The sequence below is a fragment of the Pinus tabuliformis genome, chromosome 4_1 (assembly GCF_031772625.1).
Source record: "Pinus tabuliformis cultivar Carrire ecotype Pingquan chromosome 4_1, CPIR1, whole genome shotgun sequence".
Lineage (NCBI taxonomy): Eukaryota > Viridiplantae > Streptophyta > Pinopsida > Pinales > Pinaceae > Pinus > Pinus tabuliformis.
The window spans coordinates 92186339-92258427 of record NC_142303.1 but is presented as its reverse complement, the minus strand read 5'-3'; positions in this window follow the sequence as shown (position 1 = coordinate 92258427).

Below are 72089 nucleotides of genomic sequence, written 5' to 3'. Positions count from 1 at the left end.
ATTAGCCAGAATCCTGCAGATATGCTAACAAAAATTGTAACCAGGCGAAAACTGAGAATATGCTCAGTTTCAATTGGTCTTCAAGGATGACGATGAAGATGAGAAATAGCCAGGTCCAAAGAGGAGTCATTGTCCAGCAAATGAAGCAGTAGTGGAGTTGCTACAATCATTCTCCAAGTGGGAGATTGTTGTGTGTGGAGCATGATTGTCCAGAGGTCTTTGTTTCAGCCGGATGTATACCCCAAGAAGTTTGTACACCCCTCCACCCAGGGGGGTGCGGAGGGGACTTGTCCCCCCACGGGGGTTCGGGGGGGGGGGGGATGATCCCCCCTGGATGGGGGGTCCGAGGGCTAGCGGTCCCCTGGCGGGGGTTTCAGGGCAGCGCCCCCGAAGCTAAAAACAAATGTAAATTTGCCTTGTAAAAGTATAGTAATTTCTAGTCAATCTAGGTCGTTCATTAGGCGTCTGATCTGACGGTAGAACTTATGTTTAGTTTAGGGTTTTTTTCCCTAGAAGGAAACCCCTCTCTTTGTATGAGGGCATTGTATTTGAGGCTATGTAATAGATGTGTATTCTCCGAGCGAGAAACAAAGAGGTGAGATTGTGAGAGAAAACAAATGATATTATAGCGGATCTTCTGTAGGTTGTGTCTCTTCATTTTACTAGATAATAGAAAGGAAGGACTGGCTGTTTGGGTGGACATAGCCCAAACTAGGTGAACCACGTATATTTGTGTCTCTCTAGTTTTATGCGTTTTCTGTGTTTATATTTCTGCAATATTCTATGTGTTCCATTACTCTGTAATATATAATTTTATAACAAGATCTTGGTGCTGCAAACTATATTTTGGGCATGGAAATTAAAAGAGATCGGGCACAGAGGAAGCTCTGGTTAAACTAGAGGAAGTATGTTGAGACAATACCGGAGAGGTTTGATATGCATGATAGTAAACCGGTGAAGGTTCCTATTCCTGTAGGTGTAAAGTTTTCTACAGGACAGTGTCCCAAGACACAAGAAGAGGAAGAGGATATGTCCTATGTTCCATATGCAAGTGCAGTCAGTAGCCCGATGTATGCAATGGTTTGTACTAGACCAGACATTGCACATGTAGTGGGAGTATTGAGAAGGTTTATGTCAAAACCAGGGAAAGAGCATTGGACAACAGTAAAGCGGGTTTTCAAATATTTGTGTGGTACTAGTTATTATGGTTTGTGCTACCAAGGAAGACCAGGATTGGACAAAGTTTTGGATATTCATGGCTTTGTTGATGCAGATTGGGCTGGAGATTTGGATCAGAGAAGATCTACAAGTGGGTATGTGTTTAACCTATTTGGAGGTGCAGTCAGTTGGATGAGTAAGAAACAATCTGTAGTGGCAATATCAACTACAGAGGAAGAATACATGGCAGCCACTCATGCAAGCAAGGAAGCAGTTGGTTGCAGAGATTGTGTTCAAGTATGGGGTTAGTACAGGGAGCTATAAGATAGACTGTGACAGCCAAAGTGCAATTTTCTTGGCAAACAACCCTGCTTACCATTCAAAGACAAAGCACATTGGTGTTCAGTATCACTTTGTGAGGGATATGATAGAAGACAAAAATGTGTCGCTGGTAAAGGTGGACACTTTGAAGAATATTGTAGATGCATTGACAAAATCTGTGAGCTCTGAGAAGTTCTCCTGGTGTAGAGAAACAATGGGTGTTTCAGGGCTAGAAAAATGACTAAGCTCTCTTGTGCCCCCCTGTGGAAAGAAAACAACAAGTGGGAGAATGTTGGGTTGTGTTATATTCTTTCCACGACTAACCTATATTAGGTTGGGCAAGCCTACCTATGGTTTTCAGTCCATGGTATTGGATGCTTTGGCATGTATAAATATGTATTGTAACATTGAAAGGAACATAATGAAAAATCAAGCTGGTAGTCCAGGTTTTGGGATCCAAGGGAAAATCTCTGTGTATATGTGTTTTATGTGTTATTCTCTCGCATTGTTTATTTTCTCTGTTTTAGAATTCGTATGCAAGTAATTTCTGTACAGGGTTAAAACCTACAATTTTGATCTTTAATCAGTGCATCAAAACCATATAAACAGTAATCTAGTGTAGTAAAAATAGAACAGACAATCACACACATGAACACAAGATATAAGGTGGAAACCCAATGTGAGTGAAAACCACCTACTGCAATCGTTTCTATCTTCTTTTTAGTAAGAAACTTCTTTTTACAATTTTTTGTACTAGTGTAGTCTTATACCAGTACGCAGGCTTCTACCTGGAGAAGGCTACAACCTTCTCTCGTTCTCCAACTTCTCTTGGAAGGGAGCTACAACCCCCTAGCTCTTGTACTAACTGATATGTTTACTAGTATGTAGGTGCCGACCTACAGAAGGCTACAACCTTCTCTTTTCTTCCAGGGACCATGTTTCATAAATTTTCAGATTGGATCCATCAATAACATCATTCAATCAACCAATCTCCTTTGCACCAACCACAACTGAATCAATAAATCACTTTTTAGAATGTTGTAACCAGAATACAGTAACTAGAAAATAGTAACCAGAACCCAGAACACTGCAACAGCAACCAAAAGTAGCTAAAGCAAATTTTATGAGGTATACACTACTTGAATGTGTCGAACCTATGTGCATACGCACTTTTCTCAAGACGTACCTGCGTAGAGATCTGAAAATCAAATTTAAGATGTATACGATGTTTTGATATGTAGAACCAGTGTGTATACGTGTCTTTTCTAATGTGAATCTACGTATAGATCTGTAAATGATGATTTAATCTTTACAACAATTCCATACTTCAATTATACCCAGATCATCATATTTACAGTCTATAACATACGCCAGTTATTCAGATAAAAGATCAAAATCACACAAATATAGTTCACTTTGAGCCTTAAGATCTAGAACCATCATTAGATCTTATCCTTCATCAAGCGCTAAGTTTCATCCTTGATTTAGATCCAGCTATGCACCATCACCCAATAACCTGTATTCTAGATCTTGCTCTTCATTAGATATTCAATACTTGAGTGCCATTTTCTAATGATCTTCTCCTCCTTTTATAATATTAGACCTTACTCAATACCATGGACCAAAACCACTTAGAACCAATACCTTGGACCAAATACCTGGGGTCAACACTTTGAACAAGATACCTTGGACCAATACCATGGATCAAAATACCATGGACCAAATACCACAGACCAAAACTAAGTTTTCCAACATGTACATGCCTTTCCTTCTGTGAAAGTGCGTGTGTACACTATACGCGCCTTTTGGTCTACGAGCTCGTGTGTTGGTTAATGGGGAACCTACATATACCTCTCTTTCTTCATTCTATGAGTTTGAACTGTGATCTGTCATCTGAGTGAGTTGCCATCAAGGACAACGCCTGTTTCATCGTGCCAAATTTGTGTCATAATGCCAACAATCTCCCCCTTTGGACTTGATGTAAACCCCAAGTCACTCTCCCCTTTGTCATCAAGGGCAAAGGGTTGTGCTCCCGAGTTCTCCGATATGCTGAAGTGTGCTGATTGAGCTCCATGCTCGAGTCCATGCTCCCCCTAAATATAAGTAAAGTCTGCAAAAATATGTTCTAAAAGAAGAACATGACTCTATATATACAACATAAATGACCTTCCTATCACCATTGACTCATACATACATCCATCTCCCAACCAAGTGAGCATATACCAATTGTTTATACATGTCAAAACAAGAACATTACATCATCCATCCCATGCATAGTGGGGAAACAAAATAGGCTGTTTCATGACCTTGACATTAAAATATATACATGACATAGAGACCAAATATCTGAAATAAGATCATGATAGTCATCAACAACTATCATCAGCAGCATTTGTCAATCACCAGCCATACCAGCAACCATGATCTCCCCATGAACCTGTTCCACCTTAATAAAAAACAACTGTGAATTTTTACCAAGATCTTCTAAGATAATGTCAACAATGCATTATTAGAAGTATAGGCTCCCCATGAACCTGTGCCAGATGATCACTGCCAGACCCATATCGGACTCCTTTCATCCTGAGTATGGCCCCAATACTTTTCTTCAACCAACATGTACACGACTTTATCCACAGAAACTGGTGTATGTACGCAAATATGATTCATGAAACTCACGTATAACCACTTTTCTCTGAAACTGATAAGTTTTGATAGCAGGATGATGCATTGACTACTACTAGCTTCTGTCTGAGATATTCAAATGTCTCTCTGGGTAGTGTTTTGGTGAATATATCATCAACTTGTTCTTTGGAGGGAACATACTCCAATTTGACCTTTTGTTCAAGCACTTGTTCATGTAGAAATGATATTTGATGGGTATGTACTTGGTCTTGGAATGCATGACTGGATTCTTTGAAATAATGATGGCACTTGTATTATCACATAGAATGGAGATGGGTGGAATACATGTGATCTGAATGTCTTGCAATGTTTGCGTCATCCAAAGGAGTTGTGTGCAGCAAGATGCAACAGCCACATATTCTACTTCAGCTATAGATAATGCAATTGAACTTTGTTTCTTGCTAAACCAAGACACTAATCTAGAACCCATATAGAATGCACCACCACTAGTTCTTTTTCTGTCATCAACGCTTCCTGCCCAATCTGCATTTGTATATGCATAAGTGTTAGATCTGTATCTCTAGGATACCATAAACCAAAATTCTGTGTTCCTTGGAGATATTTGAAAATCCTTTTGACATCCTAAAGGTGTGATTCCTTTGGATTTTGTTGGAATCTTCCAACTATTCCCACTGCATGCATGATGTCTAGTCGTGTACCTGTTAGATAAAGCAGACTGCCAATCATGGATCTATAGGTTGGTTGATGTACTGCTACTGATTTATCGTTTGAGCTGAGACTACATCCTGTTACCATAGGGGTACATATTGTTTAAGAATCTTCCATGCCGTATTTTTTCAAGATCTGCTTGAGATACTTGGTTTGTGATAGAAAAATACCATCTTTATTTTGTTGAACTTGTAGACCAAGAAAATATGTGAGCTCATAGGGCAGGGACATTTCAAATTCTTGCTGCATTACCAAATCAAAGTTTTGACTCATGGTTTTTTCATTGCTACGAAAAATGATATCATCAACATACACAACAAGTATTAGCAATATATTATTGCTCTTTGTATATAGATTGCTATCAGCTGATCCTTTTGAAAAACCTTGTTGATGGAGGTATTTGTCAAGACAGTAATACCAGGCCCTTGGAGCTTGCTTTAGACCATAGAGAGCCTTTCTGAGTCTGCATACAAGTTTTGCATCATTTCCAAGGATGAATCCATCTGGTTTCTCAATATATACTTCGTCTTCTAAGTCTCCACTAAGAAAGGCAGATTTTACATCCATTTGATATACTTTGAATTTCTGAAAACTAGAAAGAGCAAGGAACATTCTTATGGCTTCCAGTCTAGCAATAGGTGAAAAAGTTTCTTCAAAATCTATAGCTTCTTGTTGAGCATATCCTTTACAAACAAGTCTGACCTTGTTTCTAATGACTTCACCATTTTCATTCAGCTTGTTTTTGAATATCCATTTGGTTCCTATGATATTCGTATCATGAGGTTTAGGAACTAATTCCCAAGTATTATTCTTTTCAATTTACTCAAGTTCTTCATTCATGGCCTTGACCCAACATTCATCTTTGCATGCTTCATTTACATTTTGAGGTTCGATGGAGGAAACAAATGCTAGATATCTTGAAGCTTCTGTAATAGTTCTTCTTGTCTGCACACCTGCCTCTTTCTGTCCCAAAATTTGAGTCTCTGGATGATTTTTCTAAACATACCTGGATGGAGTCTTTTCTTCTTCTGTTATCTATTCTTCTGGTGCTTCATTGGTTTCTTCTTTAGAATTAGTGTGATTTGATGTGGGAAGATAATTCTCATCTTCTCCACAATCTTCGTTTTTTACCTACTTTGGATTTTTGCATGCTTCATCAACCACAAAATCAATACTTTCAATAATTTTCCCAAGTCTTTTATTATAACACTTATATCCTTTACATTGGGAAGAGTAACCAAGGAGAATGCCTTCTTCTACTCAAGGTTCAAACTTGCCAAGTTTTTCATCAGTCCTTTTGATGTAACATTTTCTTCCAAAAACTTCGAAGTATTTTATAGTAGGAGTCTTACCATACCAAAGTTCATGTGGAGTTTGAGTGTTGCTTACCCGAACATTTTCTTTGTTGAGAATAGTGACGACAGCGAATTCAGCTTCACCCCAGAAGGTTGCAGGAGTTCCAGACTCATCCAGAATAGCCTGAGCCATTTATTAAATAGTTCTATTCATCCTTTCCACCACTCCATTTTGTTGAGGAGTCCTTGCAGTGGAGAATTGTCTTTTTATTCCATGTTCTTCACAAAAATCAAAAAATTCATTTGAGGTAAATTCCCCTCCTCGATCAGATCTGAGGCATTTGATTTTGCGATCTGATTCATTCTCAATCAATGCTTTGAAGGCTTTGAATTTTTCAAATGCTTCATCTTTATGCTTTAGAAGTCCTATCCAACACATTCAAGAAAAATGATCAATGAACAATATAAAGTATTCTTCTCCACGAGGTGACTTTTTCCTTGATGGACCACATAAATCAGTATGAACAAGTTCAAGAGGCTTACTAGCTGATCCTTCCTTTTCAGGGAATTGCGACCTATTTTTCTTACCAAATTGACATGATTTGCATATTGTATTTTTTGGAATGCTGATATTAGAAAGATCACGAATGGCCTAGAATTTGCTTGCTTTTCTTATTTGAGAGAAGCTTAGATGCCCCAATCTTCTGTGCCATAGCCAGTGTGCATCATTTTTTCTTAGATAGCACTGTTGTTATCCTCCCTTGAGTATGTATAAGTTGTTTGGAGTTCTTATACCTTTGATCACGGTTTCTCCTGTATCAAGATCACGAACAACACATCCATTTGATCGAAATACTACTTCATTTCCTTGATCACACATTTGACTAACACTCAACAGGGTATGCTTTAGACCATCAACATACATAACATTCCCATCTTTAACTTTTTCTTTTAAAAGAATAGAACCTTTACCTTTTATGACAGCATGAGTGTCATTTCCAAATGAGACCTTCTTTTCTTTTTCTAAGGCATTATATGACTGAAGTTTTTCTTTATCACCTGTCATGTGTTTCAAGCATCCACTGTCGATGTACCACTAATTTTCTTATCCTTCTGCATACAGGGCTATACCGCATCTTTCTGTTTGCGGTTCTTTCTGTCTCCATATTTTGGTATTTAATGAAGTTTGCTCCTTCTGAGATGTTTCTCGAAATTTACTCCTACATTTAGATTTTTCGTGACCAAAGTTGTTACAAATAGAGAATTCTATTTCATTTTCAAGAATTGAAAAGTTATTGTAGGTCCGTTTCATGATCCCTGTCACATTCCTTTGATTTCGTGCTTCTCTAGTCATGATGGTCTTGTAAGCAACATATTGAATAGCTTTGTGTTCAAAGTTATGACATGAAAAACATTGGCCATTAAAGAAGTTCCTACAATTATCGAATCTACTAACCTAGTGATTGTAGTTGCTGTTGATATTCATTCTTGACGTAGATTGAGTATAATTTACCTGAGGTTGGTTGTAGCTTCTATTCATCCTTGAAGTAATTTGAGCCTGATTTACCCGGTGATCTGCTTTATGCCTCTGTTGTCGATCGTTAAATTGTTCACTGTTCTTTGCTGCATCAAGATAGCTTTTAGTGGAGGTTGACGGCTTCTGTGCTTGGGATGCTTCTTCAGTATATACAAAACCTGTCTTTATCAGAGGACAACGCTACACTTTGATAATTTCATTTAAGGTTTTTGATCCTTTAGTAAATCTAAGATTAAGAGCTTTTGTTTTCTCAATATCCTTTCTTAGACCCACAATTTCACATTCTAGTTTTTCATTGTGTTTTTCCCTTTCAGCAAGTTGGAATGTCAGAGTATCTATAATCATATTATTTTCTTCTAAATAGATTTTGAGTTCAGATATTTCTTCATAAAGGTCATCTTCATCTAAAGCATCCAAGAAATCATCATCTTCAAAAGCCATTAGAAGTCTATAGTCATTACTATTTTCATCTTCTTCACTATTTGATAAACCATCACTATCTTCATGTGTATAGTAGCTCTTCTTACTTGCACTTTGTTTTCTATTCCATTTTACTGATTCCTTACCTTTATCAAGCTTATCTTTATGAGGACATTTGGCAGCATAATGACTGACTCTTCCATAAGCAAAACATTTGAAAGGTAGTTTACCTCTGAATCTTTTGGAACCCCGTTGAAGGTTCTTGACAATGTTTGCTTCTTTCTCTCCTTCTGAAATATGTCCTGATTCATTGAGTTCTTCTCTTCCTGAAGCTTTGAATGCGGCTTCTCTCATATCTGATGGACCTCCTTTTCTCATTTCGAAAGCAGTTAAAATTCCGTGCAACTGTGTCATAGTAATAGTTTGAAGATCGTGCTTTTCTTCTATGGCAGATACTTTTGATTCAAACTTAGTAGACACGGATCTTAAAACCTTTTCGACTAAAGTAACTTCCTTTATCTCTTCACCCAAGTTCTTCATGCAATTAACAATCTCATCTATATCTAAGAAGTAACTAGCGATACTTTCATCATTGTGCATTTTGAGAGTTTCATATTGAATTCTGAGAGTTTGCAATTTTGCACGTTTTACTTGATTGTCTCCTTCATAGCTTAGAACAATATTGTCCCATATTTCTTTGGCGGTTTTGAGTTGCATAACTTTGACAAATTCTGATTGTGACAGACTCCCCAATAATGTATTGACAGCCTTGGCATTGGTTTCATATTTCTTTTTACCTGCCGTATTTGTAGGAATTGCTGATGGAAAAGTATATCCTCCTTCCACAATTTCCCAGACATTTGTTCCAAGAGATTGATGATAGGCTGTGGTTCTTACCTTCCACTAAACGAAGTTGCTCCCATAAAATATTGGTGGTCTAATGGATCCCTCTCTTAAGTAGTTACTCATGGTGATAGATCTTCCTTCAAGTGATCAAGCTTCTTCTGAAGGACCTGCTTTGATTCCAATTGTTGGAAATAATATTGGGGGGGGGGGGGGGTTGAATCAGTATTAGCAAGTCAATAATATTTCATTTCCATAAACAGATTCATATACACTACTTCAGTTAATGGAACTTGCGTGTATACGCAACTATCATATATCCTGTAAACTTATGATTCAGTTAATTCATCATATGTTGATCTTTAATCGGTGCATCAGAACCATATAAATAGTAACCAGGTGCAGTAAAAACAGAACAGACAATCAAACACATGAACACAAGATATAAGGTGGAAACCCAATGTGGGTGAAAACCACCTGCTGCAATCGTTTCTATCTTCTTTTTAGTAAGAAAGTTCTTTTTACAATTTTTTGTACTGGTGCAGTCTTATACCAGTACGTAGGCTTCTACCTACAGAAGGCTACAACCTTCTCTTGTTCTCCAGCTTCTCCTGGAAGGGAGCTACAACCCCTAGCTCTTGTACTAGCTGATATGTTTACTAGTACGTAGGTGCCAACCTACAGAATGCTACAACCTTCTCTTTTCTTCCAGGGACCACGTTTCATAAATTTTCAGACTAGATCCATCAATAACATCATTCAATCAACCAATCTCCTTTGCACCAACCACAACTGAATCAATCAATCACTTTTCAGAATGTTGTAACCAGAATACAATAACCAGAAAATAGTAACCAGAACCGAGAACACTGCAACAGCAACCAGAAGTAGCTAAAGCACATTTTATGAGGTATACGCTAATTCAATGTGTGAACCTACGTGCATACGCACTTTTCTCAAGACGAACCTGCGTACAGATCTGCAAATCAAATTTAAGATGTATACATTGTTTTGATATGCAGAACCAGTGTGTATACACATCTTTTCTAAAGTGAAGCTGCGTACAGATCTATAAATGATTATTTAATCTTTACAAAAATTCTAGACTTTAATTATACCCAGATCATCATATTTACAGTCTACAACATACGCCAGTTATTCAGATAAAAGATCAAAATCACACAAAGATACTTCACTTCAAGCCTTAAGATCTTGACCCATCATTAGATCTTATCCTTCATCAAGCGCTAAGGTTCATCCTTGATTTAGATCCAGCTATGCGCCATCACCCAATCACTTGTATTCTAGATCTTTCTCTTCATTAGATATTCAATACTTGAGTGCCATTGCCTAATGATCTTCTCCTCCTTTTATAGTATTAGGCCTTACTCAATACCATCAACCAAAACCACTTAGAACCAATACCTTGGACCAAATACTTGGGGTCAACACTTCGAACAAGATACCTTAGACCAATACCATGGATCAAAATACCATGGACCAAATACCACGGACCAAAACTAAGTTTTCCAACATGTACGTGCCTTTCCTTCCGTGAAAGTGCGTGTGTATGCTATACGCACCTTTTGGTCTACGAGCCTACGTGTACACGCGGCTTTTTTAATGGGGAACCTACGTATACCTCTCTTTCTTCATTCTGTGAGTCTGAACTGTGATTTGTCATCTGAGTGAGTTTCCATCAAGGACAACACCTGTGTCATAGTGCCAAATCTGTGTCATAATGCCAACAGATATCTCAAACAAGAGGGAGAATATCAAAAATCAAGGAAACAAGGGTTTCTTGAAACTTGGGGAAGCGCTTGAAGCATAGGGATACTTCAGACTCAGTCAGGGATAATTTCAGTATAATAATTCTATCTCTTCTCCTCCTTAAGGCCTTCCCATAGAAGTCTATTTATACTTCTCCCAACTAGTTTTTTAGTTGGGAAACATTTGGGAAACAGTTGGGCCATGGTCACTAGGAGGTAAAAAACATGTAAAACCTGTGAACTCCATCCATAATTAAGGAAATCTAATTTTTTAAAGTGTTTTAACACATATATGCAGGTTGGGTATTGACTAACCCACGTGTACATGTTTTTATCTCAGGGAAAAGTAGCGTACAGGGAACAAAACACTGTTTTTAAAATATTTGGACTAAGTCTGGAAGGAGGGGTTGCCCTAGGCCATAAACCAAGCATCACAAGTACCAAGGGTGGTAAATGAAACTATAACAGAAAGGATTGTTATAAATGTACTTGTCAGGAAATTAGGAACTAGAATGCATTTTTCATTATTTTTTCAAAAAGTGAAGTAGTGAAAGATCATTTTTCTTTCAGTTTCTTGTTTGTTTGCATTTGATTGTGTGTTCTCTACCCTCTCTAGTGTAGATAATTGATCAAATTGAGAGGGTCTTGTCTTATTTAGTTGCATTTAAGGTTTTTTGAGTCACATCGCTAAGGCCTGAAAACTAAGGCATAACTTAAGATAAACTTTAAAATTAACTCAATTAACCTAAGGCACATTTGAAATCTAACGATAATATCTAGAAGGTCTAGGCTAGAGATGTGTTCCGACATCTTTAAATCTAGCAGCTGTCATTAGCTTCAGCATTAGATAGCGCTAGTACAGATTTGTGCTCCTCGTATTGTTGAGTATATAACGGGAGACCCCTCTAGGCTGAAATCCTTTATCCATAGGAAGCCGATTCGGCCGCCTTGCAAACGTGATACACTAAACATAGCATTCAGGGAGATTTCTTGCTCGTACTTCTCGGTTCACTAGGAGGTATTCTACAGTTCACGGTTGCTTGGTAATCCTATTTTACCTAGATCATCCAGAGCAGTCATTTGATCTTTTTGACTCATTAAACTTAAAAGATCATTCGAGCACTTATCCTTTTGAGCATGTTTCCAATCAAAAGTGATAGAGTCATATTTGTTTCTTACTCAACTGTTAAAAAATGAAAGAGCACCAGTCTATTTATGCGTCTTAATAATTGATTTCCCACAATCCGATAACATCATCTTAGTCTTTTCTAGACCAAATTGTGAGTTTCCCTTAAAGAACATTTTAAAGCCTTGAAGTTTATCTCTCTTTTTTCCTGTTAACTAAGACAAGGTCATCGTGGTTGAACCATCTGGTTCACTTGGTTCCTCTTCCTCTCCTCCGTCTGAAAAATTTCCTGAGGAACCGTTTCCTGAGTTACCAGAGTCACTCGAGGACCAAGGTGTTGAACTCGAAATTGTTCTAAGCATTCAACCTTTCTCATCTCATCCTCCGCCTACTTTAGATACTGGGTCATTTGTTGATCTTGGCCTGGAATATCTAGACAATCCCGTTCAAACTACTGAGAGTTCAATGACCACTGATGGTCAACTTAGATTGGTTATCTATCCTCTGAATCCTTTGTTTGACCCTGTTGTGATATCATTGCAGCGTCCCTACAATCCGTATGATCAGTCGAGTGTTCCTTTGGAATTATCCTCTCGTACTTCTTTGGTCGTTCATCGTCGTTTGTTCCCGGATATGGAACCCAAAGGCAATGCTCCAGTCACCTCTCCAGAGGAGTCAGAAGTTTCTACTCCACACACTATTGAGGAGGAAGAACATCCTTTTCCTCTTGAAGGTTTCCCCTATATAGGGAGAATTCCCGCCAGTGTGCTACCTAATTATGTATCTTTGGCACAGTTGGTTTTAGGTACACCCAGTGCCTCATCACTTTACCATAACCTTGTTTGGGCATCTGGCGCCATGCCTACTTCAGGTCCGTTGATAGTGAACTCGACCTTTCAACAGGCTATTACCTCAGTCCCGGTGTAACCTGTTAACACCCAGGTTGTTCCCTTTGACTCCTGACGGAATACGACCGGGGTAACCACTAACCAAGCTTTGGATTACAGGTTCTAGCCTACCTGTAATCAGAGAGGGCTCTCTCTTTTAGTTTTAACTTTGTTTTTTGAAAGATTTTAGGCTAGTTATGAGATGGGAGTTTTGTTTGAATTTTGGTTGCAGGCAATTCTTCAAGGAAGGGCATGCAAATATCAAAGAGAGTTCAATCCATTGGGCATGTGGAGTCCAGAAATGAAAGTGTTTGCTATATGTGATAAAGAGAGGTTCACTGCAGGGCCAGATGGGTATTCATGATACAAACTTTGATTTTTAGACAATAAACAGTATAAATTACACTAGTAAAAGGCAGTTAAGAGTTCTTTCACAGTGTAACAGAGAATAACAGACAAATCATAATCAGCAGCAAGTAAGAATTACTGAATAAAGACTTATCATGTGATTAGAGCAAATAGGAGCATTTAAGAATTCCATAGTTGCAGCTAACCCTGGAGAAAACATATTTAGTAGTAAATATTGAGTTTAGGGTGTTCTTAGTGGACAAATCCTGAACTATTCCTTTTCTTTTCTACCAAGACTAATTACCATACATCACAGACAGATTATGCAAGAGATGAAACACAAATACAGTTAGAAAACACTTATTGTATCACGCCATAACACAAGAATCCTGCAGCAGTCAATAGTTTCATCACATCACGTGCAAGCCAAACTCATTCCTTTGGAGACCAACAGCTCCTTTGTATTATATCCTTCAGAGAATATACAGCCGAGTTCTTTTGAACAACTGAGTAACAACAACCCCCAATAAGCTATGCGGGGGTGCATATATACAAAATATCACGAAAATATCTCAGCAATGAGTTATTGCACAATAACTGCTCTTACCAACATTCTAAGATATTTCTTACAAAATTAAAAGCTACTTAAATACACATACAACAGTTGTTTGCTGTTTGTCAGAAATTCTTGACTTTTGAGTTTATGGGCCATCTCATCTCCTTGCGGTGATTTTGATTGCTTTTGCCTTTTTGCTACTGTGTCAGGGCACTGTTGTGTTCGGACAACTCATTTGTGATGCTCTAGCTATGCATAGTCACTGTCCACCTCATTCAATTGCTTTCATGTTGCTGTGAAAAACTTTTTAGACCAAAATTTAGACTTGATTTAAAGCAAAGTTTTTATCATATTCGTCCACCATTCATCAGTGGGCATTTGATGTCTATGCATCTTGATGAGGGTCTCATCTGCCTCTGTATACTTATCATAATTAGGGAGCACTTCAAAAAGATGTTTAATTTCATGTTCAATGAAGAATAAATTCTCTAGTTTATCATAAATCTCTTGCCCTGATGGTGGGCCAACTGCTTCTGGATTGCTTGCTGTAGCTGTCAACTGATTAGCTGCATAATTGTTGACCCTTTTAGCATATTTTTCATGGGACAACAGTCTTCCTACACTGGTCACTAGGCTGGGAAGACCTCTGCCATGCAATTCTGTGATTTTGGTGGCAAAAGCATTGATTTCTGCTTGAATATCTTGGCACTTTCTTTCTAATGTTTTCACATAGCTTATTAGGGTGTGCACCCTTTTGATTAACAAAATTGTATCAGTCCTATCCCTGATACCCATTGTTGCCAATTGAAGGCCAGTTCTATTATTCAGGACATTAATCATCCTGGTAGCAATATCAGGCATACTTCCCAGAGAGGCTCTGGCCCTTTGGCTTTCAGCATGAGCCCTGTTCAGCAGATCCATTTGCTCATGAATTGTCTCTATGTATTGCCACTGATCTGTGATTGACTGGCCAATCTTAGCCCACAGGATCTTCTTGACCTCAGTTATGACCTTGCTCATGGTGAGCTCCTTTTCAAGCTCTTTTATCCTTCTTTCTAGTGTCCTAACTTCCCTAGTCTTTTCTGCCACTTGCTGCTTAGATTTATCATATTTCTCATCTAGCTGGGCCAGCTTTTCTTTGTCATCCTTCAGCTCACTCATTTGGGTTTCAAGAGCCTGCAGCTCCTTCATCATATCTCTCATACCGAGGCCTAGGACTTGCTCTGCTGCTGCTTCTTTTTCTGTGGCTTGAGGCCCAGCAGTTGAGGCACTTGCTCCTGTTGTTTGTACCAGGGGAGGATTCATAGTTTGGGGAGGCTCCTCAAGATTTATTACTGGTTGAGAGGGCTGAGGTATCTGCTCTCCTTGTTTCTGTTTCAGGGCTGCCTCTAATGCACCCTCTGTTGCTACCAATCGTCCTTATGTTTCTACCAATTGCTTGTGTAATGTCAGCAGCATGGCTGCTACATCTTGATCCTTTCTCTGCTGAGCAACATCTTCTATTTGGGGGTGAATGGTTGCTGGTAGTTTGACCATCTTCCTCAAAGCTGATATATCTTCATCCTTTTTCTTCATTAGTGCCTACACATCTTTGGGATCACTTGGGTCATGCCCAAGCTCTATGATGATATCTTCCAAAGACTTAATCCTGTTGTCTTTGGCTTGAGAAGAAGCTTTCTCCAATTCTAGTTGGGAAGTAGTATTATGGAGAGAATTTTGCAGTTTGTGTGATAAAAGTGTTTTGTCTGCAAGAGTAGAGTAGACCATCTCACCCGTTTGCTTATGTAGCTCTATTTGGTCCATTGGGTGGATGTCTTTTGCAAACACTTCTAGGTTGGTTCTGATGTAATCTGCAGCTGACTGTGGCTGCAGCAAGGCAGGCATGAAATGGCTCATAGTCATCTTCCCTTCTGCAATGTCATATGCTGACATGAGCCTCTGTTGGTTGGTGGGAGCCATCTTGAGCAAATGATTGTAAAGCTGGAGTCTGACTGGCTCATTCCTAGCTTTTATATCCATAAATTGTTTCTTGATTCCAGACTCTGCCCTTCTTTGCTGGCTTGAGGAGCTGACCTCTCCTCCAAGTGGTCTTTCTTGTTCCTGTTGGAAGGAACTGGCTGATGCTTCCATGCTAGGGGGACCCATACCCATGGATGGTCCAATAGGCATCTCTTCTTCAGAAAAAGGGTTTAATCTTTGCCTTTTCTCCCCTTGTTGACTTGCTGATGTAGTGAGGGGAGTTTCTTGCTGTCTGTCCCTCTTCCTAGCTCTCTCTTCATTTATTGGGGTTTGGAGTACCGAGGTATCCACTGTTGTTTCCTGCCTTGGAGGCACACTTTCTTGAACCTGTTGCTCTGTGGATACAGGGGCCTCAGCCATTTCCTCTTGCTGTTCTGTCTGTTCTTTCTACTGTTCTGCCGTTGGGAGTGTCTGGTCCTGCTCCATTTCTTTCCCCTTATCTGTGCTAGCTACTTGAGGAGTAGTTTGAGCTGCTTGCTGGGGAGCTGTAGAAGATGAGGCAGCTGCTCCAAGTTGAGTATGATAAGAAGAAGAAACCTGTCCACAATATTCCAAGTCAGCTTCCTTCTCAAGTTTCTTTGCTTCTTTTTGTGCTATTTCCTCTTTAGAACTTGCCTCTTCTAGGGTGCCCTCTTTCCATCCTAATAGATTTGCATAATTTTCAATATGTGGTAACCTGAGATGATCATAGCTAGCGAACTTATATTTGACCCTTCTAAGACTAATGAAGTGATTGGGATCATAGGGTATCCAGAGGAAACTGGTTTGCAACCCGAGGCACTTTAAGATCTTATCTGCTTCTTGCCATGCCTCTTCTCTTTTGTTATAAATAAATGGGCCTAGCTGGTTTTTTACTTTGAGTTGTGCCTTTTTATTTTTGCTGTGGAAATGGATCATGTCTACATTTCCAAATTGTCTGAAATATTCTAAAGCAAAAAGTCTCATAGGGACATATCTTGGCAGCCTGTATGGGGCTAACTCACAACCATATATTCTGATCACTGTATGGTGTTGGTAAAAGTACCAATCCCCAATGATGTAGGCTTTTGAGAGCTGGAGGATTCTTTGCATCTCATCTATCAATCTTGGAGGAGGAGAACTCAATAGCAAGGACATGGCTGGATGGATGAAAAGGTCTATGAATTCACAGTAGCTATATGGTGAAAAAGATATGTGATGAAAGATTGAAGACCAAAATACCACAGACCTTTGGTTCCCCTGGGCATCAAACTTCTTGAGAGTAATAGGGAAGCTATCAGGCTGATAAAATAGGAACAAGTGATAGATGTAAGAAGTGTATCTAAATACCCTTTCCCTCTCTAAATTCATCAATTGCTCGTGAATTTTGTTGGCAATGTATGTAGCATAATCATAGTGAACCGAAGGAGGCTTTCCAGGGGAGAAGACAGACATCATAGCCAGAATGGTTTCATCAACATCCTCAGTTGACCTGTAACCCAGGACATAACTGATCATATCCACAAGCATCCTGCCCAACTCATTGAGATATACATTTCCAATAGGAGGAGTCCTCACAGTTTGAGAGCCTGATTGAATGAATAGTTGATTAATCTTTATGATTTGGGCACTGGACAGCTTGCCTCCTTGCTTTATCAAGTCCATCATGGATAGAGGAGTCAATGGCTTTGTAGTATGAAAGTACAGCATTTGATTTATGGCCTCAGGGGTGACATGGAACAAAACTGAGCCTGAGGGATTGAGGACAGCTCTCTGACATGGGTCATAGTTGGCACTGCATCGATGTATTAAATTTGGGAGGATATTGACTTGAGGAAGATTGAAAATGGGCAAATTGGAGTCCCAAATCCCTAGAATATCATTTCCACTGAGGTGTTTGGCTTTCAGCTCATTGAGTACATGAATATGGTATCTGCTGTAATCTGGGATTCCCTCTGCCATCTGGTAGTCTCTGTCAGCCAGGGGCAGCCATTCTAGCTCTCTTTGTGGGGCATTTAAAGGTGGAATGTTTAGAGCTACTGGTGTCTCCATGTGTTTGGTGCTCTTCACGCAGAATCTCACTTGGGAATGTAGGAAAATGCAGCTTTGTGCGGTGAATTGAGGTAAAAAGGATTTTCAATGAAAACAGGGCAGTTCTGGTGTAAAAAGGGGCACAATTGGTCACTCTTGGGAGGAATTGAGTCACTAGCAGGACAAAGAAGCTTGAGTTTCAGGGGAAAATGGCAGTTCTGGGTGTTTTTTTACAGTGAAGAAAAAACTGAACCAGGTGCAGGAAGGATTGGTAAATACCTGGTCACGACGTGATGGGTGGAGGTTTATCCAAGCCAAATTGTGGGCGGCCATGGCGTTGGATCAATTTCTGCAGGTTGGCGGCGAGAACGTCGTTAAATTTCATGCAGGGGGCATAATAGCCTTTGGGTGAAAAATGCAGAAAAACGTGATTTTTGGCGAAAATATAGGAAATTTGGCCTTTGGCGCACTTTTCTCGGATGACATCAGCATGACGTCATAGGTGGGGTCATGGTACGGAATGATGACGTGGCGGTCTGTGAGTGGTCCAGGTGGACGGGGGACGTGGCAGACAGCTCGGGGCGATGGCGGGTCGGGCGCTGATGTGGTGCTGACTCGGCAATGGCATGGAGGTGACGTAGGGTCGACTGGGCGGGCAGTAAGCGAAAGGCGGTAAGCGGTAATATCGGACCGCTTAAGGTACGGGCACGGTATTGGCAGAAGGCCGCCCGATACAATTATGTTGTGACGCGTGTCCAGCGCCCTACGTCACCATTCTGACAATTTCGGGCGCTAAAGTACTGCCATCGGAGGCAGCTCGATATTGCTGAGGACCGTCGGATGGGAGGGCCCAGATCCGACGGTTGACGGGGAGCAGAGGAGATCGGACAATACGGCGGGGAGCGGGTAATAAACAATTATATTTCTGGAAATGCGCGCCAGGAACAAAACTTAGGACAACGGCGGATTTGCGGGTTTTGCAATGTTTTTTAGAACAAATGGGTTTTCATGTATTTGTTGGTGAAATGCGCTTGGGCTGTTAAATCAACCAGATGTTGATTTAATCCTGAAATAGACCATTTAGCATGCTTTTGCCTTAGCGCTAAACTTCTTTGTGCTCCGACCCTTTGGGACTTAAGGCTATATTGCCTAGGGGAAGGGGTATATACATAATTTTTTGGGGTTTTTTTACATACAATAGTGATATAATGATAGGGAAAAGGGGAACATAGGGAGTTAAGTAATAATGGAATTAGTAGTTAGTGTTGGATGGGAGATATAGAAGAGAGAAAGTAGACACTAAGCTTTTAGGGAACAAACTTAGTTAGGAGAGTAGGTCAAAATGAAAAGATTTTTACACAAGAAATGTGGCTCTTTTATATAACAAGAATCAACAAAAGAGTTTGACTTCTCTTATGAACAAAGGTGGTATTGGGATGTTAGAAAGGGGTTTGATAGGGGATGATTGGGAAGTTAGACATGCTTCACTTTGTTGCTACAAAATTGCTGAATAGGAAGATCTGCACTGGCCACCATGTGTTTCCTTTGCTTAGGCCAGTGATATGAAAGAAATCATGCTTCTGCAACCCCATCTACCTACCCATTCTATTGCCTAGCATTTTTTGTTACTTCAAGGAGGGTGCACTTAGACTGGCAAACCCTCAATTGCTCTTTTTCTTTTCTTTTTCCATTTTCTTTTGATTTTCTATCTAAGGCTAGCCTTATTACTTCCAAGGCCCCAGATTAAGCAGTTGGGAACCTTCATTCTCTACCTAACTACTGATCTGCCAAGATTGAACAGTTTGGACAGATTTCTTTCTCTAATCTACAACAAAAATTGAAATATGGCATGACCCAGCTTAGACTGTTGGATCACCCATTCAGAAGTAGGACAACATCAAACAACTGTAGATAGGTGTTTTCCACAAAAATATGAGATCTTTGCATCACCAAAGTAGAGCATATTTGGCACTTCCCCTGCCAATCATGAAAAATGAAACCTATTGGTATAGGTAGCTAACATAACCCACCATTCTAAACCCTCTTGTATCGTCAATCCCAATCACCCGTCCAGTTCAACTGACGATCTCGAGGAATGTCTCTTTCAGTTCCTCCATCCCTCTGGTCAGTGGCCAAGTTGTGCTACCACCTGGGGGGAAACATGAATGTTTCTATGGTGTCAGGTGCCACCAATGTGAGTGGCTCACAAGATCACATGCTTGGTATGAACTAGCCTTCTTCTGGCATTATTCACAACCCTATTGATCCTACTGGATCAAGCAATTTCCAGTACCAATAGGTTCAAAATCCCATTGGTCCATTTGGGTCAAGCAATGTCTAGTATCAGCAGCCCTATGAGGCTCATGTCCAATACCAAACTCCTTACATTCCATATGGTTCTCAAGGAATGGTTAATCAACCTTACACCCTTCAGTCTGGGCAATACATTCAGCCTGGATCATCCACTTTCCATGGTGGCTATGGCTAGATTCAGTTCACAAATTTTATGGGCACTGTTCAAGTACCCTTGCAATAGCAAGGGAAAATGATTCTGCGGCAAGGTCAACTGCAATGACCGCAAGGGCAACCCTTGCAAAAATTGCAGCAAATTGTGCAGCAGCAGATGCACTATGCTCCGCAAACCTCCCAGCCCATGTCCTCGCAGGGCCAACCTCTGTAACCCCAGGGACGAATTTTGCAGCCGCAAGGCTAACCCTTGTAGCAACAAAACCAACACGGGCAACAGAAAACCTTGTATACATATCAGTAGGGTCAACCCTTTCAAGGGCAGGGCTAGGGTCAAGTCCTACAGCGGCAAGCCCAAAATCTTAATGTCCTAGGTCAACAGGTCCAGAATCCTTTTGGCCCGGGGCAGCAGGTACAAGACCGTAATGTCCTAGTTCAACAGGTACAGAATAATTTTGGTCAAGGGAAGCAGGTGAAAACTATCTATGTCCAAGGGAAACAAGTGTATAATCCTTATGCCCAAGGACACCAGGTCCAAAATCCTCTTGTTCAGGGACAATAGGTTCACCACCCATATGTTCAGGGACAAAAAGTACAATATCCATATGTCGAAGTTCAACAAGCTCAACAACCTTTTAACCCATGCGTTGCTTATCAACAACCTATGACTAGACAATTCCAAGGTATTCAAGGTTAAAATCTTGCCTATGGCCAAGGTAACCTGCAATGGGGGCAACATCAAATGTCATATGGCCAAAATCACCCACTCTGGGGCCGAAATCCTTGCCAGCAAGGATGGGCTCCTCCACTTGGACCCTCTTACCAACCTCCTATGCCTTTCAATACTAAATTACCATTCTTGGCCACAATAGAGTTGTTAGATGTGTCTCGCCTTATGAATGATCTAATTCTTCATTTGCCATACTGGCCTCCGGTGTCGTCCAAGATACTGAGTGATTTTCCATAGTTCGATGGGAAAGAAAAACAATATCCTCAAGCCCACGTGATGACATATCACCTCTGGTGCTCTTCGAACTCTTACGTTGATGATTCTATTCATCTTCGTCTTTTCCAACGGACCCTCACGGATGCTGCAACCAAACCAATATATAACTATTCAAATAAACAATTTGCAGCCAAAGAATGATGTTCTGAGCGATTTGATTTGCTTTGCGGATAGGAAGGACTTCTTTGATTTTGTTGCGTAAGGGAGTTCTTTTTGTAACTTCTTTTGTAGGTGACAGATTTCCTTAGGGAATATGTGCTAATTGTTGTCCAGAATCCTTTTAAAGTCTTCGACCCTCATCAATGGCGCACTCTTTATGATCTGTTTACTGAGGGTTTATAGCTATGGTTTATTTTGGGATTCGTTGGGTTACTTTGTTACATTGTGTCGGAGAATTAATGCATCTCTGAAAGAACTCTATCATTAACAATTTTTGAAACAATTGATCCCTGCGGTTATCTTCAAGGTCGAAGCTTATGAGGGTTTGAAGGAAAATTAAATGTTGATCTATTCTGGAATGGTTTTGGGGCTTGAAAAATTGGATTTCATTTGGTTTTGAGTTTATTTCTGCAAGTGGCCTGAAGAAGGTTGAAATTGTTCTCGCTGGACTTTTGTGACTTCTTTTTACAGGTGTCACTGAAGCATGTTATGGGCACAAGTTCTGGAAAGTACTTGCGCTCTGTTTGTTGAATCATTTGCGGCTTTGTGACTATCCTAGCACAAACTTGTTTTGGGCATTAAGCTGTGACCTACTGGTATTGAAACTTATTGGTTTGGATCTGGTTCAAATTTGGTATATCCTAAGAGGCATCCACTTGGGCAGTTGTGCACTCCTCTTTAACCATGCCTAGCATCCGAAATCTCAAAACCCTTCGCCATAAGACGCAGGACGAACTCCATAGCCATGGACCACTGTATCATCAATTTTATTAACATTTTCGCCTTTGCATTTTCTGTTATTCCTCTATTTGATTTGATGGCTGAATTCATCTCTAGATGCTCACTGTGGTTACCAACGAAGACCAAGTTTACGTATCAGTCTAATCTCCATGAAATCCGAGAAGAAATCGTTATTAATCCATGTAGAAGACATGGGCACAACATTTCTGTGTGCACAACTCTCTGATTTCTTTTTGCATATTCCATGAGGTTAAATCCAGGGGCTCTACCCCATATGAAATTACTCATTTGATCATTTACAAGGTTCTGTTTCATATTCAAATATTCATTTGGTCTTTCTGTAAAGTTTAGTGCCATACCGTACACCGGGATATTGAATACCTTCATCAAAAACCATGGGATTTACTTGTTTTGGAATTCTGAGAAGATAAGTGTCAGAAGTGGGATTTGAACCCACACCCCCTTTCGAAGATCAAAACTTCACAATATTCAGATTATCCAACTGCTTCACAATTTATATCTCTCTTAGAACATTTGTCATTGCAGTTTCTGAATGAATTATTCTAATCTTACAGAGTCATACCTTTTCCAAAGGGAATTGCTCCTACTACGAGATTTTTCTTAGAATTGCTTCTCAGAAGTGATGGACATGTAAAAATATGTGATTTCAGTGTAAGCCACAAATATAATTGGATTTATAGGGTTTAAGGTCATGAGGTTTAATTATTGTTAAGGTTTATATGGTTTATTTGGCAGAGATTCAATAAATTCACAATATGAGAAAAAGAAGATTTAAAGGGACTTTATAGTTATTAATTTGGGGATTTTTTTTTAGATTGAATTTGGATTTATTTTGGCATAAGCCATACCTGTGGAGGTCAAAGATGAGCTGAAATTTGAGCAATGCAAAAGCTGGTAGTCTGCTCCGAGCACTGCATATTCCTCGTTGATTTTTTCTCAAGAAATGTTACCAGTCTCAGGAATCTAGAGATAAGATTTCATACCATGATAATGGCTTATGTTCTCCCCTTCTTATATGGCTGCCATTATGCCTTGGGAGCGCCTGATCATTCGACAGCCACTCTGTAACATTTTCCTAACAATTATCTCAACATCAGGAACCAAAATAAAACTAAAAGTAATGGGATTGTGCCATGTTGTTGTCTATATTTCCAAGGGAGAATGGATTCAAAGGAATATTACTTAGCACCCTAGCTCACTCGTGTAAATTCATCCTTAACTTTCTTCTGTTCGTTTATAATTGCATATCTTACTGTTTATTGTATTTCAGTGGATGTAGGTTAATGGCAGAAAAGAAGAAATGAAGAGGTCAATATCAATCTCTAAGTTCCACATGTTAACGGTTGGGTTATCCATTTATTTTAATTATTTATTTGGAACAATAAAATAAAAATTTTACATTCAATTTAAAATAAGACAATTGATTATAATTTAGTTGTTATATTAATAGTAGGGATCATTTACCATTGTAAGAATAATTTGCTATTATTTATGATTGTAAAAAATAATTTGCTAATAGTTAATAATAAGGCAGCTTCTATTTCTATTAAATATTCTATGGCTTTTCACACTTAAAATGTGCTTATAATAATTTTAAATCGACTTCTCTCTCAACTCTAGAAAGATTTGAATCTGGATGGATAGAATAACAATTATTCCATTCAAGATAAACCCAATTGATACCTATTATATTTTTAGGTGAATGAAAATTTTAAGATATTTTGGTGATTTCCATAGTTTATTTTTGTGCTATAGTGCTTCCATGCCTAGAGAATATGGGGATTTTTATAATCTTTCATACCTTGAGACTATGGAGCTTTTTTTTTTATTGATCTAAAACTTTGTTATAGTGTTTTCATTTTTAAAGGACCGGGAAGGTTTTATCTATCTAAAAACTTAAAAAATAAAATAAAATAAAATAAATAAATAAATTTAATATGTCTTTTATCAATTAGAATTAGAATTTTTTTTTTTGTTTTATAAATTTTTTTGATAAAAATGGTATTTTTTAAGAATTTTGGGATAATTTTTTTTAATAAATTGACAAACAATGAAGGATGGGTTAAAGTTGTAGAAAATGGGAAAAATCTTTGTGCTTAGAAAGCATTGGACTAGCTCCAAAGAATTTGTTCCTCTAGTGATGGGAAAAAAACTTGGGTTATACTCTCTCGTCTCTAATCTATGCCTTAATTGTTTTGCACTTGGAGAAGACTATTCTAAAAATGTATTGAAAAACATAACCTAAATGAATGGTTCTCATTACTCCCTAGCGAGATTAGTCAATAAGAAGCTTATGATTTTCCATGTTAAAGGAACAATTACCTACCTTGGATGAGGAAATGGTACTATTGATTGTGTAAATGGTACTATTGATCTTATAGTGTGTGCAGATTTCTCGACATTGTTGTCAAAAGGAACAATGGAATTTGCAGGAACACGCATAGCCATGGCTGCAAGCTTACAATCTTATGTCTTATGTCTTATGCAGGCAATTTTATGTCTTATCCGGGAAATTAATATGGCTAAATGTATTGTAATTTAAGGGATGGTGTTGCCTTTGCAGGTGTGCTTGCAGGCATGCCATATAATTAATAAAATGATTTTATTTTGTGTTGGGAGGGATAACCTTCCCAGTCATCCGATCTGGTTCTAGGTCGAGTGGCGGTGTCTCTTCTTTATGGTGTGGAATATTTCTTTGGTTGTTTGATTTCTTAAATTTCCTTAGAGTAATCATTTAATAGCCATAAGAATCTCAAGATACATTCAATAAATTTGTTTAACGATTTATTTTGTTAAAAGCAGTCCATTTAATTCTTCTAACATAAGTTATGATTGCTTAAAGAGATACTTAAATATTTCACTCTACAACACAAAATTTCAATTTATCTTTATCCTTAAAAATCATGAATCTGTAGAATTAATATTGGTGTGACATATAATGATGAATAAATTTTCTTTCAAAATTCAAGTACCTTTTAACACAATAATGCCACAAATATTCTTAAGCTTTCGTCATTCGAATATGGGTTGAGACAATTCTCTAAGTTTTATTCTGACATCATTATTACCTCCTAACTCATGTTTTCAATGGTTTTATACTACAAAATTTGTGATTGTTGATAATTTATGGTAATTTATGGTTTTAGTATTGTGATTGTTGATAATTTATGATAAAATATATCATATTAAAACTCATAAACTCTGATAATAAGGATTGTAACAACCCAAAATAAATATCTAATTAACTTATTAACATTAACTTAAATCATAGTGGCCCTTACCTAGCCAAATAAACATGTAATTAATTAATTAAATTCAAACTATGAATAGTGCTTACCTGTGCTTACCTATGGTAGAAGTAGGCTTACCGCAACAAGGTTTTGGGGACAACTCTCCACCCAACCGTAGGCTCAATTGCGCAAGGATTTGCTACAACTGGCCACCCCCGAGCCCTCAATCAACGTACTACTGCCAGTGACTCCTAAGTCTTAGAACACCATTCTCCCAAGAGAATGAAAGATAGAATCTCGGAATGATGGAATGCAAAAATGTCTCTCATCTTCCTCACCATCTCTTAAATAGAACAACATTGGAAGGGGAACCACATGCACACACTCCATGTGTCTACATGCAACTTTCTTTTGATTTTTAGCTTTCTTGTTTTATTTCTTTACTTTTCTTTTGATTTTTAGCTTTCTTGTTTTATTTCCTTCTTTTTGATAGTTTTCTTGTTTTATTTCTATTTATTCTTATTTAGAGTTTTAGTATGGTTATTACTATTTTTATTTTTATTATTTTTATTTATTTTCTTGTATATATTTTTAATATCATTTATTATTTAACATTTATGATTTATTATCTTTATTATTTTTATTATTTATTATTAAGTGATTTGTTTATTATTATTAATTATTATTTTTGCATTATTTATTATTTATTATTATTTATTATTTATTACTTTTATTATTTATTATTTATTATTAAGGGGAGGGATATTACATACTCTCCCACTTTAAGGAACTTCGTCTCGAAGTTAAGTTGAATTATCTATTATTTATTATTTTTATTATTTATTATTTATTATTTATTAACTTCATGTTGCCAACACCCTCTGCTGAACTAGTATAACCAGCAGGCATCGAAGTCCTTTACATCCCTTCCAAACTTCGGCATCCCAATCCAATAACAGGCACCTAGCCTAGAACATCAGGCACTTGGCCTCCTCAAGATGGTCTCATAGCTCTTCAAGAGCTATACACAAGACAAAGGAACCACTGGCATATGTAGTGTTGATTGAGTTTTGTCCCCAGCCCATATGGTGTTACGTATTCTCCCTCGTGCGTATGGGCTCGCACGAGATCATCAAATAAACCGGCCCTCTCGGCCCATTTGTGGAGTCCTGTGAATCATCACATCTCAACATGCATCCAATGCATTAACCATACCATCATAGTATCATAGGAAATAATCCACATGCCAACTCTTGCATGTCACCATGAGAACGTTCATCTTTGTTAAGCACAGCATTATCACTAATAACGAACTGCATGCTCATGCATATCATAAATTTGTACACAATTATCACATACTTCACCTTATGAATACCCTCGTAAGTTAGATCATCAACGTATTTGCATCAAAGATATATCATAACTTCACATAAATGAATCACATGTCAATAAGCCTCATAGCATCATAACTCTTAAGCCACATTGTGTACCCTAGTTGGTAGTAGACGTGTATGTTGTAGTCGAGGTCGTGGGTTCAAAACTAGTCATTCAACAAGTTAGAAAAGGCTTTTCAATAATCAGTTCGACTTCTTTCTACTAGGTAGTTGACCATTTACACCAATGGTATAATCATCTAAGTACATCGTTAAATTTCATATGAGTCTCATCATCTTGAGTCTTAATCTCTCGTCATATATTCTTCCTTCCCCAAGGAAATTTTGGTGAAATTCATTGTTTAAGATATTACTAGTGATACCATCTTTATTTAAATCATCTATCTCAAAATTAAAATCCTTTGATTTTACATCCATTTACCCTTTGCCTTACTGATTCCAATACAGTTGTAAACATTTTTTTTCATCATTTTATATCATGCTTAATTTACTTGCACAAGGATTTGTTGATCCATGTTGACTTATTTAACAATTACCACTTCATCCACAGAAATATTTTCTTATCTCGTCGAGTTCATAAAGTTTGTAGCTCAATACCACTTGATTGCTTTATCAGAAATTCAGTTTCCTCAAGTTGGCAAAAGACTCTTTCTTATTAAATAGTATCATTATTTTAAATTTTGAAATAGTTGGAAACACTACTACCATCATTGTCCATTTAACTGTGAGGTGTTATGTGGAAACAACCTCTTTTAACTTTATGGGAAGTCCTACTCATGAAACGATGAGTGAAAATTAGTAAAGTACAACCTCTATTAATTGACTTTCACTTCTTTTTTCACTATGTACACAATCCTTCTCAAGGTATCCTTATAAAATTTCTAGCAACATTCCTTCCTATCTTCCTTGTTTATTATCACTTGGTCATCATGGAACTTCACACCTTCACATTTTAAAAATATGTATATCATCATTATGACCATTACCCATCATGTTTCTCACTCCACTCATCAATACCTTTCTTCTTGATAGAACATCCCTTCATTTCCTCCTACCAGATATTATTATATATTTTTCTCCTAGTCTTCCATGTCTATTAGCTTAAAATGGAAATTTCTTTACTTTATTCTATTTTGACTTTAATTTATCACCTCCAGTCATTGTGTTTTCTTTTCTTCCTCTTTTAAACATAGCACTGATATACCTTGGAAATGTTGTTACTATTTCCCAACTTGGGTAATCCTTGATAAATAAATTCATTAAGATGGCTACCAAATGTAATCCTGTTTTAAGACATCCACCTAATAAAATTGCCTGATCCTTCATCTTGTTATCCATAATTTATTCATATAGTTAGTCACCTATGGAAAACTTACAATGCGGCTCTCCCATTGTTATAGATGTTGTTATGAACACATCTTATCTTCTCCAATCATTCTATTTTATCATACCTTCCAGGTTCCTTAAAATGACCTTCATTATTACGATGATTTTTCAAATTCCCTGGTTGATTGCCAATATTTTCTTCCTTAGATATACCTTATAGTGATACATTTAGAGTACCAAGTGATGATTATACCAAACTCTTTCATTATGTTCTAAAATAGTTTGTCACTTCTTACTGATTTCTTACTCTTGTTGTGATACTTCTTCCCTACCATCATAATTATCTGATCCAAGTTAGCCATAATCACATGAATTATCATTAGTCATCATCCCAAAAATTTGTAAGTTTCTCCTTTCCATTTCTCCTTAGACAACTTTGACCATTATATGCAATTAACCTTGAATCACTAACCTCATGTAACATTATACTCAACTTCTGAACTTTAATCCAAATTTATATGATTTTCCACTCAGACTAAAAGATACCCTCCTGTGGTTTATATATATACTGCAAAACCCAATTGATTCACTCAAGAATGAAGGGAACTTCAATGGTAGCTTGATGATGTTTAGTAAATGAGCAGATACATGTAATCTGAATGGCAATTGCAATGCAAAATTAAATTTATTAGAAGATCATATTGAGAGAGTTGTGTTCTTGCAATAATATACCCAAGAAATGCCAAGCAACTGCTATCGCTAAAGGAAATGAGAACAACAATCCAACCCAATTAGTGAATAGTATGATCAACATTCAAGGAATGTTATCTCTATGTTTTTAGATCAAATTGAAGAGTAAAATAATGAACAGATTGCTAGTGAACAATGATCATCTAAAGGTACTAAAATATCATAGTTTATCCATTGTAAATTGGAACATATTTCACTATTTTAGAGCACTTTAATTGGTGACAAATTTCAACTTCAATTATCCAAATACTTCAAAAACTGTGTTGTAAAATGAACTAGTGGTGAGTGGTTACACCAGCATTAAAAATTTGTTACAAAAAACATGCCAGCAATTATACATCGTTAATTATGGGTAGATTATCACCATCCAAGATTACAAGATTATATATTGTTTCCAATGAATCAATGAGTCATAACAAAACTATATACTTTTAATTAGGTGAGTCATTTAGAATACTTAGATTATTGTTGTGATAATTATGCAGTGAATTTTTAACCAGATATGTATTAACCATGCCAAATTTATTCAACAAAGTTTTGAAGATTCTTGATTCATTTCAATCTACTGTTTTGTATATTTTTCCCCTACTGCACGACATGCAATCAGACCATTGCCAAATTTGAAACTGTGTGATTGATCATGCAAATTATCAATAATTACTAATATTGTAGTATTTAAAACTTAGAGAATTGTCTCAACATAAAAATAAAAATTCCAATGAGTAAAGCTTAAGAATATTAGTGGCAGTATTGTTTTAAGAAGGTACTTGAATTCTGAAAGAAAATTCACCATGACTTTTGAAATTATATGTCACACCAATATTAAGTCTACAGATTCATGACCTTTTGTGCTAAGATAAATTGAAATTATGTGTTGTAGAGTGAAATATTTTGAGTATCTATTTAAGCAATCATAACTTATGTTAAAAGAATTAAATGGACTGCAAAATAAATCGTTTAAACAAATTTATTGAATGTATCTTGAGATTCTTATGGCTATTAAATTATTACTCTAAGGAAATTTAAGAAATCAAATAACCAAAGAAATATTCCACACCATAAAGAAGAGACACCGCCACCCAACCCAGAACCGGATCGGATGACTGGGAAGGTTATCCCTCCCCAACACAAAATAAAATCATTTTATTAATTATATGGCCTGCCTGCAAGCGCACCCGCGAAGGCAACACCATCCCTCAAATTACAATACATTTTAGCCATAATAATTTCCTGGATAAGACATAAAATTGCCTACATAAGACATAAGACATAAGATTGTAAGCTTGCGGCCATGGCTATGCGTGTTCCTGCAAATTCCATTGTTCTTTTTGACAACAATGTCGAGAAATCTGCACACACTATAAGGTCAATAGTACCATTTACATAGTCAATAGTACCATTTTCTCATGCAAGGAATAATAATAGCGCGATCACATAATCTCCACCCACTCAAATAGCCAATTCCATACTTGGTGGCTCTCCAGCTTACAAATGCAAAAGTTGTTGGCGCTTGGACCACAGTGTTTAACAACTAGCAGCAATCATTGCAAAAGGGCGAGCAATTATTTTCGTTCATATCAGAAGGAATGCAAATAGATTAGCGGACCTCCTTCCCAATAAAGGGGTGGAAGATAATCTGGCTTTGTGTTAGCTCACACAGAGTTCTCTCTCAACTGTCACCTGGTTCTCTCAATGTCAAACTCTCATCTCTCAAAACAAGATGCTTAAAAAAAGAAATACCAATTCACTTATAATCAATAAAGCAAGTAAAGGAAATGACAATTAGATGAAAATGTTAGAACACTAACTCAAATGCCTTAATAGAAAGTTCTCTTAAAAATCTTCACTTATAATATGTTACGACAAAACACAAGTAAATGATCGTAGACGATATTACTAATTAAGAAATTAAAGATATACTACTTCAATCTAAAACACAAGTGAGATAAAGACGAATTACTCAATGTAATTTAGACCAAATAGCCAATAAGATCAAATAATTAGCAATGAAGTCTACATTTTTTAATGACCAAGTGAAGCAATCCAATAAATTAGATATAAATACAATGAAATGAAATTTAAACTAAAGAGTTGGTCACTTCCGCAAGAAATCCTCCCTTTTTAAATAAGGAGATGGGATACAATAGAAATAAATCCCAAACTCACTCAAGAAAAAAAATGTATTTTTATTATGAGATTACAAAAGAATAATCCCTTAAATAGTAAAGAGAATTTTCAAATGAACGTTTAAATACCCATCCTGAAAATATTAATGAGAGAAAATACAAGGATTTTACAAAAATTTTATAATGATAAACCTTCTCCAAAGGAAATCGATTTTCTTCTAAATGAAATCCATTCCAAAAAATAATCGACGTCAAAGAAAATCCTTGGGCTAGGGGATCGAATCTCACAAGAATTGAATTTTAAAACCCCAAATCTCAAATTGCTTGATTCTTCCAAGATCAAACTTGGATACTTCTCAACAAATTTCGCTCAGGTTTTCTGGAAACTTTCGTTCAAGGAAACAGAGAAATTTCTCTGGCAGCCAAAGAAGTATGACTGGAATTCTGAAATTAAAATTCATCACATAAAAGATCCAATTTCCTTAATCCATAAATGTTTTTGGGGTCTATATATTTGACCCAGATAATGAAAATTGTAGTAGATCCAATTCTGGATACGTGAATTGCCATATATATTCCAGAACAGGTTGCAGGCCGTATTGGCGCAATATTACAAATGATATGTTGCTTCATTTTCACCTCAACAATATAACGTGATTAATTTCTTGTATAAATATTCTATCATAACAACGTACAACATAAATACTTCAGATGTGTCCCACAAATAATCTTAGCAACACGCATGATTCTAAACTACACACTCGTCTTGTTTGTGTAACCATCAATTTATCTCATTCAAGCCTTGTTTGCATATACCCATCGATTAATCTCATTCTCACCGTTTTAAGCCCAAATTGTCTAACCAGTAAAGTCGTTACCTCAGAGCCCATTTATAAAATACGATAAAAGATGTGCACAATAATGTTTTAATGAAATAAACATCATCAAACAGTTATTCAACACAAACTGTGTTACAGTCACCAAAGGGGCCTGTATCTTCTACCACATGTTATACGGAAGATATTAAGCAGTTCAAGCAGAAGAGAAACGGTAGTCAATGCGAGAAAAAACACAAGACCACAGACGAGATATAATAAACCTCCATACCATTTCAACAGGGCAAAAAAACTGCATTACAATATAAAATTGTACGTCATCATTCATCACAAAATACGTAACATTTTGATAAAAATAGAGTAGAACATATTGTACAGGCATCAATGTTAGTAAATAGAAAAGATTCTGCAGGACTAAAATACCACAACTATACATGTCTCGTTTCCCCACATAAACATCATAAATCAAAATGTGGCAACGAAAAATATATATGACGTGATCAGAATTTGGATTTAAAAAAAAAAAAAATCGGACAAAAATGATCGCAGAAACAAATTATCTTTCAGAACCACAATATAAATAAATTTATGATGAATGAGCTTTATCTAATGCCTATTATAAAAAAAACACACACCACTCGGTTTATGTTGTTGTAGAGCCTGCAAACAATTGTCAAAAATGGCTAATAAATTAATGAAAACAAATCAAAATTGCGGGAATCTAGAAACCACGATTCCAAAGTTCAGTTGCTGTGGAAATTACTCGTAGGAAAGTAAGCATCCTGTAACTTCAAAAACAAGTTAAGTTAAATATCCTAAATAAAAAAAAATTAGATGTCCATAGGCCCTAAGGGTTGAGCCCTGCTCTGATACCACATGTAACAACCCAAAATAAATATCTAATTAACTTATTAACATTAACTTAAATCAGAGTGGCCCTTACCTAGCCAAATAAACATGTAATTAATTAATTAAATTCAAACTATGAATAGTGCTTACCTGTGCTTACCTATGGTAGAAGTAGGCTTACCGCAACAAGGTTTTGGGGACAACTCTCCACCCAACCGTAGGCTCAATTGCGCAAGGATTTGCTACAACTGGCCACCCCCGAGCCCTCAATCAACATACTACTGCCAGTGGCTCCTGAGTCTTAGAACACCATTCTCCCAAGAGAATGAAAGATAGAATCTCGGAATGATGGAATGTAGGAATGCCTCTCATCTTCCTCACCATCTCTTAAATAGAACAACATTGGAAGGGGAACCACATGCACACGCTCCATGTGTCTACATGCAACTTTCTTTTGATTTTTAGCTTTCTTGTTTTATTTCCTTCTTTTTGATAGTTTTCTTGTTTTATTTCTATTTATTCTTATTTAGAGTTTTAGTATGGTTATTACTATTTTTATTTTTATTATTTTTATTTATTTTCTTGTATATATTTTTAATATCATTTATTATTTAACATTTATGATTTATTATCTTTATTATTTTTATTATTTATTATTTATTATTAAGGGGAGGGATATTACAAGGATAACTTATTAACCTTATTATTATTAAGTATATTGATTCTTATTTTATGCATCTTCAAGTGATGAATCTTGATATTGAGTTACAGTAGTGTTTTATTTCTCGTATAAGGTCTCTATATCAACCTTCTTTTCTTTTACAATTCACAAAGCAAAATTCTAAATGAGTCACATAATTGAGATATAGTTTTATTATGACTCATTGATTCATTGGAAAAGCATATAATCTTGTAATCTTGGATGGTGATAATCTACCCATAATTGACGATGTATAATTCTCTGAAAGATTGCACTATTGAAATGGTATACTAGCATGTTTTTTGTAACAAATATTTAATGCTGGTGTAACTACTCACCACCGATTGAATTGCAATTTCCATTTAGATTACATGTATCTGCTCATTTACTACTCATATCATTTGTATATTAAACATCATCAAGCTACAAGATGGTATTTTTTTAGTCTTAGTGGCAAATCGTACAGATTTGGATTAAAGTTCAGATGTTGAGTATAATGTTACATGAGATTCATGATTCAAGGTTAATTGCATATAATGGTTAAAGTTGTCTAAAGAGAAATGGAAAGGAGAAACTTGCAAATTTTTTAAGGATGATAACTAAGGATAGTTCATGTGATTATGCCCAACTTGGATTAGATAATTAAGGTGGTAGAGAAGAAGTATCACAACAAAGATAATAAATCAGTAAGAAGAGACAACCTATTTTTGAACATAAAATAAGAGTATTGTTGTATTTTGGAATGTAATGGAAGAATTTGGTATAAACATAACTTGGTACTCTAAAAATGTCACTATAAGGTCTATCTAAGGATGATGCACATAAAGAAGAAAATATTGGCAATCAACCAATGAAGTTGAATAATTATGGTAATAATTTTACGGAACTTGGACGGTATGATAAAATGATTGGAAAGGATAAGTTGTGTGTGTGACAACATCTATAACAATTTTCCCTCTAATGGGAGAGCCACATTGTAAAGTTTTCCATAGGTGAATAACTATATGAATGGATTAGGGATAACAAGACGTCTGATCAGGTAATTTTATTATGATAAGCATATTACATTTGGTAGCTATCTTAATGAATTTATTTATCATGTATTACCCAAGTTGGAAATAGTAACAACATTTCCAAGGTATATCAGTGCTATAGGAGAGGAGGAAAAACCACAATGATTGGAGGTGAGAAATTCAAGTCAATTTAATAAAATAGAATGAAGTGAAGAAACTTCCATTTTTGAAGCCAATAGACATGGGATAGTAGGAAATCAAGACAAGGAGAAAAATAAAAATATATCTATGAATATCGAGTAGGAGGAAATGAAGGGATGTTCTATCAAGAAGAAAGTTCTTTTAAAGGTATTAATGAGTAGAGCTAGAAACATGATTGGTAATGGTCATAATGAGGTGAAGGTGTGAAGTTGCATGATGACCAAATGATAATAAACGAGGAAGATATAGGAAGGAATGTTGCTAAAAATTTTATACGGATACCTTGAGAAGGATTGTGTACATAGTGACAAAAGAAGTGAAAGTCAATTAATAGAGATTATAGCGGTATTGGAATCAGTAAGCCAAAGGGTAAATGGATGTAAAATCAAGGGATTTTAATTTTGAGATAGATGATTTAAATAATGATGGTATCACTAGTAATATCTTAAACAATGAATTTCACCAAAATTTCCTTTGGGAAGGAAGAATATATGACGAGGGATTAAGACTCAAGATGATGAGGCTCATATGAAATTTAACGATGTACTTAGATGATTATACCGTTGGTGTAAATGATCAACTACCTAGTTGAAAGAAGTCGAACTGATTATTGAAAAGTAATTGACAACTTGATGAAAACATATTGACGATGTTTCATGCTATCATGGTAGGAAGATAATGATGTACATATGGTTCTTATAGTGATAAGGTATCCATATGATAGTAGCGATATGCATAGGTATTATGACGTTATGTCAAGGTATATTGACATTTTCATTTACTACATGATGATAGGTATTTAATGTTCAATACTCATGATGGATATGATATGAATTATGATGTTATAATATGAGGATTATTGACATGTGGTTCATTTATGTGAACTCATGATATGTCTTGATATAATTATGTTGATGGTATAACTGAAGCATGCGATAGTTCTGTACAAATCTATGACATGCATGAGCATGCAATTCCTTATTATTCATAATGTTACGATTAACAAATATGAACGTTCTCATGATGACATGCAAGAGTTGGCATGTGGATTATTTCCTATGATACTATGATGGTATGGTTAATGCATTGGATACATGTTGAGATGTGATGATTCACAGGACTCCACAAATGGGCCGAGAGGGCCGGTTTATTGGATGATCTCGTGCGAGCCCATATGCACGAGGGAGAATAAGTATCACCATATGGGCTGGGGACAAAACTCAATCAACACTACATATGCCAGTGGTTCCTTTGTCTTGTGTATAGCTCTTGATGGATAGCTCTTGAAGAGCTATGGGACCATCTTGAGGAGGCCAAGTACCTGATGTTCTAGGCTAGGTTCCTGTTATTGGATTGGGATGCCGAAGTCTGAAAGGGATGTAAAGGGCTTCGATGCCTGGGGCTATGCACCTTATTAGTTGTGGAGGGAGTGGGCCAGCCTTGCGAGATGCCTGAGGTCATTGAGTACCGGACCGGATGCCTGCCTTGGGGAAGATGAGGTCTGAGTCAGGCGCGAGCCTTGGGGCCAGCCTTGGACTAGGATATAGACTGGGTCAGGCTTATGCCTGGTGCCGAAAGTGGGAAAAAGGATAGAGATTCCTTGATATTTCTCGAGGTGTTGGGGACTTTCGATGCCTGTTGGTTATACTAGTTCAGCAGAGGGTGTTGGCAACATGAAGTAAATAAAATAATAAATAATAAATAATTCAACTTAACTTCGGGAAGAAGTTCCTTAAAGTGGGAGAGTATGTAATATCCCTCCCCTTAATAATAAATAATAAATAATACAAAAATCATAATTAATAATAGAAATAATAAAAAATAAAAAATAAATCACTTAATAATAAATAATAAAAAATAATAAAAATAATAAATCATAAATTTTAAATAATAATTGATATTAAAAATATATACAAAGAAAATAAATAAAAATAATAAAAATAAAAATAGTAATAACCATACTAAAGCTCTGAATAAGAATAAATTGAAATAAAACAAGAAAACTATCAAAAAGAAGGAAATAAAACAAGAAAGCTAAAAAGCAAAATAAAAGTAAAGAAATAAAACAAGAAAGCTAAAAATCAAAAGAAAGTTGCATGTAGACACATGGAGTGTGTGCATGTGGTTCCCCTTCCAATGTTTGTTCTATTTAATAGATGGTGAGGAGGATGGGAGGCATTCCATCTTTCCGAGATTCTATCTTTCATTCTCTTGGGAGAATGGTGTTCTAAGACATAGGAGTCACTAGCAGTAGTACGTTGATTGAGGGCTCAGGGGTGGCCAGTTGTAGCAAATCCTTGCACAATTGAGCCAACAGTTGGGTGGAGAGTCGTCCCCAAAACCTTGTTGCAGTAAGCCTACTTCTACCACAGGTAAGCACTATTCATAGTTGAATTTAGTTTATTAATTACATGTTTATTTGGCTAGGTGAGTGCCACTATGATTTAAATTTAATGTTAATTAGAAAAGTTAATTAGATATTTATTTTGGACTATTACAAGTTGCTCAGCGAATGGTTCACTAAGTCATTCGTGGGCCCCAATTTCTCGCGATATTGCTATGGGTGGATGCGTTACTGAAGAACAAGCCATTGCTCGTGCCCAATACTTAGATCTAGTTTACTCTCAGTCTAGCCCTTTGTATGAGTTATTACCCAATGCTCTGCGGCCATCATCCGATTCCACGGCATCAAAGTCACAGGCTACACCTCCTGTCAATGGGGTTATTAGTTCAGTATCCCAGACCCTTGCTAAATCTTCTTTTAAACAGAAGTCAGTCTCGAATGTTGTTCCCAATAGTTCTTCCCATAATCCACCTGGCCCTGGTAAAACCTCAGAGGTCCATGTTGTCTAGTCTACCACAGCAGACAAATCCTCGAAAGGTAAGAAGAAAGGCAAAGGCAAGGGTAAATCCGATGCCCCAAAACAGGGTCCTCCCAAATCGTCTGCTGGTGAATCTTCACAATGGAAACCTAAGTATCGCTGCCTCATTTGCGAGGAGGATCACTATACCAAGGATTGTCCTCAATGATCTAAATTTAGTTGTTTGCTCAAAGGGACCCCCGCTGTCCTCAAAGAGCCATTTCCATCTTAGCAGACCCAAATGGTAGACCAACCTCAATCATCTGCTTCCTCAGGGTCTCAACTGTTCATGATGAGTACACCTATTGATGTGGCTACTAGATTGAAAGATTACCAAAATCTTGCTCCAACAGTTAGGAAAGAGAAAGAAGCCACCCCTTCTTCTTCTACCCCAAGTTTTGGCCCTCCTCATATTGAGCGCCCTAACCCTGATTCCGCTATGCGGCCACCCTCTCAAGGTGTGTTGTAGAAATCCTTGTACAATCCCAACACCCAAGCCGCTCAACACTATAATATTGTTGAAGATTTGGATTAGGCGCCATCATCTATGTCGGCTCTCGAGGTGCTCCAAAGCTGCCCATCGCAACAGAAATATTTGTTGTCAGCTATCAGGGGTATTGATCCCACCGCTTCCAATTTGATATGTTTTAATCTAGAGAACCATGTTCTACGTCTCCCTCATCAGATTGCCTTTCTCATTCAGGTAATCATCAATGAGAAGACCATCCATAGGACTTTCATAGATGAAGGTGCTTCCACATGCATCATGTCAATCGCATGCTAGAAGGCTATTGGCTCTCCTGCTTTCAACCAATCCCCGAACACTTTGGAAGCTTTCTATGGGCATGATTTGTGACCCTTCGGTATCTTACGTAACCTTGCCATTACTCTGGAGGGAAAGACAGTACAAGTTGAGGTAGAGATTGTTGATGCCAATCTCAATTACAATTTTCTACTCTACCGGAGTTGGACCCATGCTATGCATGTTGTAGCCTCCTCCCTGTTTCACGTGATTCATTTTCCCCATCAAGGGAAGATTTTCATTATCGACCAACTATCCTTTTTTGCCTCTTCCTCCTCAGATAGCAATGTTCCGTACATCAAGCACACTGGTGCTCCCTATGAGAGTGTAGGGGCAGGCCTTTCAAAGATTATGCCTTAATGGGAATTTTTCCGCTCCGACCTCCCCATGTTGCCTCTATCAACATGTTCTCGGTCAAATATGATCCTTGGGTCATACCTTCACCAGATCTTATTGATACTTGGGGCAAGGTTATGCCACTTAGTCTTGCCGAAATCAATTACGTGGAAATTGTTTCGGCTTCAAGCTCTGCATCCTCTAATTCTTCGGTTTTGAAGACCTCTTTTGATACGTATTCTCAATCCTTGTGGCTTGGTTCTTTGGAATCACCTGATCCCTTAGCCGAGACCTTCCTTGTTGATGAAGGTATCATGGAAGTCATGTCTCTCAAGGAACCACCTTGTACTGATCCTCATCATCGTTCCTCATTCTTGCCTCGCTCAACGGTCACGTCTACCGCTTTCGAAGAGTTTTCTTCTCCATTTCCTTCCCTCCCACTTCCGCCACTGATCATGACTCATGAAGTATGGTCAGAAGGAAATTTTGGTAATATTATCCAAACGATGCCGATTGATATTTTTATCAAGCTTGGTATCATCGAACATGTTATCTACTACCTTAGTCGTAATCTCCTTGACACTAAAATGCATTATGTCCATGCCGAGAAGTTGGCTTTGGCTGTCGTCGAGGTTGTTCAATGCTTTCGACACTACATCCTCGTACGCACAACTACGATGATTTTTGAATGCAACCCCATGACATACATCCTGACTCGTCATTTGCTGGGGGGGAAATATTCTAAATGGATTGTCATCCTACAAGAATTCAATTTGGTATTTACTACTTCCAAATCTAAGAAGTCACTAGTTTTCGTCGAATTGATTTGTTCCCTTTCTTCTAAGTCTCTCCCTACTAGTGCATATGAACAGCTCCTGGACGAGATTCTTTTTCTAATCAGCACCCTTGATCCATGGTATGGTGATATCATCGTGTATCTCCAGATGTCCACGTTCCGGTCCACGTTGACTAAGGATGATCGTCGAAGGATTCGACATCACTCCCAACCCTACCATATTATTGGCGATACTTTATACTGTGTTGGTGTCGATTCAGTTCTTCACCGATGCCTTATGATCGAGGAGGCTGAAAGAGTTCTCAATGACTGCCACTCTGGGGCATGTGGTGGTCATATGTCTAGCTATGCTACCGCTCAAAAAATCCTTCGCACTGGTTATTTTTGGTCGTCCATTTTCAAGGACTGCATCCTTGCTATTCACAAGTGCCATGAATGCCAAATTTACCAACGCAAGATGCGTACCCCACCCGCTCACCTACACTCCGTCATTACCGTTGGTCCTTTTTCCAAATGGGGCATCAATTATATGACATGTAACCCTCGCTCGACCAGGGGGCATTGCTATATTATCATTTTTGTGTATTGTTTCACAAAATGGGCAGAAGCGATGCCTACATACTCTAAAAACGGTAAAACGACGACTCAATTCCTTTTCAATCATGTTATTTCCAAGTTCGGCGTACCTCAAGCCATTGACACAGACCATGGCTCCCATTTCAAATATTACATGATGGTTGAGCTGACATCCGCGTTGGGCTTGTGCCATAATGGCTCAACCCCGTATTACCCTCAAGCCAATGGCCAAGTTGAAGTTGTGAACAAGGTTTTGATTACAATGCTTCAGCGTACTATTGGGATGCACAAGTCAAATTGGCATCTCATGCTCTTTTCAGATCTATGGGCTTACCAAACCTCGACCAAAGGTGCAACTGGTTTCACACCATTCCAGCTAGTTTGTGGTCTAGAAGCAACATTGCCGATCGAGTGCAATATTCCTTCCCTCAAGCTAGATGTTGAACTTCTCCCCGAAACATCACCTCAGGAAGAATACCTCTTATATGTAGAATTATTAGATGAGACTTGTCATCTCACTGCATTGGTTATCAAATCACAAAAGAATCGGGTCAAGTCCCATTTCGATTAGTCAGTCTCCCCTCGCATGTTCTCTGAGGGTGATTTGGTCTTACTATACGACCAAGCTAATGACAAGCTGGGGGGAGGCAAGTTCGAACCCATGTGGCATGGGCCCTACAGTGTGAAACATGTTTTGCAAAAACGGGCCTATGAGCTTATTGATTATGAAGGTAATCCTCTAGACAAGTCCTGAAACGGGATTTACCTCAAGAAGTACTATGCTTAGGTCATCTTGCATGGTTACTTGTGTACATTAGTGTGTCATTCATTTTTGTGCAGTGTGGTTTGGTGTGTTAGTTTTCAAACAACCTTCCTGTTTACTATGTTTTCCTTGCTTTGCAGATGTCTGTGACTCCTCACATCAATTTTGCTGATGGTGCTTGCCGTAGTACCTGAAACCTATCATCCGTGGCATGGGATATTTATGACCCTAACGGTGAGTTGATTGACCTTCAAGGTATCTGTTTAGGTCGCAGAACTAACAACATTTTTGAATACAATGCAGTTATTGAACTGTTGTCAAAAGCCATTGCTCTTGACATTCGAGAGTTGGTTGTCAACCTAGATTCACATCTTGTCGTCCTTCAACTCAACGGGCAATATTCCGTTAGAAACCCTCAAATATTGAGAATGTATCTTCGTATTCGTAAAATGGAAAGACATTTTTATTACATTACATATCATCATATTCCTAGGCGCATGAATACATTGACAGATGCATTAGCTAATTATGTGTTGGATAGACATTTACAAAACATGTGAAAAGATAAAGCAAACCATTTGTACCATAGTAAGCAAGAAAATACAATATATATATATATATATATATATATATATATATGGTGATAATATTTGATACATCAAAACCCCAAAAAAATAATATGTGTGTCCAAAATAACATCGGCAGCTTGCAAGCCTCATATATCGTGGCACACATGCCTCAAAAAACGTAAGTGATGGACCTAGGAACTAATCAGCATGGTGATCGTGGTAGCATGATACAGCTCATGAAATACGAGTCAGCAATTGACGGATCCGATCCAATACTCCCACCGTGTGTCTCTGGTACTGACGAGGAATGTCTCCCACCCGAGCATACTCTGGGATACCACGAGTCAACCCCTCAAGGTTCCTCGCGATCTCCTCCTCATTGTCACTCCCCTCTTGATAAGGAGCGATGACATCAATTGGGTGGGTGACACGCCTAGCTATTGGGGACATCCCATCAAGGCGCTTTGGTCCAATGTCTTCATTCATAAAGCGAAATGTTATAAACACATATATACCAAAAACAATTAAAAAATCACAAAACTAAAAAATTGTTTTTTTATCTTCATCGTCAAAATCCTCTCCATCTGGTAGTGGCATGTCCAGATCTCCACAGAAGTCGGTGCTATTATACTACCAGTCCTCCACGACAATTTTTTGTCATTGTAGCCATGAAAAGAATGCAAGTCTGTATGACATGTGCTGGGTCCTAGTGATCTTGGGCATCAAATGACTCCAATGGGCCATCCACGGGTCACATGGCATGGGAGAATCTACCTCAGTCAATTGGTATTGGAACAATGGCACCCATTCCAAGAATAGGTCACTAGTACAGATCCAAAGCAAAATTGCTTTAGATTCCCCACCTTAGCTTTGGTCAACTGGCATTTTATGTTGATCTTCATGGCCTCTGCCTTGTTGAAGATCGCTGGTGCTGTGCAGTCGATATCATACAAGAACTTTGACTTGTTAGTCTCATGCACTACCTGGGACCCCACCACTCTGTTGATAGTCAACAACAACACTCTCAGTTTCAATCTTGAATAATGGAAATCTCAATCTTGCCACTCTTGGATTTGAGGGCTTCAGGGAAATGTTTGGCAAGAAACATGGATATGCTTGCCCCAATCGGTCATGGCCCATACAAGTTGATTGTTTCCCCTCTTCAGGAGAGTCCGGTGATGAAATACATGTCTGAAGTTTCTAACTCCAGCTCCTGGCCACCAATCATGAATATTTCTCGATTTATGTCCCAGAGACTAATCAGGTACCGAAGCAACTCAAGTTTGGCCCGCATCCCTGGCGTGAGAAAGAATTTGAGGAGCCCACAGGCCCTCAAAGATTCCAGGCAATTTGGATCATTCAGTGCTTGGGTGTCCACATCCTCGTGTTCTCGTTCTTTCAGTCTACCATTTTAAGCAATTCTTTCCTGCAAAAGCCATAGATTTGAGTCAAAAATGATTTTTGGCCCACAAATTTCAAGTTTCAATGGTGGTTTTATGAGGAAATAGGGTTTTCCCCTATTCACGATGCTGACGACATGATAGGCCATGTTAATTACCCTCGGCTGGCATGATTTCGTGCCCGGAAGTCGCTCCAACTGAGGGCGAAAAACTTTCGATAAATCCTCCCTCAAAAAACCTAAAAATGGTTAAAAACATGAATAAAAGGCAGGAAAATGAAGCTCAGGGTCTTAGCTCTTACCTGTAACTGGCAGCTCGACAAATGACCTCTCGAATCTCCCGCAATTTGCTGTGGAACAATTAAGGAAAAAGTGAGTAAAAAGTCTTTTACAACAAGGTAAAATGGTAAATGGTAAAAAATATTTACTTTTCCTCCTTTTCATTCAGTTTTTATGAAAATATTAGGTATTTGTAAATATTTTAACATATTTTGCCTCAAGAATTGGATAATGCACTTTACCTTTTTGCGCATCGACAGGTGATGGATATTTGATGATGATGGCGAGTCATGTTTCAGCTCTTTTCTTGACTCGTAAAACTCATATGAAAAGATTGCCGAGTATTTTTCCATTTTGACTCGTAAAAGAGAATAAAATGGGGCGTTCGCTTTCAGGCTCTTTTTCGACCCTGTAACAGCGAAAAGATAGTCGAGCCCTTGTCGTCTCAAACTCATTAACGAATGCGAAACATCGTGCACCCAGTATAAGTTTACCCCATTTTCAGGCTAGGATGCACTATTTATGAAAAGGGTACTCCTTGACTGAAATGGTCAAGTGGTTCTCTCAAGTATTGTTTCTACCTTTTTCGGGCTCAAGAGACACAAATATATGAAAAGGGACCATGTTGAGTTTTCTTTTCCGTGTCTTTTTCAAACTCTCTAAAAATGAAAATATACTGATTTATACTTTTGTCAAACTCATTAAAATATTAAACGACATCGGATTCATCGTCATGATGAACATGAGCTTCTCCTTCCTAGGGCTCGTTAAACTTACTAGGTCAGATTCGTCCAAAGGATGAACTTATAGTGCAAGCATATGCTATCCCCTTCAAACTTGCGATTAAAAAATAATTGGGGTACCTGCCAGAAATGGTGGGAGAAAATTTGGAAATCTAATTAGTTGTGTCGGCAGCTCACTCTTGAACATGACACTTTCTGCTTCGTGTCGGGTTGGGATATCCTCCTTTGTATCATTGACCTTCTTGGGTTGGGCCATTCATTTTTGTCTTCCATTTGATCTCTGCCACATCATCATGACCATCGATCCTATGGATCCACAAGATACCAAACTTCTAGTCATGTCGCCGATATATTCAAGAGTTGTCCTTCTGCAGTTACATTTACCTCTGATTTTCTGTATCACCCAAAATCATTTTGCATCCTTTTGTCTCACGTCAATGATGTGGGATACATTATGGCCCTCCTTCGACACAGTCTCTTCCTGTCGACTTCAACTCATTATCTGGGAAGTTTACTGAGAGACTCCCTTCCAGTACCTTAGAGCTTGCCTACCCTAATGGCAAGTTCTTCGCACTCAAAAATAAGTTCACATCATTGGACTTCGATTGAGTGATTTCACGGGTGTTCGACTTCAATTCCTTTATTCAAATTCCATGGATTGTGTTGATAGTACCTTGACGAACATTGTCATTATTGGTGGTTTCTCTTGCGCTTGTTAATGGATTACATCATTGACTAGTAATCAAGCGACTTTCTAGCATGTTCAACATCAACACATCTATTCACATGTTAGGATTTGTACTTTGATTGGGTCATGTTGGAGCGCAAGACCTTGGACACAAATCACAAAAGTCTAGGTTGTGAAGTGATGTGACATCATTATGTTGATATACATGCCTCTTTCAAATGGATGGCTGCGACCATACCATGAGTTATCATTTTTTATCCTTATCATTATTGGATGGTTGCGACCATACCTTGGTTTCATTATGATCCTCTTTGACGAATCGCTGCGCCCATGCCTCGATCCATTCACATGATCATTCTCTGGATGGCTGCGTCCATACCACAATTCATGTATCATTTGACAGAGTTCTCAGTTATGTATATGTATCTATACTTGCTTGTAGGTTTTCCGACAGTAGACTACGGTTCCCTACATTGATTCATAAAGCATTTCATCCCTCACTCTAGTTTGGCCTTCACACTTTAGGGGGCATCTATTACACAACATTTTGTCACTGTCCCTATACTCCCCGTTCCTTGATCCTGGAGGACCTCTACAGTGAACCCTACATGCTTACCCTTCATGAAGAAACTCCCATTGTGTCCCTCTTCATGAGCAGAACAATTCCCTTTTGCACCATTTCCCAAAAATATTTTGTTTTTCCCAGTTTACAAGACCAACGCTAATGGCCTTTTTCCTCCTCGTGCTGATATGCAGGGATTAACATTGTCCCTAGCACCGACCAGAGAGACTGGAAAGTTTTTTAAATAAAGAGCTGAAGCTTCTAGCTCTAGAATCTTCGTAACGGAAGTTCGGTAAATGGTTTGGCCGGATGGGGTCAAGGATGTCAGTTTGGGCTCCTTTCCCCTATAATGATGGAACTACCTAAAGAGATAAGACCTTATCTCATGAGAAGAGGATCCATATCCCATCCATTCATGCTATGTAAACCTCCCTTTTTCCCAAGCACAAGCTAGTGTTAATGTTTGTGTGCTAGTGCTAATTAAGTTTGGAGTAAACAACAAGCTATTTATAGTTGTAGCTCTCTAGTTGTGTGAGGGAGAAGTGTGAATTTGGTTTAGTGTGAAGCCTAAAGGGAAGAGCCTTAAAACTACTATTGTTGAGGCCATCATGGAATGCTAGTAGAGGTGTTGGGGAACCTGGTTTTGTCAAAGGAGAGCGACAACATCAAGACAATGGTTGTAATCTCTTCCTGATTCAATATATATGCAACTATCGATTGATTTCCAACATGATGTGTCATCTTACATGTTCATGGCTTAATGTTTCTTGACTTGTTAAGTAGGTTGAATTACAATTTTTCTATTATCACGGTTGTTGTTCGTTGTTGTTTACTTGTTTTAGGTGTTTGAAGAAGGAAGCAAGAGATAGCTGGAGCGAGCAAGCAAGGACATCATCGAATGGGATATGCGTACTAAGAAGTAGGCCCTCTTAATTGGTTCTAACCTAAGGAAACGTTCCATAAAACGTATCAGTTGTGGCTAGACCCATTACCAGGCAAGAGGAATTGTTTGTGTCTGCACTCATAATTTTACTTCACCACATGGCTTCACATATGAAAATTGAGTGGGGAGTCCATTAAACAAAAAGTGTACATCAGGTGGAATTTTCCATGTTGGGTCCACAACACTTTCGTGGTACAGCGGGAAGCAAATATCTATGGCGCTCAACTCAGTAGAAGAAGAATACATGGTTGCAAGTCAAGCAACATGTGAGGTGATCTAGATGAGAAAGATACTTCTTGGATTTTTTAGTGAGACGATGGATCCAATTTTGATCTACTGTGATTATCAAAGTTTCATTAAGCTCTCTAAGAATCATATTTTTGATGATCAATCCAAGCATATAGATATCTAGTTTCACCATTTACACTACTTTATGTAGAGGCAGGTAATGTTGTTGCAATACATTCCGACAGAGGAACATGATGCTGAAATTTTGACAAAGGCATTTTCAAGAGGGAATTTCAAGTTCTATAGGTCTAGGATAGGGGTGGTTTCATAAGCATTTTCTTGCTGAGAGGGAGTGTTGAAAAATGCAGCAAGAAATTTTCACTTTGATTTTTCCTTGATTAAATTGAGAAAATTTGAATTTCCAAATCAAAAGACAAGTTGGATGATGTCAACTTGTGTGAGATGGCTTGTGGCACCTAGTTTACTCAGTGAATTCTAGCTTGAGGAGTTAGAGTTTAGTTCAACACGTGTGATTTAATTTGTAGCAATCAAGGTCAGTTATCTCAGATTGTTTTTAGTTAAACTAGTTCCAACTTTTGGCGGAACTAGTGGAATGTTAGTTGTGTAGTGGGACTTCAATCAAACTCAGTGGTCATTCATTAACTGATCAATCAATCCAAAATAGCTAGTGCATGCAGAGAATTCGAGTTACCCAGTTGAGGTGGAGATTACAAGGCAGTGTAATATCAGTTGTAGACTATTTCAGAGTCTACAGGTGTTGCATGTAGTCAAATGATCAGTCTAAAGGAATTGCACAATCAATTTGATGAATTTCCTAAATAATAGGGGCTTAATTTATCAAGGAACGATGCAAGGAAATATGAGCTCAATTAGAGGCAAAATTTAACTAAGTTTGGGTCAGAGCCTTTCAGTGAGAAGAGAGATAGGTTATGCATTTGCAGATTTTGCTCAGTTGAGCAAAGAAATTGTAATACATCTCTATTCTTTTGATTTAATGTAAGCAAACATTGGGGTTTTAGCAGTTTTCTTTCCCCGAGAAAAATACTTGTTGCATGTGTTTTATTTCTTATTGCATGTTTAAAATTTTTGTTCTAAATTGTGAATTAACTTCCGCAGAGAAATAGAGTAGGTTTGTGTCTTGTGATTTTGATTAAAACTTCATGAGCAGTTGCAAATCTACACCATGATTTCTACATACTAGGTTGACCTAGGTTTAATATCTTAATCATGGTTTACTACGTTTAATAGATTGACTTATGTTTACAAGGTTTACCAACTTGACCTAATTTTACTAGGTTAACCTATGTTTAACAATTTGACCTACATTTATTAGGTTGACCTAGGTTTACTAGGTTGGGCTAAGTGTACTAGCTCAACCATGGTTTCCTAGGTTGACTTAGGTTGAGCTAAGCTGACATAGGTTTACTAGGTTTACTAGGTTCAATAGGTTTACCCAGGTTTACTATGTTTACTAGATTTACCATTGTTTATTATATTTACCTAGATTTATGAGATTTTCTAGGTTGACTTATGTTTACTAGCTTAACCATGGTTTACTAACTTTAATAGGTCGGCCTAAGTTTACTAGGTTGACCTAAGTTTAGTAGGTTTACCAAATTGACCTAGGTTTACTAGACTTACCATGTTTACATGTTTACTTATGTTGACTAGGTTTACTACCTTTATTAGGTTGACCTAAGTTTTCTAGGTTGACCTAGGTTGTCTAGGTTTAGTAGGTTGACTAGGGCTATTAGATTTACTAGGTTAACTTAGGTTTATTATGTTGACCTAGGTTTACTAGGTAGACGTAGGTTTGGTAGGTTGACATAGGTTTACTAGGTAAACCTAGGCTTGGTAGGTTGGTCTAGGTTTACTTTGTTTGTTATTTTTACTAGGTTTATTAGGTTTACCTATGTTTACTATGTCGACATAGTTTGATTAGGATGAACTAAGTTTACTAGGTTTAACATATTTACTAGGTTGACCTAGGTTTACTTGGTTGATTTGGGATATATATTGAGGAAAAAATGGCATAATATATTGAGAATATAATAGGGGGTAAAGGTTTTTAATATTTTGTGTATAAAAAATGGAGCTCAAAGTTAATGAAAAAATATAAATGGGTATAAAAAAATGTTAATAAAAAAATGGATAACTACAATATCTAGTGAAAGTATGGATCTTTTAAATTGGGAAGGTGTATTGGGTTCGTATTGGTAGGGCGTTAAATAAAGTGATTTTTAGAGGTATTTTGTAATATGTAGTCAAATTAAGGGTAGTATGCCACAAACACACATACTATGTCAAAGGTTCATTGAGTGAAGCCCCAATGGGTCAAACATGGCTAGTTGTCTTCATGGTCTACCATGGTTAACTCTAGCCCACATGGTAAACCATAGTTATTTATAGTTAAATGTTGAGAAACATCGTCAACAATGTTCCCCCATGGTCATCCATAGTTAACCATACTCAACCTTTGTGAAATAAGCTCAACCATGGTCAGCCATGGTCAAACAAGCTCAACCATGACCACCATGGTCAAACATGGTCGCCAAGTTAAACATGCTCAACATGGTCATCCATGGTTATGTTTAGTCCACCATAATATATCATCTAAATCCTTTGTTAACCATGGTTAATTAAGGTCAACCATGGTAAACCAAGGTCAACCATACTCGACCAAGTTAAACCTCAATTGACCAAGGTCTACCTCGATCAACCATGGTCAACCTTGTCAACCCTTTTCAACCATTAACGTCACCTTTATTGTAATATTGATGTAACATTAACATTATCATTAATGTAACATCAACCATAGTCAACCATGGTTGTCAAGGGTTTTCAAGGGTTAGCCATGTTCGGAATTAATGTAATGTGAATGTAACAATGTAACAATCATCAACATTAATGTAATAGAAATAAATTGTTACATTAATGGTTGACCAAGGTTTAGGTAAACCTCGGTCAACCATGCTCAACCATCATAACCATTAACAATCCTCGACTACCATGGTCAACCAATATCAACCATTTTTAACCATATTCAACCAACATGAACCATAGTTTATCATGGTATATGAATCTTCCCACACATGTCAACCATCTACTAGCACAACCACATTAGTAAATGTTGTCGATATACATTGATTGACAACATTTTCCACCTTTTATATGTCAATCAACATCTGAAAATGATGTCGATCAATATATATCGACCACATTTACTAATGTGATTGTGCTAGTTTCAATATGGGTTTGAAGTAGGGGTTCTAAGTTTGACATGATGAAATGCCACCTTATCTTCTTTTCAATGAAGTTAGATTTAAATAAATGATTGTCAAGGACCCTTCTAACATCCTTTATGGAGGAGTTGTTACAATTCCATGATAATTAGTTTTGAGCTCATGCATATGGACATGCTTATTAAATCCTTGTAACCCATAGATACGTCCAATTTTTTTTTGAGAGAATGTTTCCAAATATCATTATCATTCCTTTAAACACAGAGATAAATGTTATTTAAAATAATAAATATACTTGTCAAAAAATAGCGAAGAAAAAAAATCAATTAGCATTAATGTAGTGAATGAGAAGAATGGAACAAAGGAAAATCAACTTTTTTTATTGCAATCATAATTTTTTTTCATGGTTTCTATCTTTATAAAGATATGTCTGCAAGTGCGAGATAACGCTATCCAATTATGACATGTTAGTTGCAATGAAATTTTGGTAAAATCATTAGAAAGAATTATTAGAGGTATTTGCATAAATTTTTAGAACATGGTGTAAAAAGATGAAACATAGAAAATCAAATTGTCTTTTTGAATATATACAGTTTTTATTTATAAAAAATTGGTATAACTCAAAAAAATAGATTTTTCTAAGATTGGTATGTTATTTGTAAGAAAACAAAATTGGAAACCAAATTAATTGTATTATTAATGATGATCTCAATGAATATGTACATAGTGTACATATAAATACATAATGAAATTGTTGATTCATTTTTCGGATCTTCTTGGACTCTAACAAATAATTACCATAATACAAAGTAACCCAAACCATATCCCGAGGATTAGGTGTCTAACATTCCCCCCTTAATCCGAAGGGATGTATCAAAGTCCAAGAATGAGAGCTAAAAATGAAAAAATGCATTTCAGCCAAGATTTGAATGTCTCTCAAAAATGGTTTTCAAAGGATGGCCACAAACCAAGGATGATGGTTTTTAAGAGAAAAGAAAAAACGATGCAAAAATGTTGGAGAACTCATGGTCTCAACCAGTGATGGTTTAAGGATGGCCATCAACTCTAGAAATATCATAGCAATTCCTCAAACAAACCAACTTTCAAACGATTCCTAATTTGGGGACGTTCTCCTTCACAAACCCCAACATGCAAAAAACATGCAATCATGCTCATTCTCATAGAGCATAAATCAAAATAACTATGTCTACAACTCTAAATCTGATTTCTGAACTCAGACTCTAGGCTATAGAAATACAACTCTGACTAAGGCTCACTTGAAAAATATTTGAACATGTAGTAGACCATATCAATTCAATCAATTCCCCCCTTGTCAGATACTGTAGAAATTAATTTGTAGATTCAATACTACTCATGAAATTTACTAAATCACAAGACTTGAAGCTACTTTACTGATCTACATAAGCTAATTCACTATCTAGAACAAGAATCATAGACATGCAAAAGGAAACATCGCACATGCACAAATATTTATCTAGGGGAAATAAACTGCTCAAAATCGCTTACTATCTATATTGTAATAATCAAAGAATAGAAATGAAATACATATGCATGCTCAACCTGAGCACATCTTGCAAGTGTATAGCCTATCTCTCTACCTAACTAAATGACTTTGGTAAACACTTAGCCAATTTTCAATCCCTTCAAGTTCTTATTTCCTTGCATTGTTCCATTAAGAAATTGCCACTATTTTTTAGGAATTTACCACCATGGAATTGCGCAATTGCCTTAGGTCCTTCCTCTGATTTCATGCACCACTTGTACACATTGGAGTATGCTACAACTGTATTAAATTGCCTTGGAATATCCATATCGACTGCGTAACTCGAATTCTCTGCATGCAACAATTATTTTGGGATGATTGATCCTTTATCTAGTTGATCATTGAGTGTGGTTGAAGTTCCACTTCCACAACTTGAGCTCCACTAGTTCTTCTGATAGTTAGAACTAGTTAAACTGACAATAACTCAAATTAACTGAAATAGATTGCTACAAATTAGCAATCAAACATACATAATTGGAATATAACTCCTCCAACTTGAATTTACTGAGTAAATTGGGTGACACAATCCATGTCACACAAGTTAACATAATCCAAGTTGTGTGCTGATGTGGAAATTCAAATTTTCTCTAGTTTGACCAAGGCAAAGTCAAACTAATATTTTCTTGCTACAATTTCAATAGATACAAGGTGAGAAGATGAAGTATGGTTCACTGCAAAACTGGTCAATACTCTTGAACATATCTTGTGGTATGACCTATAAATATTCTTGGCTACTTTAGATCAATCCCAAGAAGGAATCCATCCAAAATTAATTCTTTCTCTTGCAGTAGTCTTATGTTTGAAACATTTGTTTGAATGGCAGTTCTTCTTTCAATAATGTTTATAGGGATGAAGAAAATAACAATGATCTTTCTCATGTCCAACTTTGTCATAATATTTTCATCTGATGGTTTATTGTGGGACAAGATCATCTAGAAATCCAACGCTACAAAATTGGATAGGCTTGGAAAAATTAGGCAGATGAAAAGAAACATCTTTGTTGTATCCCACGTTGGTTCTGTTTTTGTTATGTACAATTTCTTCCCAAGGTCTAACAAACGTTTTGGGAAGTGGAGGTTCAATTTTTACATCTGCATGGAATTTTTATTTTGAAATGGCTCCATCAATCTCTGACTATTGTTTGGAATTAGGATTGTCTCGTTGTACTTGAGACTCAATCTGGAGAAATTCAATTGTCTCCAATGCATCATGTAAACGGATTTTGATATCAACAAGACTTAATTTATTGACATTTATAGTTTCATCGACAATGGAACTAATGAGATTGTTTAATATATCAAATACATTTTTAATTTGAGCCATTTTAGTCAATCTCGGGTGTCATGTTCAACCGAAAATGCACTTGTTTACAACATAATTTGAGAAGAAAAAGATGAATAATTTTCAATAAGAACATACGAAGAGTCGACCTATTTAATAATGCAATACAAACTTATAAACTTGAAGGAATTTCCAATGAACACCTTCAACAACTTTCTTCTAAAGGCACAAGACTGATTACATTCTTCTACCAAAAACAAAAAATCTAACAAAGACTCATCACAAGTGAGACTACCATTGCCTTCAATAATAAATGATTTATCCTCATACTTGATGCCACTTGTAAACAAATGGGTTATGTACACTCTGTTGACTCAAGATGTTGCTACCTTGAGAGTCACGAACTTCCTAGTTTTTCACATTCTCAAGCCCAAAATCATGATTCTTTATATAGAAACAAATAGTGTATACACACTGGTAGAATTACAAACTAGTCGTTATTTGAACTCTGCGGTTTTGGCTCTTGTTTTGGTTCTCAATTTGTCATAAAATAATTGGGATGTTTTTACCTCCAAAGTATTCACAACAACAATGTTATGTTAGTAAGAAATTGGAAACTCCGAGACATGTGCTCTAGTGTAGTCCTAGCCTTCAATAATCTTTTACTGGCATGAAATGACATATCCTTAAATTTCAAAAGATAAACAGAGAAGATAAACCATGCTTTTATACTCCTTGAACCTGCACTATGATACCATTGTAAGGCAACAAAATTGGAAACCAAATTAACTATATTATTAATGATGATCTCAAAGAATGATGTACAATGTACATATAAATACATAATGAAACTGTTGATTCAGTTTTTAGGTCTTCTTGAACTTTAACAACTATTTACCATAATACACACTAACCCAAATCATAACCCAAGGATTAGGTGTCTAACATATTTTTCCTCATATGTTCACATTAGGCCCCGAGTTTTGTATGTAAATGATGGATTTTTATGAAACAATTTTTGTATGATTATAGATAATAGATGATTTTTGTGCAATCCTATTTTACATAATTTTTAATGTTGATTTTATATTTTTATAAAATTAAGAAATCCAGTGAAGCCCTTAAATGACGAGGTCAATTTTAAGCCCCATTATGAGGGCCTGAAAACACACACATACGCACATTAATATTAATGGGTTGGTCTTCATATATACTAGTGCATGTTCTTTTACAATTTCAAAATAGGTCAACCAATCAAATGTTATAGCAGAAATAAAAGACCTATGTTTTTTAGAAATTTGATATGTGTCTAATAAATAAATAAAATATTCAAAAAATATATGCATTTAGAATCTACACATGAAGAACGAAACTGGAAACAGTTTTAGCTTGTTTTTGATGTAGAAAATTGTGAATTTTTAAGTCTTTTCAATTTCAACGTTTGTAAACTCATATTATCTTTGAAAATTTTGTTTTGTAGTAAAAACAACATTTGTAGAGAATTGTCTTGCTTTATCATCATAATATACACATATTTCACTAGTGCATGGATCATTATTGGGAAATTTTCATATTCAATCACCATTGTTTATAATTTAATGAAATAGCATAAGACAAAAAAGTAGTGATTTTTCAACACATTCAGTGGCCCATCAATTTTGTTTTTAATTTGATCATCAATAAGGCAAGAGGACACTGAGAGTAAGCTACTGGTAATATTTTAAATGTCTTGGAGTTTCAATTTTGAAGTCATTGAATTTTTGTTTAAGACAATTTTTAGAACTATCAAAATCTACAATGACATAGTTTAAAATATAACTAGTAATAAATACCAATCCTTAATTAAAATGGAGAAATATTATATCATTAGAAACTATATTAAGAGGTAAATGATTACCATCTAACCCTTTAATTTTGCAGGGATTTGGCTTACTCTTAACCTAAAGTTAAGAGTTTACCTGGAGAATCTTTAACCTGCGAAAACTTTGGGTTGCAAGTTTAAAATACTCTCAATTGAGATTTTACCTTGAACTTGGCCACTACGAGTTTAGCACATTCATTTTAAATTTATATTTGATTTGAAATTCATAATAAAGTACTACAAATGTGCATTGCAAAAGTTTGAACTCGTGCTAATATTATCGGTGTTTAGGGATAGCATTTTTATCATGGTGAAATGTGGAAAGGTTAAATCAAGGTGAAATTAAAAGTGATAAATGAAAAAATGATTTAAAGATATTATAATCCATTGAATGAAATACAAGATATCAACAATGGGTTTGTTTTGTTTAGAAACAACAATGAAAACTCATTTTATGACATGATAGGGGGCCCAATGAAAATCTTACGACCGAACAAGTTGGAGGAGATGATTCGCCAAACCATAGCCAGTGCATGGTTGGACTAAGTCAAATTATTACTACAAAAATGGTGATTGTGAGACTCGTTCTTCCCCACTTATAAGAGGGGCCAAACACCCACCTCTAAAAATCCTCTATTCACATAATTTCCATTAAAAAGGGTCTCTAGTATAGTTTAGTTTGATTCAAAAGTATACTTGTAAGGATATAGTCATTGCAATGTTGTTATTAAATATATCTTGCATGTTATGTAATGGCTAGTGTGCTATTATAGACTTGGGAAATAAGGATTACTTGTTATTTTTCATTGGTAAACATTCGTTTTTAGGTATTTTTGTGAATGATATTTGATTTTTATAATAGGTATTTATGAACATATGTGAACAAGAACGACTCCTCATCACATTGTCATTTTTGTTGGTTTGGCGGCTTCGGGGGATAACTGCAGGTTGAAATGATAACATTATGGGGAGCTCTTGAATGTATTTCGTGGCTGGGCATAGAGAGGATCACGATCATTGGGGATTCTCTTACCTTGATCCCTTGATACAATGGATTTAGGGCAGGAACGCGCTAGAGGTCCCTTTTCTATGTAATTGGATGCAACGAATCTAGGATTTAAAGGCCTCCAAACTCTATGTCTCATTTGTCTCTCTTCAAGCATGGTCTCGCACTTTCTCTTGTGCACATGTCGTTTGAATACATCACTGACGGTAAGATTCGTGGAGAGGGATTTTTTTGAGATCTGATTGTTGGCTTCCCTGGTGATATTTTTTCCAACTCCTTGAGGTTTTTGTATTTCCTGTTCTCTCCAATATATCACTTTGCGTGCTGGTTGTTGTGATGACTCCTTGAATCAGTGGTTGAATAGTTCCCATACCTGGTGGGGTGTTTTGTACTATTTTTGGTATAATTTATGTACTTCAGGTCTGCCCTTGGGCAGCAATCTAGTAGTTTTAAGATGAAACAAATATATGTAAATGTAAAACATTTCCTCATTTTTAATGAAGATATGTTTTTGTTTTTTCTTCTCAAATATATAAAATAAATTTAATTCTCATCTAAACATTTGATCCCAATATGGTAGAGATGTTATAATCTCTTGATAAAAATAAAATAAAATTAAAATTAATGAAATACAGTAAATAAAATAAAACCAGCCTAGATCCATCTCAACTCTGGATTTACAGAGAGACGAGAGGGATCAAGTTTCTTGAGATGCAAAACTCTTTTAAAGTGAAAAGAAATTTGATCCTTCTAGGTGCTTGGTAGATCTGTAGTTAAGAAGGATCTAGAATGGTATAAATGAAATAATTATTATACTATGTTAAAGCAATGAGGAATGTATAATAAATTATAGTTAATGCTAGATTAATAGGCTTGTTTTTGACAATGAACATGTCAATATAAGTCAATGCACAATAAATTATGGTTAATGCTAGATTAAAAAGTTTGCTTTCCACCATAAGTGGATCACTATAATCTCTGCACCCACATCAAAGAGTAGAATAGCTTTAGTTCATGAATATTTAAAAAGAAATTTCTTTTTTCTTATATATTTAACTTATAAATATATTTTACTGTAAAAAAAACTTTTATTATAAACTTTAAACATTATAATGTCTTAGATTTTATATAATAATGTTGTAATCTTTCTTTAAATTAGTATTTTTCATTATTATCTTTCACCGTCAAATCCTTAGTCTCCAGAATATAATCAGTCTTCTTCAAATACTATGCCTAAGATCGAAACCAAGATTGTGTTGTTAGGTTCATTCCAACAATACTGTGAGTTATAAATCCTAAAAAAATAAAAATAATCAATATTAATAAATAATTTGAAATTTTAATCAACATTAATAAATAATTTGACGATGAATCACACTAGTTGGTTCAAAACGTGTCGATAAATGATAGATCTTATGATTTACATTGAAAAATCTCTCCCTGATATGGATCACAAAACCTCAATTCAAAAAATAATTTGAAATTTGAAATTTTAATCAATATTAATAATTAATTTGAAATTTGAAATTTTTATTTTTTCTATTAAAACATTTATTCTTTATTTAACGAATATTAATAAAAATCCAAACAAAATTTTGTTTTGACTCAAATTTAAATCACTCAGCCATGTGAACTATTTTAAAAAGCTATAACACATGTTAAGCCATTTTTAATCAGAAATGCCTTTTTTGTCTACCTGCTTCCACCACGTTTTTTGTCTACCTGCTTCCACCACGTGTCTATGCAGGGAGATGAGTGCATTGCAAAGTACCCAGAAGTGTCTTGGATTAGGAGCGATCCACCTGTTACAATCAAATGTTATTTACACACAAAAATTTCAATTTCAAACCGTCTAATTGGCAAGAACTAGCTACCCGGGCAGCCGCCTCTTTTAAATGAATTTTATTTGGTACTGCAATGATTAAGTATCGATACTTAGAATAAAAAGAAAGTAAGTTAAAGCTTTTAAAATTTAATTTAATTAATGAACATAAATAAAATATTTCAATTTATAATATAAATCATATTATCTTTTATATTAAAAAATAATTTGAAAATATATTTTTAAAAAATATTATAATTTTTTTATTATTTTAATTTAATTAATTAATAAATAAATATTTTTAATATTTTAAAATTAAAATAAATATTATTAAAATTATCACTATCAATCATGAGTTTACTGCCAAATATTGCATTTCAGTTTTTTTTGTGCGTTAGTAAATCCAAATCCAAACCCATCACGCCATTGAAAAATAATCAATTTATAAATTGAATATTAAAGCACTATATTCCAATTTTGGTTTGTTGGTTAATAAATCAGTATATGCAAATGGATTGTACTTTAAAAAATTAGTGGCTCTCTACAAACAAAAATACAACGCACCTTGGAATTTTCAATATATGATAAAAGAACCCTTAATAATCAAAGACAGTTGAAAAGATAAAATTGGTTCTACACAGAAAAAGTACACATTCAATCCGAAGTCAAAAAAACTAGCTTGACCAGAAGTTTTCTTTTAATTTTAATTCCTCTGCTACTTATCAATTAAGGAAGCAGAATCGATCTTTCTCAGATAAAAAGTAGCTTGATGTACTTGTTCTCACAAACAAGCAGATTCTGACTCACACTCTAGAAGTAAAAACATTATTACATGAGAGAAAATCATGGCTCGTAGCTGTCAGTTCACCTGAGTCTTAACACTTTCTGGTAGTCACCCAGTCATTTTCACAAAGGTATTGTATGGAGTCCGGCGATCGAGGCGCAAAAATCCAGACACTGGTTTAAATAAAGATAATCATGTTGAAATGTTAATTTCAACTGCAGCGTTTTTTCCAGAAAACCACCGATTTCCCCGCACCGCTTTTCAACGAACGATGGTAATTCTTGGGGGGCGGGGGGGCAACGATCACAATCAACAGCTGACACGTGCCCTGAGTGGTTTTGCCAATACCACTTTCCCCGGCGCATGAAATTCAGTAAATGAGTCTGTGCGATATTGGTGAAGTAATTAATGTTGCACTTTGGTTGGATTGAGGGCTCGATATGTTGTACGCCTTGTAATTCCTGGGAGCTGAGAATTGGTCGAAGGACTTCTTTAACCCATACTTCACGGCTACCAGAAATGGGGTATCAGGCGGCACATGCGGCACATTGGAGATATTGTTGATTTCTCACCGGGATCCTGTTGATCCTAAGGACATGAAGGGTGTCTACATGATTCCTTATTCTTGTGGGACCCCTTATATGGGGGAAACAGGCGCTCCATCCATCAAGGGATCAACGAACATGCCGCTGACTTAAGACACAGGTGAACCAAGTCTTCAGCGTTAGCAGAGCATGCGAAAAAGACCAAGCATCATGTTTGTATTGAGGAGGCCAAGGTTATTGCCAGGGTTGTGTAGTTCCATCACCATAAATTTAGGGAAGCCATTGAAATTGAAAGAAAGCCAAACATTCTCAATAGAGATGACAGCTGGAAGATCAGTGGTCGTTGGATCCTTGCCCTTTCTTCCTAGTCTTGCCTTCCGCTTGCCCCCCTCCCTTGTTTGACCTTTTCTAGCTTCCTAGGTTTCCCCGTATTTTCCTTGTGTTTCCAGTATCCTTCTCCATCCTCCTAGGTTTCTCCTTTGGTAGATTATTTTATTAATGGTCCTATTCTTGACCATCTTGTTTTTAGAATTTTTGTCTCTCATTCTAATATTTTTATTAATAATACCTTTTTAATAATATCTTAATATTATCATCTCTAGATCCATTAGATGGCTTTACTTATAACTTTGATTTTTTGTTTTTTACCCTTACCTTAATAAATCCAAAAAAAAATAAAAATTAATTAATATTTAAAAATAATTTATTAATTCCAAAACCCTTTTACTTGACCTAGATTAACTATATTTGTCCCTATTGGATTTAATAAATAAAAAAGAATTAAATAAATTAATTTAATAACCTAATAATTTTTTTTAAATAAAATGATATGGAAACCCCTTTACTTAACCTAGATTGACTTTATCTTATCCCTATTAGACTTAAATAATTAAAAATAATTAAATTAATTAATTTTAATTACCAAATAAAATTTATAAATAAAATGAAATAGTATAAGATTCAAATATATAATATATTATAATATATAAATTATTGAATTATTTATTAAGAAGATAATTAGTTACTTTGACTATAATATTATGTTACTATTAACCCATAATTAACATTAGAATATTATTATATAATCTAGTGGTTTTTATATAGCGGTTAATGGTCGCCCCTAGCCATTTGGAAGATCTGCTCTCCTTATTTAACTTGTAGCTATGATCTGACTCCTCAACTTGTAACCACACTAGTTGGTTTGAAACGCATCGACAAAGGTTTTCTAAATGTGATTTATGCCGAAACTCTTCTTAAAAATGTTATGGATCACAGAAGCCTCAATTCAACAATATAGGGAAACACAAGCACATATATCACTCAGTTCAAGAGTGCAGAATAGAGGGAACATTTAATACATTTTTATAGATTGTGATAATTTAAGCGTTGGTTCTCGTAATCGAATTGGGAGAAGGGGTTCAGCAAAAGTACCAATACTATTGGTGGGGCATATCTCTGTATGCAAAGGTGCCATCGGGACAATAGCAAATAAATGTTTTAGTTGGTTCTGAAATGTTATAACCACAACTTCTGCCACTGGACTTACAAGCGCCACAACTTCTGTATCTATTCATTTCGCCATACCATGTTATTTCAAAGCCTGTCGAGAGGCGTGTTCTCAGATCCTGATTCCATTGGAATGAGAAGTTGTTAGTAACTGGCGGTTGAATATTGCTTTGGCAGAATCGTCTCCCAAATTCTGGATTGGGAATGACGTACCAATCAGCGCCACATAAACGACGCTTATGCCCTTTAATACTTCCATTACATTGGCCCCAAAGCGTGAGATTGGTGTATCCATGGGCCATACAAAATTGAGAGGCGGGCCACCAAAATTGAGAGTAGTTACCTGAAGGATTGCAGTTACCCCCGAGCATACTCTTCCATAGATTATAGTTAACAATTGTCATGCTATTATTGTTAAGGGTATTACTGGCCAACATTGGCAGCTGCAATATGAGATACTCGTCTCCATTGAGTAAAAGCAAAGGGTCGCTATCGAAACTATAGTTTAGCCGAAACTAAGGATCACCATAGCCGCTGTTAAGTTTCCCAAAAGGGTAGCCCAATTCAAAGCTCCCAGATGTACCCCAGTAGCATTCCTCGTAGCCACTTCCAGTACATGATGCTGTGAAGAAGAGGAGGAAGAGGAGAATTTTAGATGCAAGAAGAAAGCAAAGTTGATAAACAATGAGAGGCATCGAATTGGTGCGTACTGACGGCGTGCCATGATGCTCTGCTCTTGGACATAAGAAATTTAATGACACGGGCTTCCTCAAAGAAGATGGAAGAAGATGGCATTGGAGAGACTGGGGTTGGAATAAATGAGATGGATTGTAGTATATAGGACGGCATCGTGAACACGCCAATTAGACTTCGGTTGACTTACTACGCCCGCAACTTGGAATACCGTGAATTTTAATTTCACGAACCAGCGAGGTGGCTTCGCCCGTTTTTATTGCACCATTTGCTTTTAAAAAAGACATTAAATCTGACACAATTCCCTTTCATTTCGTCCATCGAAGAATATCGTTAGTTAGCGTTGATAGGAACAAAAATTTGGTGCTTTCGCGGTAAACACAAAGATTAAGAAGCGCAGTTGCCTAGGATGTTGTGTTAGTCGCACATTTGTCTCGTGACTTGGGTTGCGTGCTAATATCCGGGAGGAGGAGGTTGGAGCCCATGCCTTAAATTCCGCTTGTTTGTAATGGATTGGCACATGTATGAGAGTTGGAGGAACATAGGTGAGGCTCATACCTTCACCTCTATTAAGTTCTTTTCACTTCTTGTGAGTTTCTCTTGTGATGGAATTTGTTTTGTGGGGGTTGGCTCAGGTTAATTAGTTTTTTGGTTATTCATGTTCAAGAGTGTCTTGCTATTTTTATGTTGATGTATTTTGTGTTGTATATGTATAATTCTAAGTTCAGGTTAATTTTTAAATTGGTGGTCATTTTCTCTTAACTATTTCCCCTCGATAATGATTTTCAAGATATATCATATCCTTGTCGTGTCTTGGTCTTAGGTTGTTGGTATCTATGGAACTTTTCTGTATGGTTTTAGCTCGGTGGGGTTGTGGTTTGCTTAGTGTTACAATGGCTCTATCATCGGGCTCTTGATTGTTGTTCCTAGTCTTATGTCTTGGTGAATATTCTCTCTATTTTTCAACATTATTTCTGGTGTTTCGAAGATTTATATGGTGGTCGCTAGCTTAGCTTTAAATTTTGTGGTGGTCAATTGGGCGTAGGGTTTGGATTTCTACGTTGGTTTTTTGGAATTCTCTTATGACCATCTATGTCTTGGGGTGACAGTACATTTCATGGTCTTGCATGTCTCTTCGTTGGCCTGAGTTGAATAATGTCCTTGAATTTGGGCCATTGTGCCAGAAGTAAGGTGACAACTTAGTAGTTTTAACTTTAAGGTCTGGCCTAGAGGGGGCGGTAGTCCATCCTTTAAATTGTTATTTGGGTTGTGGGTTTTCTTTGGACTATTTGTCATGTCTAGTTGCAATGTATATTACGGCTCCTAGACAACGTATGGTGCCTCATTGTGGTGGTGTGGGGCATGTTGGTGTGAAACAGACACAACCTTTTTCCTATGATTCTGTGGCCACCCTTGTTTACTCTGTCCCTCTAGAAGTTTGTAGGGAAACGTTTATTTTAGTGCCTCAGGAAGAAATGGAAAGGATGTATTTTTCGATTCTGAAATCGTTGCTAGTGAGCTTAAATGTCTCCCAAATTTGGGTTGGTCTCGGAAGAGGCGACTCAGCGTCCTGTACTCCCTATCTCTGCATCAACAATTTGAAAATTTTCTTAGGCTAGTTTTAAGGATAAACATGTCAGTAGCTATAATGTGTTCTTTGGCATTGAAGACATTAAATGTATCCTGTAGAATCATTGTTTCAGTATCAATAATATAGATGCGTGTTTGGGTCATGTGGAGGGTTGCTTGTTGTCGAATTTTGTATTTGGTGACTTAATGAATCCTCCAGTGAGTTTGACTCTCCCAATGGACAGTACTAGCCATAATTGCACCGTCGTTTCTTCAAATACTAACTAAAAGCTATGGTGATATGGTTTTTCTTTTTGTCACGAAAATATTTTTCAGTGACGCTTAAGTCCCTTTAGCAAAATTTTGTGGTGATAATTGGTACTATGTTTTATATCAATATTATCTTTATTTTAAAATATAATATTTTCTTTTATTCCTAATAATTTAATAAAAAATCGTGAAAATATTATTATTTTAAATAAATTATAATATAGAATAAAACACCATAAATAAATTATTTAACATTTATATAAATTATATAATTATAAATTTTATATATTTATATATACTATGTACCCTGGCTACACCTATAGCATGTGAAAGTGGATTATTGAAGATTGTGCTTCAATAAGAAAAGATAAGTTGGCGCTAGCCTGCTATCATTAGTACAAAGGGGTTTACCCATACGGGGAGTCACATTCATATGCTTATGATATTGAAATTTACCAGGGAAAGAGAAAGGATACTATGAGGAAACTATATGGAATTGCATTGTACAATATTTATCTCTCTGTTTTTTGGTGTAATATTCATTCCATGATTTCTTTTAATAATTAAAAATAGAGTGTAATTACAATTAATGTTCTTTGAAAACCATGTTGATCCAGAAGACCAATTATTTTCTTACAAAAAAATCACATATTGTAACAACATTACACAGTGTTTGACATTAAAACACTAAAAGATCTGGAAATTACTATGAAACAACACATGATAAACTGAGAATAGAGGTCTGACACAGAAAACAGTTACAAAATATATACATAAAAGTTGTTGACTATGACGCCATAAGGATGAGAGTCCAAACACGACAATAAACATAAATAGTTATAGATTCAGTCATCTAAGATAAGCAATGGGAGATCTCGAGAAAAAAGTGTACTAGCCATGTTGAGTAGACTAGCGTTAATGAAAACCTCCCCTCTAAGTCAGTATCAAAATATTAAATTATGTAATGTGCCATTTTGTTGAAATTAACCACTATTTTCATCCATATCATATCGAACGATCGATAAGATTCCTCATAACTATCGAATATCTTATAATTATCAAGTGATTATCTGGCAACACCATGTGAAAAAAATTCGATATGTACTTGTGAGTTGAAATTGAGTTATAATCATATTTTGCTCCACACATCAGATACCCAATTAATGTACAACTTCCAAATTTGAATAGTACAAACGTTCTCCATACTCTGAATCTGAGTAGTACAATTTCTCAAGTCAACATGAATAGTACAAACGTTCTCCATACTCTGAATCTGAGTAGTACAATATCTCAAGTCAAAACATGTAATCTAGACTTTGCAGATTGATTGATTGATTAGACGGAAAATTGAATTTTAGTGGAAGGCATCCATGGCATCACTGGCAAGAGCTAACGAGCCTGCCATAGGGCATTAAATTCCCGCTTAGCTGCAGGGTCGATAACCCTATAACACACTGCCATTAAATCTATGTTGTCCCGCACTATCACCCGTGTGTGTTATAGGGTTATCGAGCCTATAGCTAAGCGGGCATTTAATGCCCTATGGCAGGCTCGTTAGCTCTTTCCTGGCATCACTTACTATATTGACTTTAGAAAAAACATATTATATTTAAAAGTCACTATGATGATTAATATTCTCCCTGGAATTATCGAAGGTCCGACATTTGGAGACCCATTACAATATAAATGTATTGACCATGGAAACTTCTGCTTTAAAAGTAATTGTTCACTTATAACCAACTTCATTTTTATTTAGTTGTAAGAGATACTTTACATTAAAGCACTCCAACTTTATTAGTTGTGTATATTTAAAGTCCAAATTTTTTGGAACAATTTAGAAATTCTTTATGCTAATCTTTTTATTAGTTGATTTGATTATATATTGTTACTCTTTTTGAGACATTTAGGATGATTATAAGTGTCAGACGGAATAAGTCGATCTTGCAGACAAGATAGACCTTCCTAGAATCTAAAGAAGACCTAATGACAAGCAAATCAACCAGACACTATCTTTCTCTAAATATGCTTTGATTTACAATAGCAAACAAGTGTTTTTAGGGCCTACCTTAGGTCCAACGCAAGCTTGTGGATGCCCTCGCTCCTTCGATCCAAATGAGCTCCTTTGTCGCGAATCTGCAAACACAAACAAGGCAAACAAATTAAATAGCACCTGAAAAGCCAATTGCATAAAACATATTTAACATGAAAGTCAAGGAGTCCATGAAACAAATAACATGAGATACTTGTTGAGAAAAATGATTTTGATTGTATTAATTCAAAAGAAGAAGAACTTTACAACCTTTGCCTTGACGCTGTACAAGCTCCTCCCAGGGTCCAGCAAGAAGTCTCCTCTACTTTGACAAGTTTCACTCACTCCCCAATGAAGCCAAAAAGGTATGTGATCTCTCCTCTTAAGCTCAACTAGGAAGTCTTGATTTCACCAGCATTTACCCTAAAAAATGTTCAGCTTCTAACCTCCCCAGCAACCAGCCCAATGCCTATATTTATAGTGCAATGGAGGGAGGTTACTAGGTCCTCCTTCAAAGGGATAAAGCCCTCCTTCAAAGGGATAGCTCCTCTCATCAAGGGATTAGCTCCTTCTCTTTTGGGATGCATGAACCACCTCAGAGCGAACAATCCACGTCAAAATTCCTTCTAGAAACCTCTAGAATTAACCCAAAGTGAGTTTTTTAAGATAAAACTTGCGCCTTTTGACTTTCACAGGGGTCCGCACCTACACCGTTAGGGACAAAGCGGGCAGGTCCGCAGTTTTTGTACACAGAAGGTGCGGGACCATAGGTGACAGTGAGAGAAAGTGCGGAACCAGAGTTACATTGATTTTTAATTTCTTTCTCCCACTTCCAAAGCTTGATTTGAAGAGCTGAGGTCTAAGACTTGCTTAGGAGGACAGTACAAGTGATAATAGACCCATACTGACTGCAAATAATCATGGTGACGATATTTGTGTGTAACAGATTACCCCCTAAAGTGCGAAGTCTGTAGCAGATGACGATTTCATATCATTTAGGAAAAGTGAAGTACTTTATCATTTCGAGGATCATCTTGTGGAGAGCTTGGTTGGAACCTGTAAAAACATTCAATGCAAGATATATATATGAGATCATATCATCGCTGAGGTAGGCATTCCCATATTCAGAACAAAACTGACTAGAAAAACTAACTACTGCTCTGATGTAGGAATGATCTTGTAAAACATCACAAGTAAAGACTCATGTGGACACAGTATGGACGCAGCCATCTGTTTATGAATAGTCCATTATATAATGAATACAAAATTCCTCGCAACCTGGATTGTGAGGGGTCACACTAGATCCAGGGTCTTCATTTCTACTTCCCGAAACAATAATATTCTATCCATGCGAATGAGTGTGTTGATGTCGAACATGGTAGAAACCACTTGATTACCAGTCAATGATGTAAACTGTTAACAAGTGTGAGAGAAACCACCAGTGATGTCAATGGCTCTCAAAGTACCCAGTACAATCCATGAGATGAGAATAAATGTGCTGACGTCGTACATGTCATGGAATCCTTTGATCGAAAGTCAATGATGTAAACTGTCGTCAAAGGCGAGAAACCTGCCATTGACGCATGCAGATCTCAAGGTACTGATGATTCCTAGATCATCTTTCTAGATAATGAGCTGATGTCGATAGAAAGCGATCCGTTGTAGGCAAGCCCACAACACGAAATCATAGATCAAGTTGAAGAAATTTAGTTGCAAGGACTGACTCAAGGATGGTCAAGATGGATGACAGATATTTTGCAGATGAATGGCTTATTGGCAGTGATCTCTTGAACACATAACGACACGACAGATGGCTTGGTGACAATTGACCCAAAGTTAATACCCAGAAACTGGCTGAAGACTTTCAATGTGGTTTGATCAACTATTAGGCTAAGGATTTCCCAACCCAGGTCAATAAAAGTGTCGTGTTCAAGAGTGGTTACAAAGTATGACAAACAGGCTCATTTTTCTCTCTTTTCCTCCACCATTTCTTGCAAGTACCTCTTTATTTTTGACAAGCTTGAGGAGGATAACATTTGCTTGATTATAAGCTCATCCTTCGGATGAGTCCAACTTAGTTTAAATTTGAACCCTAAGAAGGAGTGGTTCGTTCTTGTTTGTAATTGAACAGGTCCTTTACTATGAAATTTTAACGAGTCCAATATAGGAGAAAATCAGCGTTTTTCAATTTTAGAGAGTCTGAAAAAACTTAAGAAGACTCTAGGGTTGACCTTTTTCGTAAATTTGTGCCTCCCAAGCCCAAAAAAGTATAAAATAATAGTTGAGAGAACCGCTTGATCTTTTACGACCAAGGAGTACTTTTCGTCATTAGTGCCTTTGACCCGAAAAAAGTAAAAAAGCGATCAACGACACGTCGTTTTATGACTGATATCGAATTTGAAACGACAAAAATCCGGCAATTGTTTCATGTTTTTTACGGTCGGAAAAGAGCTGTAAGTGGACCGTCTTTTAATTCCGTTTTAACGAGTTTAAAAGAAACACTCGACAATCTTTTCATGTTTTAGGAGTCAGAAAAGAGCTTAAAGATGACTCTACATGTTTTTTCGTCAAAAATGATAGATTTCGCCTGAATAATCCCTTTTTCTGCACAAAAACACAAACATTACTCATACCTGTTTGAAATAGATAAAAATGTCGCAAAAATACCTTTTCAAAGTGAAACATAAACAAATTTGCAATTTATTTACTCAAAAAACTTATAAAAAGGGTCTTTATCAATTCATTTTTACCGTTTGAGTTTGGGTGAGAAAATAATGCTTTTGCTTAGAAAACTTCCCGTGAAGATTGTGGAAAATCCAACCGTCGGAATTGAACGCCGTCTTCTCCTGGTAATCCACATCATCCCACTCTTCATTTTTAACCGTTTAATTTCTTGTTTTAGTCATTTATTTCATTTTTGGGAGGGTTTTTAGGCGCAAAACCCGCGTGCGGGGGCCCGCAGGTTTACCATTGCGGGCCTGCGGACCCCGACTTTTTCTCCATTGGGAAAAAGCTCGGGGTCCGCACCTTCCATGTAGACAAAGTGTGGTCCCACGCACTGTGTCTAACCTGGAGGGTGCGGTCCCCGTCGCAAGGGTTTTTAACCCAAAAATTCTCAAAAATGGACCACACAAAATAATTTCTAGCATTTTAATTTGTCTTTATACTTGATGCAGAGAGTACATCATGCTAGATTGGCGTGAATGAGAGCATGAGGACGTGGATGCTACCGCATGGAATCATCAGCCTTCACTTGATGCTTTGAGGGCGTGCGGTTTGTACAAATACTAGGCCATTCCTGGGCGAAACCAATGTATGTTTGGAGAGGCATCGACATCTGCAATATCAAGAGTAAAACCAAGATAAGCAAGAATAATGACAAAAAACACTCTCTAAGCTAAGCACACTGTTTAAACTAAAACACACCAGCTAGAAAGAAAAACTATCCTAACTAAAAATCTCCATACCCATTCTTTTTAAGCACAATACCTCTTCAAGTAAAGGCCATTTCTGGGTTTACCCAAAGAGTCCCCATCAAAGTCTACCAATTCATAAGCCCCTTTGGATAGCTTTCGCTTGACAACATAGGGACCATGCCACATAGGAACGAATTTTCCAGCGCCTAATTTATCATTAGCTTGATCATACACTAAGACTAGATCTCCTTCCGAAAAATTTCGAGGGGTCACATTTCGATCATACTGAGCCTTCATTCGTTTTAAGTGAGTCTCGATCGCCAATGCAGCATCACGTCAATTATCATCTAATTGAGCCAAGTATAACAAATGCTTTTCCTCTTCGGAAGTGGTTGGAAGTAACTCGATGGCCATTTGCAGTGACGGGATTTCGCATTCAATGGGTAACATTGCTTCCAAACCATATACTAGTTGGAAAGGAGTGAACTCTGTTGATGTTTTTACTGAAGTTCGGTACGCACAAAGCGCTGAAAATAGCATGTTGTGCCAATTCGACCGATGAATCCCAATGATTCGTCGGATCATGATGACTAAAACTTTGTTGATGGATTCAACCAGACCATTCGCTTGTGGATAATAAGGGGTTGAACTATCGTGACGTAAACCAAGCTGGCCTGTAAGTTCTGTCATCATAACGTTTCGAAAATGACGCCCATGATCAGTGATTATCGCTTGTGGGACACCAAACCTAGAAATTATATGATTGAACACGAAAATTGCAGCTGTCTTGCCGTCTGCCTCAAATGTAGGCATCGCCTCAGCCCACTTAGTAAAATAATCTACCGCAAGGATGATATACGCATGCCCCTCGGCCGAGTGAGGGTTACATGTAATAAAATCAATACCCCATTTGGAAAAAGGACCAACGGCAATTATAGGGTGGAGAGGAGCAGGTGGAGCGCGCATCTTACGATAAAAAATCTGGCAGTTGTGGCATTTTCGGACCACCGTAATACAATCTTTCAATAAAGACGGCCAGAGGTAGCCAGCGCGCAATATCTTTTGGGTTGTGGCAAACCCAGACATATGACCACCACACACTCCAGAGTGACAGTCATTTAGAACCCTTTCAGCTTCCTCGTGAGTTAAGCAACGTCGTAAAATGGAATCCGCCCCACAGCGATAAAGAGTATCTCCAATAATCCTGAATTGTTGGGACTGGAAACGAATCTTTCGACGTTCTGACCGTGAAATTTCTAGCCGAAAGGATTGGGTCTGGAGATAAACGATGATATCCCCATATCACGGATCTAAAGTGCTGATTAGAAACAAGTATTCGTCTGCAATGGGCTCCTCCGCCACAGTTTCCGTGTCAGCACGCGGGAAGTCACACATTAACTCCGCAAAAACTAAAGATTTCTTAGATTTAGATTTCTCAGATTCCAAGTCGAACTCTTGCAGGATAACAATCCATTTAGAGTACTTGCCCCCTAGCAATTGCTTGGTCAAAATGTAGATCATAGGGTTGAAATCCGAAATTATTATAGTTTTACGTAGTAAAATGTATTGACGAAAACGTTGGACAACTTGAACAGCTGCCAATGCCAATTTCTCCACATGTGAGTATTTTAGCTCAGTTGGATTTAAAGTTCGAATAAGGTAATATATCACATGTTCAGTTCCGAATTCATCTTCCTGAACTAAAACCATTCCAATGGTGGAATGAGAGGCAGCGAGATACAAGAAGTGATCCTGGTTGTAGTTGGGAGGATGTAACAATGGTGCATGGGTCAACGCGTGTTTGAGTGCATCAAAAGATTTCTGAGCTATCTCATCCCAATAGAATGGAGTATTTTGCTTCAACAACCGGGTAAAACCCTTTGTGACCTCGGCGTAGTTAGGAATGAATCGTCGTAAAAAGTTTGCTTTCCCCTGCAAACTTTGGGGTTGGCGAAGACTCGAAGGAGGAGGCAATTTGATGATAGCTTCGACCTTCGAGGGATCAACGTAAATGCCGGCTTTCGAAACTACAAACCCCAGCAATCGTCCCATTTCTATATAAAAGACACATTTGTGTGGGTTCAACTGAATCCGATAATGCCTACACCTCATAAAGATTGCTCGTAGATGGACGAGGTGATCAGCTCGATGTAATGAATGAGCAGGCAAGTCATCGAGATAGGGTTGCACAATGTACTTGATGTCATGAAATGCATAAGACATCGCCCTTTGAAAAGTTTCTCCTGCATTCTTGAGCCCAAAAGGTAACTTGCAATAAGCAAATGTCCCCCATGGACAAATGAAAGCCGTTTTTGGTTGATCGGTAGGTAGAATATTGATTTGATTGTATCCGGAAAAACCGTCCATAAAGGATAATATTTCGCTGCCGACACAATCATCAATGATTTGATCGATATAGGGAGTTGGGTAATTTTCCTTTGGACAGGCTCGATTAATATCCCTATAGTCGATGCATATTCTTATTGTTCCCTGCTTTTTGTTAACCGCAACAATATTCGATACCCAATCCGTTAACGGGATCGGATAAATGAAACCTGCTTTCAATAATTTTTCAACTTTTGCTTTAATTGCAGCAGCTTTTCGTGGGTGAATCTGACGCAAACGTTGTCGGATGGGTTTAGCGTCCGGGTAAGTCTTGATCTCATGAACAATAATCGCGGGATCAATTCCTGGCATTTCCTCAAAGGACCAGGCAAACACGTCGCGGAATTCTTGAAATAGGGCCTTATATAATTGAATTTCGTCATCTGTACACGAGGCACCTATATGAATGTTCTCAACAATTCCGGGCTTAACCGAAATGTCAATAGGAATAGTTCGAGAGATGTTTCCCAAATTTAACTCTGAATCGGGATGTTTCATTGGATTCTGAGGTTCCTTGACATATTCAGTTGTAAAAATTGATGAGAAATCATTTTCAAAACGATCATCCTCAGGTAAAAATGAAGATATGTGATGGAGATCTTCCCATGGTAAATCATCTACACATAGGATTTCACGAATTTGCTCATCAGAGTGAACAAGTTCAGAAAACATAGTTAAATATGAGGTTGATGTGAAAAGTGATTCCTCACGGACCACATTCATTAAGTCATTTTCAGTTGAACATGGGTCAGAAAACGACTGCACGGCTTCATAGGCAATTTCATATGGACTCAAAGGCATGACATTACCAAATGAGTCTATCTCAGATTCAGAAGGGACAATCTAAGAATCATCATAAATAATGGTGTCTGATGTAATCATATGAATGGTTGCAAATGAAGATGATGCGTTCATTGGAGGAAAAGGAAAAGTTCCCAGTAAACCGACATCTTTAACTAATCCTACTCCAACATCCTTATATGGGATAGTCGTTTTACCGACATGCTGAATACTCTCCGAAGAGGCTGGGTAGGATGAAAAGTAAGCCAGCTAGTCTATTGTTACGATCTTTCCATTATGTGGAAACTTTATTACTCGAAATACCGATGAATTGACCGCTGTCATAGCGTAAGACCAACTTCGACCCAAGAGAAGGTTGTAATCTAGAGGCGCATCAACCACCTCCACATCTAGACTAACAGTTTTTCCTTCAACCCCTATAGGCAAATCTTGTAGAATGCCAAAAGGATGAAACCCATGGCCATCAAAGGCCTTTAGAATCGTCAGGGATTGATTTAGCGAAGGAGAACCAAGTGATCTCCAACACTGTATCGACATAATACATGTTGAGGCTCCCTCATCAATTACAGTCCAATGAATAGCCTGTTTTTTACTATCACTGGTATCTGGAAAGCCATTTGATGAGGCAAACACGGTGTACTATTTTCTAGATCGAAAATAATTAGGTTCGGGTCCTGAACGTCAACAGCTCCTATAGCTGACAAAAGTAATTTACGTTGTGCTGGACATGATTGCAGCACTTCCAAAGCCGACATTGCTGAGGGTGAAACAGCTAAATCCTCAACAATGTTATAATTCTGAGCCGTTCTTGCATGTGGATTGAAAGCTGACTTTCGAAGTATACCCTTGGCGGGCGGTTTGATTACCAAGTCTGGATTAGGTTTCTCGATCTGTAGTGGATCGGAACCGGGAGCTGAGGTTGATGGATTAGAATGAGAAGATTCTGCTTCTTTACCATCAACAGGACTTTTACTACCATAATCTTGCGATCGAGTCGCAATCCTAACATGGGGCATCATCAGTATGGGTTCTTCATTGGCATTCGAGGATGAACCTATCATCTTACTGCCTTGAGCCGGAAAAGGATCCTTCAAAACAGCAGGAGTTTGGGAACCCTTGACAATTTTTGCAAGCTCTGCACGATGAGGGCAGTCTCTTGTAAAATGTTCATCGTCACAAATGAGACAAGGATAACTAGGTTTGTGCTTTTCATCATTGGATTCCACCTTTTCAGGTTTCTCCTTTGAACTTTTGTTCGTTTTATTCTTCTTCTTTCCTTTCTTCTTCCCACTGTATTTTGATTTGGCTGTAG